The sequence below is a fragment of the Pinus tabuliformis genome, chromosome 3_1, assembly GCF_031772625.1.
Source record: "Pinus tabuliformis cultivar Carrire ecotype Pingquan chromosome 3_1, CPIR1, whole genome shotgun sequence".
In the NCBI taxonomy this organism is placed as follows: Eukaryota; Viridiplantae; Streptophyta; class Pinopsida; order Pinales; family Pinaceae; genus Pinus; species Pinus tabuliformis.
Genome location: NC_142301.1, coordinates 919,586,329 through 919,658,417, shown reverse-complemented (window position 1 = coordinate 919,658,417; position 72,089 = coordinate 919,586,329). Strand labels below are relative to the sequence as shown.

Sequence of the window (72,089 nt, the reverse complement as noted above, 5' to 3'; positions counted from 1 at the left end):
TGAAACTTGTTTTGGATATTTTCCACCTTCACCTTTGGATATTGCATATGGGCAATAAGGAGGAGTGAAGGAATACCTTACAAGAGATGCTTTGAGGGCTAAAAAAATTATAGAGAATATCAAGCATATCCATCTACAGGTACAAGAAACACTGCAAAAGTTGTAGGTGAAGTATAAGGCCATGCATGATCACCACAAAACAAAGAAATCATTCAAGGTGGGAGACAGAGTATGGCTATAGTTGAACAAGGAGAGGCAACAGGGGCCTGATAAGAAAATCAAGGCTCTAAGGTATGGTCCCTTTGAGATATTAGAAAAGGTGGGTGATAATGCCTATTGCCTCAATTTACCACTATATATGTGCATTTACTCAGTTGTAAATGTAGAGAATTTGAAACTCTATGAGCCTTCCATGCTAGATCAAGAAAAGGAACAGGTCCTACTTTTTGTGGAGGATTTGGCACCAGACGCTCAGGCAGAGTTGACAGAAGATACAATTTTGCAAAAGAGGTCCATAATTACAAGATAAGGGCAACAAAACCTTTGGCAGATTGAGTTGAAGGGACAACTTCCAGGGAAAGCTAAATGGTACACTAGAGACAAGGTGGAGGAAACATTTCCTCACCTCATTCAGTAAAATATTTTGGGGACCAAAATCCTCCCAAAATGGGGAGGTGTGATCCGAATTGGATCATTATATTGTTTTAAAATCCATCTTGATGTATTTGGAGTGGAAAAAGCGAAGGAATCAGCTCACAGGACTATTTTTACCAACGGGACCCAGTTTGGCGAAATGAGGTTTGAAACCTTCCGGTAGTGTTTTGAGGCATCAAACGACATTTTTTGGGGGTAAAACTTTGTTGCTTAAATGAAACACTTTTTCATGTTATTCTACACACATAAATATTTCCAACGACGCAAGAATCGCATCAATCAGAGTCCGTATGCAAAAGTTATGTTGCTCAGAAGTTGACCTTCTTGTTTTCACACCTAAAGTTCGGGAGGATGCCGTGTCAACCCCCAATATTCATGGAAAAGAGGCTAGCCACATGTTTGTGATGTAGAAGGCTCTATTTTATAACTCTAGTTAAGAGTTGATGTAGTCAAACTTAACCACTAGTAGGCTATCGGGCTATGTTATAACCGGGTCACTAGGAGGTAGAGGCATTCCATTCTTTCGAGAGCATTTTGTTCCATAGTTGAGCAAAGATAGCCTGGAGAGATAGGAGGTAGAGCACAAAGAGAGGATATGTGCACTGTAGCAGCCCACGGGCCACAGACATTACTTCTTTGTATCTACAACCATATTTCCAGACAGAGAAAGAGAGCGAAGTGGCCTCACCTTCCAGCTGGGTTTTCTCTCGAAAGGGTTTCCCAAAGAGCATATCTTGTGTATTATGTGTGTGTGAACTTATTATGTCGTTCTCTACTTTTCTTCTTGATTTACTTTTACATGCTTGCACTAATTACAGTTAATGTTACAAATCTAGAAATTAAATAAAATTGTAATATTGTAGAATCTCATATTTTTTAATATAATATTATCAGATTTGTTGTGACGAATTGTTTAGTGGAATATCCACAGCAGTTTACGGATCAACCAATGAGACTAATGATTTTCAATGTGCTAAGACTTCTGTAGACTAATGACCTTCAAAATGCTCTAGCTAAGGCCACTATCACACAAGATCTAGCTTCTGCAAAAAAATACAAAAAATCACTGTCAAGGTGCTTTGGCTAAAGCACCTATTGCACAATAAAATCTAGTAGATTTGGCTTCTACTCAATATGTTGAAATAAATCACACTAAGAATTTTTTCAAAAATCACATTGATTACATTATTTTAATTATATATATTGTCTTTGACTTTATTTCAGCACCGTAGAGTCATGTAAAAGACATACTCGAACCTAAAATAATTACTGTAAAACTCAAGACAGCGACCAGTTACCCTACAACCTCGTTTAATTTTATTATTAATTTCATATTACATATTAATCTTTAACATCGTTAAATTAATGATACATATTTACTATCATTAAATAATATCCAAAATTTGGAAAATTCTTTAAAATATCTATTTTACTTTTCAATTTAATCTTTATAACAATAATTATATTATTTTTTCCCTTCCAAACCAATTACTCGTTATAGTTGAGTGAATGTGCATACATCCACAAAGTCAGAGTCACCTGTGGTTTTAGTCATTTTACTTTTCAATTTAATCTTTATAACAATAATTATATTATTTTGTCCCTTCCAAACCAATTACTCGTTATAGTTGAGTGAATGTGCATACATCAACAGCGTCAGAGTCACCTGTGGTTTTAGTCATTTTACTTTTCAATTTAATCTTTATAACAATAATTATTATATTATTTTGTCCCTTCCAAACCAATTACTCGTTATAGTTGAGTGAATGTGCATACATCCACAAAGTCAAAGTCACCCGTGGTTTTAGTCATTTACCCTTCGATCATATTAATACATGGTGGAGATGTGGGGTGTTGATCTCCATGTTTCTTTCATGCTAAGTGATCACAATAGCATATGACCTATGTCTCAATGTGAGAGAATGTCTTGAGATATTATTGTGAAGAGTAGAGTGGGATGTAGACATGATATTGATTGTATGATGTAGTCGGTATATTTATTCATGACGAAGTAAAATGAAATTTATGATGATTATTGAAAGGGTTATTGGTAGGTATTTTGTGATGGTTGAATTAATTATTATCAATTAGTTGATTGGATATTTGTGTTTGAAGTTGGATGGAGTTGATATAAAAGAGGGTTCTTAAGATTCTAAGGGAGGAATGAAACCCATATTTCCTTTTCAGACTTGATTTATTCGGGGCAAAGCGTGTATCCATGTTCCTCATGTCCCTGAGTGTTGCTAGTATAGAGGCAAATTTGAAAGTGGGTAACAAATCTATAGTGAATTATTGGTGGGTGAGGTTTTTATTAAGATGAAGGAAATATATTTTATTGATTTATTTTTCATTTTTTATGTTTTGATTTAAGTTTATGAAATTGTGTTACATATAAAAATTGGGTTAAATAGATATTGTTTAATTTTGATATTAAAGTAATTTTGGTTAGTATTTTATTATTTATTATTGGTTGGATTATTATAATATTATGTAAAATCATCACATATAAAAATAGATAAAAGAATAACTAAAAGAAATTATAAATAACAATCATAAATTAGAAGGTAGTGTAAACATTTTATCTTTTAACATTTTTAATTGGAATTCAATGATTTAATGTTTGGTGAGATTATAGTTTATCATCAATAATATAAATGGATTGAGCATCTTGAAAAAATTATGGAGTACTTGAATTGCAGCGACTCAAATATTTTAAATCTACAATTCTAACAATTTCTGACAATATTTTAAATAAAATTAATTAGAAAAAATACATCATCTATTTGTTAAAGTAAACTATGATAAAATCTTACCAAAAAAAATCTAGCGATAATAAATGTAAAAGGAATCATGAATTACATTATATCGTCCTAACTCAACATCTATCTCACATAAATTCAACATTCATTTATAAATCATATTGCATGTGAGCAGAGGTCAAGGGAGACCATTTCACTATAGTTTTAAATATATCCATGAATATATTTTGGAAGAGGTCCAAAGTGGTTCTTAAACCATATCCATAACTTTTAACAGATAAAACAATATAAGTTTTTCCTTTTTAAACCATGTTGAATCGATAACTTGTTGGAGGCCCAAGATCAATGTTTCAATTGACATTATAACACCAAGAATCTGTCCAATAGCCCGTAAGTGAGATATACCAAGAATTTATGACTTAGTAAGAGCCGAGACATCTCGACTCTATAGAAATGAATTTTATCCCAAGAGCACCTACTCTTCATGATTTATCACAACCAACCAACATGTCACTTTATAAGAATTAAAACTTGATAAAGAGGATAAAAAATGATTTTCCTAACCACTCTAGCTAAACCATATCCATAACCTTTAACAAATATAACTATATATATTGTTTGACATCATTCAGAAAAATATTGATTACTTCATATCATTTAATTATGTGGAAGGCATTTTTTTAAGGGGAGGTTCCTCTGGAGGCCTTCATCGTCTAGGACTTATAAAAGCATGCCATGCATTTATTCTTATGTCATTCACATTAAAAACCTATCAAATAATTTGTCAACCACAAGCTTTGATAATTATAATAAAAATATACATATAAATAAAACAACATTTTGTTGAGAAACCAAGTGTAGTATAGTTTAATGTTTGATTCCTCTTCTTGATGATTACTTGTGAATATTAGATGTCTTCTTATTACTTCTTGTGTCTTCTTTATCAAACAATTATACAAATGTTCAAAACATAAATATCACAATGAAACAAAGAACACCAGAAATTAGGTCAAGGGCCACAGCAAAACCCATAAGGGGAAAACCCAACAATCCTTCTCTTATAGAATCAGATCAAAATGAGAGATATCCAAGACCAAGGCCAATAACAAATTGTCACAAATATTCCAAGTCAAACCCTGCTCCAAGTCTCCTCCAACAATTCAAAGTCAACATTGGTCAAATTCCTTCAAATATGGTCAAACTCAAAAGTTCAACCTTGCAGTAGAGGTTGAATATCAGCTCTGCAATTACCTTAGAAATACCTCAAAAAATTCACATGTACGAACTGTGGTAGGGTAGAAAATTTTGACTTTTTCTTCTCCTTTGAATTCCTTCTCTCTCCTTTGATTTTAACCTTTCTTCTTCTTGTTTTGGTGCAAACCATGATAGATGATGCGATGAATGAATTGGTTCTCGAAGAGTTCGAATTGTCTTGTATATAGTTGTCTAGGAGGGTCAAATAGGCGCCACTAGGTTGACTTATACAAGGAGGGCCTACTTGGTCTTCTTGTGGGCTTATGACTCAAAAATAAAATTCAAATTATTTTTCTTACAAATGTCCAAATGGGACATTACTCAAATAAATTTTATTTTGACTCTCAATAAGCTATTTTTTACTCTTTTGAATCTAAGCATGAAGAACACGCTTAACAAAATATAAATAAATATAATAAATACATCAATGATAATTTTATAATATGAAAACTAAATCTAGTTACAACTTCAACACTCCCTCTTAGCGAGGGAGGTATTCATAATGACTCAATAGGATAATCTCAAGTTGAAATACTCATATAAGAAAGGATCGATATTGAAAAGCACCAACGATGATAACATCATCATAACCAACACTGTCAAAATAGCAAGGCCTTGACAAGTAAGATTTATCTCTCCACAAGATCAAAGCATAATGCCGGGAGGTATTCAATAGGACACCATTGCCTCTCAAGGCGCATACCCCACCTAGGTTCACCAAGGTATGTCCTCATAGGACCATTTCCTTCTAATCCCAAGGAAAAGTCAATCCATCAGATCATTCTTTAACCAAGTCCATGTACTTGACTTATGACTGTTAATCTTGGTCACTGTACATGACTCAAGAATGTCTTTCTAAGATGCTTATCCAATCCACCATTCTCACTATCCATGTTCATGTACTAGACTTATGACTGTTAATCCTGACCATAACACATGACACATGGAGAATAAGGTGTCCATCCTCACTCCCTCTCAATATGGGAGGAGATATCCACAATCCTAAGCTTGTCTTAAAAATATTCATGCTTCCTATTAGGAAGTGATTTTGTCAATACATCAGCTATATGTTCATCAATGGAGATATATTGTAGCTTCACGACTCAATCCTACACCATGCTTTGAATGTAGTGATACTTGTTCATAATGTGCTTTGACCTCGCATGAAATAATGGGTTTTTTGATAAGTTTATGCAACTTTGATTATCACAACATATTGTGGTCGAATCCATTACTCCTTCAAACAAATCAACAAGCAATTTACAGAGCCAACCTGCTTCACAACTAACTTCACTGGCTGCCATATATTCAGCTTCAACAATACTCAGTGCAATCGAATCTTGTTTTCTGTTCATTCAAGAAACCATAGCCGATCTATAAAAAAGTAACCACCAGTGGTACTTTTCCCATCATGGGTACTACCTGCCCAATTAGATTATGTATAGCCTAATAATCGAGTTTGATTTCCTGCAACATATCTCAAACAATGATGTATGGTTCCACGGAAATATCTCAAGATGTGTTTCATTGTTATCCAATGATCATGTTTGGGCTCCATTTCAAATTGAATTAGAGTATTTACAACAAAACATATATTTGGTCGGGTATTCACTAAATACATTATAGAACCAATTAGTTGTCGGTATGATGATGGATTAACAAGATTTGCATCTAAACTTCTTAACTTCTTCAAGTTGGTGATCATTGGAGTTTCCATAGGTTTACAATCCATCATCCCCAAATTTTATATAATCTTGATCACATACTTTCCTTGACTAAGAAATATTTCACCAGGTTCTACCAAATTTCAAGTCCCAGGTAATAGTGCATTAGTCCAAGATCCTTCATGTTGAATTCAACTACTAGTTCCTTCTTGCATTGACGAATAAGATGCTTCAGACGTGTTATTAATAATTCATCCACATATAGAAATATGATCATGGGCTCGTTATTTACTACCTTGACATAGAGGTTCGGATCTGTGGTGTTTTTGATGAAACCGAGCCTTATTAGATAGGCAACCATTTAGGCATACCTTGCTCTAGGGGCTTGTTTTAACCCATATAAAGCCTTCTTTAACTTGTAGAAATGGGATTCTTTGCCATGGACTTAAAATCTATGAGTTTGTTCAAAGTAAAGTTCTTCATCAATTGTGCCATTAAGAAAAGAAGTCTTCACGTCCATTTGATGTATATTCCATCCCATAAAAGTTGCAATAGAGATGAGAGTTATAATTGTTGTATATCTAGTTGTAGGAGCAAAAGTTTCATCATAATCAATTCCTTATTGAGATAATCCTCTAGCCACAAATCTTGCCTTATATTCACCAAAAGGCTATGAGTTCTTTACATGTATATTCACCTCCATTATCAGATCTCAAGGTCTTGATCTGTTTTTCTATCATATTCTCAACTTCGGCTTTGAACTCTTGGAACTTGTTGAATACTTCATCTTTAGACTTCAAGAAATAGATCCAAGTCTTTCTAGAATAGTCATCAATAAATGTTACATAGTATAGATGACCACCAAGTGATTTTTCAGACATAGGGCCACAAACATCAGAGTGGATTAGGTCCAATATTTCTTTGGATCTTGAGTCACTACTAGGAAATGGCTTCTTCACATTTTTGCCAAGAGCACACCCTTTACAAACTCCTTCATGTTCTTCTTTCAATTGGGGCATACTTGTAACCATTTGACTCAAGGATGGAAATATTTTGTAATGGAGATGACCATATCTTCTATGCCACAATTCACATGGATTTATGTCAATGTGTACTAAATCTTGACGAGGAGGAGTTAGAATTCTATAAAATCTCTCCTCACAAATCCCAATAATTATAGCACTATCTATACTAGATTCCTGAGCCCAAACAACTAATTTGCCATCAATAAATGTTATTTTGTCTCCTTTATATTTTAAGAAAGCAATAGAAAGTAAATGATTTTTCAAACCTGCAACATAGAGGATTTTTTTGAGATGAATGTTCCCACTAGATTCCAGCGCAGTGGAGGTAGATCCAATGCCTTTAACTAGATAACTATTTCTATCACCAAGTTCGACCTTGTGAAAGGAGCTCCCTTTTGATAGAGTGTTGATATGCTCATGTTCTCTTGTCATACGCCTTGAAGTTCCACTATCTATTACGCATGTGTTGTTATCTTCAAACGAACCTGTGAGAGCATAGTAGAGACTTCCATCCTTGACTTCCCTAGATAGTTTTGAGATGAAATTGGTGATATAACCTTTGATGGATTCAAAGAGAATCCTTAGAGCCTTGAGACCTTCCTTCATGTACTTGGTCATTGAAAGAGAGAGAGAGAGAGCTACTACAAAGATGTCTTCAATCAAGGGTGCCAACAAATGTGATCTTCAAGCTTCATTCCTTCACCTTAGCTTTGATACCATGTTGAGAAACCAAGTGTAGTATAGTTTAATGATTGATTCATCTTCTTGATAACTACTTATGAATGTTAGGTGTATTCTTATTATTTCTTCATCAAACAATTATATAAATGTTCAAAACATTAAGATCACAATGGGACAAAGAATGCCAGAAATTAGGCCGAAGGCCAAGGAAAAGCCCACAAGGGGAAAACCCAACAATCCTTCTCTTACAGAATCAGATCAAAATGAGAGATAACCAAGACCAAGGCCAATACCAATACCAAATTACCACAAATATTCCAAGTCAAACCCTCCAAGTATCCTCCAACATGTCAAACTCAAAGTTTCAAACTTGTAGTAGAGTCCAAAATTCGGCCTTGCAATTACCTCAGAAAATTCGCACACGCGAACTGCATTAGGGTAGAAAATTGTGACTTTTTCTTCTCCTTTGAGTTCCTTCTTTCTCCTCTGACTTCATCCTTTCCTCTTCTTGTTTTGGTGCAAAAAATGATAGATGTTGTGATGAATAAATTGGTTCTCCAGAGGTCAAATTGTCTCTTATATATAGTTGTACGAGAGGGTCGAATAGGTGCCACTAGGTCAACTTGTCCAAGGAGGGATGACTTGGTCTTCTTGTGGGATTATGAATCAAAGTAAAATTCAAATCATTTTTCTTACAAATTTCCAAATGGGACATGACTCAAATAAATTTTCTTTTGACTCATGATAAATTATTTTTTGACTCTTTTGGCTCTAAGCATGAAGAACATGCTTTAAAAAAATATAAATAAAAACGTTAATGATAATTTTATATTCTGAAGACCAACTCTATTTACAACTTCAACACATTCGCCATATGTCTTGTCCTTCTTCAAAGTCTTCTTCCACCGACCTTTTGTAGTATCTTTCATCCTGCATTTTTTTCATTTCTTATTCACACATAACAATTTGACTAGTCAAATCAAATCCATTTGCATTTTGAGTGTATATGGCATGAGAGAAGTTGCAAGAAGATATTATTACATTGTAGTTGTGGGAGGGACGACTAGCTACTTTCTAGTTGTAGCACTATCTCACATTATTCAATTTTGATATACATTTTTTTTCATTATTTAAGTTGGGCTTATGTGCAATCTACAAACAAAGTTGCACAAGTTTCTAGTAGCCATGCCTTTGTAAACAATAACCCACAATGTCAATGAATTTATTTTGTTTACAAAAAGCATGATTGAAATACATCATTGTGACGCCATGAGTCAGTGACAGAGTCAGAATCCATCCTTCTCTTCTCTTAATGATTCCCATTTCTTTATGTTTTTCTTAAGTCTTTTTTCTCAAGTATTTAATGCACAATTTGTTTGCAATCTTACTGTTTTATATGCATCTATGGCATGAACATGGCATAGTTTTCTAGAAAAGCAATGGGTGTCAATATGAAATCCTACTACGAGTTGAAAAATAAAATGGCCATAGGACCAACCATGCATCCAAAAAGCAAAAGGGCCTTTTTGAATTACAACTTTGAACTTTTTTTCACTATATTTTATTTAAAATATGATGAATCATCTCTTTGAATTAAAAATGATAATATTCTCAATGACTATTTTTTACATCTATTTTTTGTATTGTTTATTACACTAGGAATAATGTACATGTATTATTATGTTTTTCTCATTAAAATATTGAAAAAAGGAAAACTAGGTGAGGCGAACAAAACTGAGTTACATATATATATATATATATATATATATATAATATAGTATGCATGACAACAACATTTTGAAGAGAAAAACAAATATAGAGAAAATGGGTTTATGCAATAATGAGGAATAACAAATTTTATGGGGCTTTAGTTCACAATGATAAAAAAAGAAATTGATTCTTTCACATTTTCACAATAAACCGACTTAATTTATTTTAACATTTCAATTCCTCCAATAACATTTTGTTTGGTTGAATTGATAAATTGTCATCTTTATTTTTATGTTGTGTTTGATTCCTTTTGGTCTCCCATGATGAAAAGGGACTTAATAGTATTATTACACAATAAATTATTGTTATTTGTTAATTTTGTTTACTAAAAATTATATTTGATGTTTTTCTCATGATAAAGTTGTAAGGAAATCATCAATCCATTGCCTCAACCTCAATCTCAAATTTTTCAATCATCTTGCAGTGTAACCCATCCTTCACCACAACAACTTTATCAACAACAAACAAACCAATATTTACTAATCATTTTTCATCGACCAATAAATTAAATCCAATCTTAAATATAATATGAAATAAGAAAAAGTTATAACTCTATTTTTTTATTATAACATAAAAAAAAAAAATATATTAAACATCTATCAACAACTACCAAACCAATATTTACCAATCATTTTTCATCAACCAATAAATTAAAACTAACAACCACCAAACCAATATTTACCCATCATTTTTCATCAACCAATAAATTAAAACTAATCTTGAACACAATATGAAATAAATAAGACGATAACTTTGTTTTTTATTATGACATGAAATAGAAAAATATATTATGTTTAGCCTATATTACTTTTACTTTTAAAGCTAAGCAAAATCGTTTACTTTATTGCCTGATCTTTAATCAAGCGTAAGACCATTAGCAATGTATGCATTTTAAATATTATGAATGCTACACTAGCAATTGCCCCAAAAGGAAGGTGCAAAGAGAGGCCGATAGAAATGTTAAATTGAAAGAAATCAATTTTGGTTCACGCAGAAATTTACACTTCAGTTTTCTTTTTCTCAATAAAGATGAGGAATCAGAACTTATCCAGAAATTTGCACTTCAATTTTCTCTTTCTCAATAAAGATAAGGAATCAGAACTTGTAACAAAACTGAAGAAAGCAATCAACCCTGCTAAATACTTGTTATCTGAACAAAGCAATTAACACTGATAAATGCTTATTGATTGAAAGCTGAAATCTTCCCAATTTACTTACAGATGCATTAATCACATCTCATTCCCAGATCATGGATATGAGCAAATTGGAAAATCCAGCATCTCCGAAGCTTAGGCTCTTATGATAATAATTTAATGTTTGAGATGAACCAGGAACTATATATACCAATCTAAACGGCCGGCCCTCTGCAGCTTCTTGAACTTGAGAGCAACAGAAAGACCAAAATAATTGCTTCTTGAATTTGAGAGCAACAGAAAGACCAAAGTAAATGCATTGGATCGGTGTGCAGAAACGTCCTCTGCACTCTCTGGCCATCAGGGAAACGGACACATACCCTACAAATATTGAGCCCTTTATCTTCTTGTGGCTCCTCCGGCAGAAATGACACTAAATGACGTTTGGCTTCTCTTGAAGATTCAGCAGCTGGTAGATCACAACAAACTGAAAATACGCATTAAGATACGAATCTCATTTAGTACACATCCATCTCACTATTTCCCCACCAGATAAAGTTGAGGATTGGCAATTAAGTGGACCAATGTATGTTCTTACTTCATAGTAATATCGACTAGAAACAAATGTTGCATGGTTGGTCTAAGATGTTCCAACAATGTCCTTTCATGATCAGTTGCCATGAAAAGACATCAAGACATCACTGAAGCTTTCCATGTTCTAAAGATGCAACAATATAGTTTCATGATCAACTGCCATAAAAACGCATCATTGAATCTTTCCAGTCAAGAAGAATGGCATGAAAGAAATATGCTGATGGTGCAAGTGAAACCATACAACCCAAAGTTCTAGTTTGACAAGTTAACAGAGAAAAAGCATTGGTTATCCTCCCAACCCCCATCAAAATGCAGAAGACGTCGTGTCAGAGCTCAATCTGGACAGACGTACGAAAAGAGGATCCATTTCAACAGGAATTTTTAGGATTTGTAAAGAGAAATTGTTCATATTCATGAAACAATGCAGGCAAATGAACTAAAGAGTTTAACCCAAGCTTTAGAGGAAGTCTAATGATTTGTAAAGAGATTGTTCATATTCATAAAACACCGCAAACAAATGAGAGTTTAACTCCAGTTTTATCATTATGAGAAAACAGAAATGAATTCATGAAGATCAACTGATTGTTATTCCAACCCCCCATGAGAAGGCCATGAAAATAACAAAAATCATGCACAGTGAACAGATACTATAGTGGAAGTTGGATGTTTGATATAAAATAACAAATTCACACAACAGAAAGTATTAGTATAGGAGAAGCAGACCACCTGTCAATGGAAGCCTCTTGGGGCATAAATATTAAAACAGAAATCTGTTCATGAGAAGTATCACATGAAGCCTTTGTGATACTGAAAAAATGTTGGTTAGGAGGCGGCAGCTCCCTGTCCTGGGGATTTTGTGCTATGTTTTTAGTCCATTTGTGTGCCTCTTTCTATAATCCAATCCAGAGTATGGAATTAGGATTGTAATCTAATACCAGTCTCGATAGATTAAGATTGCTACGGGATACTTAAAAATTTTATCTGGCTTTGAAAACTGCTATTTTTCAATCAATAGCTTTGAAATTGTTATTTTTTTTCCAATCAAGGGCTTTCAAAATTAATCTCTCGTGGTGTGGACCATTGTTTTCTTTTGTTTTAGAATTTTGTTGACATTATCTTTTCTTGCCCAGGTATATCACACACTCCTCAACTACCTTGCAATCAAACACAATTACACTCCTCAACTACCTTGCAATCAAACACAATTGAGTTAGGGTAGAAACTTCCCCAAAATGTCACCGTGCAATGGGAAAAATGAAAATGAGGAAAAATCACTCAAAGAAAGGAACCTAACTGTCACTATGCCAAGGGAAAAATAAATAGAGAAAAATAGGTGTCAGTAAGGTTGACTATCACTGTATCTGCACCATGCAGAGGGAAAAACAAGACAAACGAGGCCGAGAATGTTTCCTCCAGCAATAGGTAATATTATCAGTCTTTATTTTGACGCTCGACTTCCCTAACGCTCACCCACCCATTCGTTTCGACTACAGTACCTTTGAGAATCGAGATAAGGCATAAAACCAAATGACAATAAAAGGTACGTCTACAACAATATCACCTGTAGTTTCGCAAGAGCTCTGGTCAAAGAATATCTTTTTGCCGGAGCTATGATCCAAGGTTATTTCTTTACCTATTATCGAGGCTGACAACCGATATTCTTTCATAAACATTTCTCAACAGAATTTATTCAATTTGACCATATATGATACCAATACATCATGACAATAGACCTGTCAAAGTTCATAAGTAGGTATCTATCCCCTGGACCTAACAGATGTCCAATCACTGATAAATCATCAGCTGTAATTTCAATTTCATGAACCACTAGCACTATGTACTAAAGTAAAAGCAGTTTTATCTTCACAGAGAGAATTCCTCTTTCTCCTGCCCTTCATATATGTAGAAAGATTAACAAGCAGCAGCATCCTATTATAAAATGTCGTATCCCACATTGCATGCTGCAGTTCGAACTTCTTACATATTTGCTTTCATGTTAAGGCGAGCTGCTATCTTCTGACCCAATGATTTGTCACACTGCACCAATCCATGTGATTAATAATTAATATCAATAATAGGTTATTCCAACGGATGTATAAAAAGGATCACAATCATAGTAGCTCAAACGAAATATAGAGAGTCTGAATGGCAAACCTGTGACCAGTAAGATATCCAAATACTGCAAATTTCATGGGTGACCCTAGGATCTGACAAAGCTGCCACCCATCGCTTCACAAAACGCTCTTGCCTGCAATTTAAAATCATCACTGTAATTTCTATCCATATAACAAAAACAATGAATTGACTACTAGAAATCAAGCCAACCTACCGTTCTGGTGCAAATGAACGATATCGCTCTCCAGGTTGTTTGAAATTATTCTCCTTCTCTATCACGCACTGCAAATACCAAAAAATATCCAATATTTCTTAGACTTGCACATTTCTCTTTTGGCAATCTTTACTTCCCCAATTTGTAAACGATGAATTTGACTGATGACAAGGCAAAGCCCTTCCTAACACTTAAATGAAATCAACTTATAAATTAAGGGAAGATGCATCGAATAGCCAAGACACAAAGTGGACTGAACCAACAAACAGAAATAAATTTATGATAAACTGAAAAACGTTAGATCATCAACTGTGACGATATATCCAAATCCAAGAAAAAGCAGCAATAATCTAAGTCATTGTCATCATAATCACAAAGAGAAAAACTATCGAATAAAACAAAAAGCATGCAATTAATAGTCTCCAAAAACAGACTATTTTGAGTTTCAAACTAAAATAGTACAAACATCTTTTTCAAAAATAAAAATTATCAAGAAAAACGCCACTACGCCACATACATACTACAATAACGAACTGTCATTGTATCATAATATTGTAAAAATCACAGATCTATCACCAAATTCTGGAGAAGTGGTGAGATCTTACCTTCTCCCGCTTGCCAGTATGGGTATGGGAAGGAATGGGAAATCTCTCAGCATGACGAACTGGATCGAACCTTGATGGAAAGTAGTTGACCTGTAATTCCAGCAATTGTTTTGTAAAAATCAAATCTCTCCATGAACATTGACTCGATGTCCAAGTAATACGAGAGGTATTGAAAAAGAAAAAGATTAAAATTATTTACCAACCTCTTCATCCCTGTGCATGAAGTTCATGAATCCCTCATGATGATTATTGTGATGTGCACACTTGGGTGCATTGGCTGGCAGCATCAAATAGTTGGGTCCAAGTCGATGCCTTTGTGTATCTGAGTATGAGAATATCCTTGTTTGGAGTAGCTTATCTTCAGTGTAATAGACACCAGGAACAACAAGAGCAGGAGCAAATGCAAGCTGCTCGTTTTCAGCAAAGAAATTGTCAATATTCTTGTTCAAGACCATGCGTCCTACAGTTTGAAGAGGAAAGATATCCTCGGGCCAAATTTCGTAACATCTAAAGGATCAAAGTCATATTTATCCTCATCCCGAGGATCCATTGTCTGGATAAAAAGTTTCCATTCAGGATAGTTGCCTGCTGCTATAGAATCATAGAGATCCTTGGTTGCATGACTGTGGTTTGTCCCACCTACTACAACTGCTTCATCATCCAATAGACACTTAACTCCACAAGTAGGCCTCCAATGAAACTTCACATAGGTTTGCCTCCCAGCCTTATTAACAAGGGTAAAGGTGTGGACACCAGACCCATCCATATGCCTGTAGTTTAAAGGGATTCCAAGATCATCAAAGAGAAAGGTGAACATATGCAAACTCTCTGGGTGGTGAGAGAAGAAATCTCGAATCCTCCAGTCTTCTTGAATGTGACTTTTGGGATTTGGTTTCAATGCATGAACCATGTCTGGAAACTTCATACCATCGCGAACAAAGAATACAGGAAAATTATTTCCAACAAGATCGAAGTTCCCCTGCAAGAGAAATGAAAATCCCATGAGCTATATGGGAAAAAAAAATGGGGTAGCATCAATTACAGAATAATCCTTTGAAAGAACTTTCAAAAATAGTCAAATATTTGGCCGAATAATGCAGCAATTTTGATCATAAAAAACAAATGCCTATTGCAACATACAAGACAAGAAACTTCAAAAAGAAAATGATCCATAAACTTTCTACTCGAACAGAGTTTAATAGAAGATGCAACCTCAATGATCAAAAACGTAGATGTCACTTTCAGCAGGGTACTACCTATATACCAGGGTTCCCCGTACTTGCTTTATTCTGTAAATGGCACTCCCATCTAAGGAAGGATTCATAAAACCAGTGTTGAAAGACTGAAATTGTAGCTATTGCATCAATCCAGAAGACGTTGAACACTTTTTTTATGGAGGCACCTTTTACCAAGCAGGTCTAAAGACGGATACAAGGCCTCTGTAGAGGTTAGCAGGGTACTACCTAGATACCAGGGTTCCCCTTACCTGTGCTTTATTCTGTAAATGGCACTCCCAACTACAGGAAGGCTTCATAAAACGAGTATTAGAAGACAAAAATTGTAGCTACTGCAGAAAGCAAGACGGGAAAAAGATTTGAATTACCTTCTTGTGGCTATGTTTCCTCTAAGCTTACTTATTATTAAATTATGTTATGGTTGTTCGAGAAGAGCGACTTTTCTCTGTCGGACTTGAGGGTTTTTAAATCATTATGGATGTTGAGCGTTTTAGCTCTGGCCGGAACCAAACTCAGTTTTTTTGTTTTACATTTCGCTCTTCCTTTTCCTGTACTGTTGGTTTAACAGGTTACTTGTAGTATACATATATGCATTTTGGTATTTTATGGCTAAACACTTGGTTTGAAACAGTTCTGCAATCAAATCTTGCATGTTGGGCATGCCATTCCTCTTGTTTATATGGTAGTAAGTTCACTGTTTATTGTAGTTCCGACTCAAGGCGGCGAAAACTATATTGCTTATATTCTATTTATCTTAAGATAGATAATTGTTATTTAATATTTCCAGAGTAGTGATTACAGTACAATATGCGTCATTCATATTAGAAGGTAATTCAAATCTTTTTCCCTTCTAATATTATGATAAACTTTACTAATATTAACTTTACTAATATCTTAAGATAGGTAATTCTAAAAATGCTTCATCTTGTTAAGACTGGTTCGAACGGAAATTGGTCACCGAAACCATCTAAAGCAGCCTGCTTTTGCATTAATCACCTATGTGACAGAATACCTGCTTAGATTGCAATACATTATACCTGCTTAGATTGCAAGCCTGCAAAATTTCGCATTCCTTGAGATTAGCCAAAAAGTAATAGATATGACAAGGCATCGTCTGAATTGCAAATTAGCCCCTCACCTCTAGGCAGGAGGAATGCTGACATTGTTGGACCCTGGGGTCAACCTTTTCGAAGGGGCCTTTCCATATGAGGTCGGGCGTTCTCCTTCCTTAGAAAGAGATTATCAACCATAATCATCTGAATGGACAATACGAAACAGTCTCTCTGTAAACACCGGATTTTTTTAATCTGGGCATGAAAAGGAAGGTCTTGGAAGGACACATATCTCCCAATCTTGGTGTATTGAGAAACATCACAATGTTAGATATGTCGTACAATCAGGCCCAAGAGCCATACCAGATGGGTTCGGTAAACTCTTAGAGCTCAATGTGTGGCATTTATCCTCAAACTAATTTACAAGGAATATACTATATAAACTCAATAACTGTTCCAAGATATTCAAGTTGCATCTAATCATAAATTACACTGCCTCTTTTCACTGTGACAAAGTTGCCAGACTCGAATCTTCAGAGAAACAACAATACACCTGAAAAGTATGGACTCCATTTCTGGTTTTCGAGAGGTAATACCATTGCATGGTAGTGAGAAGAAGCCTGAAAGACCATTTCTAGGAATATTTGAAGTAGCTTAAATTGCTCTCTGTCAAAATAATAAATATTAAAAATAAGTTAATAACCATTTGAGATATAAGCATGCAACTTAACGTGTGTAGTATGAAGTCAAATGCTTGATTTGTCAAATAATTAACTTCGATGTGTAATTTCTTCAGAGTTGGATGACATACCATCTTTAATTTATATAAATGTGTCATACAATCAGCTTTTTAAGAAACTTCTAGGTTCTTGGAATAATTTATCGACAACATTTACATTTTCTTCTTTGGGAAATCCAGGGTTGTGCTTCATGTATAAGCTGTATTTGCAAAAGTGGAAGTCAAAGTAAGAAAAGACACCTCATATCTAATATAATACGTATCGTTCCTTTCTGCTTTGGCCAGGTTTTGCTGTTTTGGATACATAATATTTATTACATCTGTTTCGGTCAGATTTATTTATTTTTTTCCACCAGAGGAATTTGTAACTGAGCCAATATTGTACTTTATTCACACAAGTCAATTTGAATCACCACAGTTATAACTTTTAGGTGTATACATAAGTTTTTCCTGCCGATCTGAGTTACACCAAACCTCCCCACACATAGTATTTCATTTATACTATCATGCCAGTTAAGCTGCCATTATTTCATTTACACGATCATGCCAGTTAAGCTGCCATTTCTATTATAAGAATATTGTATTACGATGAAGAAAAACAAAAGTCTCTCAAACTAAAATGCAAGACCTGGAAAAATAGGTCCCAATACTATCTTTGTTCCCTGATAAAATGAAAAAAACGGATTCCCGCCAATCCTGCGAATGTTGTAATCTTGAACCTAATAGTCTACTATTATAACTATTATAATCTTTGGGCACCAATTTGGAAAGCCTCTGGTCACTCTACAAATCACAAAACTTAGCAGATTTGGAAAGCCTCTGGCCACTCTCCAAATCACAAAACTTAGCAGTCATACCAATTAACTTTCAGGTTCTAATCCTCCTAGCTTCTTCCATTGTTGTAGCTTTGTTACCGTATATTCTATTACGATGAAGAAAAACAAAAGTCTCTCAAACTAAAATGCAAGACCTGGAAAAATAGGTCCCAATACTATCTTTGTTCCCTGATAAAATGAAAAAAACGGATTCCCGCCAATCCTGCGAATGTTGTAATCTTGAACCTAATAGTCTACTATTATAACTATTATAATCTTTGGGCACCAATTTGGAAAGCCTCTGGTCACTCTACAAATCACAAAACTTAGCAGATTTGGAAAGCCTCTGGCCACTCTCCAAATCACAAAACTTAGCAGTCATACCAATTAACTTTCAGGCTCTAATCCTCCTAGCTTCTTCTATTGTTGTAGCTTTGTTACCGTATATTCTATTACGATGAAGAAAAACAAAAGTCTCTCAAACTAAAATGCAAGACCTGGAAAAATAGGTCCCAATACTATCTTTGTTCCCTGATAAAATGAAAAAAACGGATTCCCGCCAATCCTGCGAATGTTGTAATCTTGAACCTAATAGTCTACTATTATAACTATTATAATCTTTGGGCACCAATTTGGAAAGCCTCTGGTCACTCTACAAATCACAAAACTTAGCAGATTTGGAAAGCCTCTGGCCACTCTCCAAATCACAAAACTTAGCAGTCATACCAATTAACTTTCAGGCTATAATCCTCCTAGCTTCTTCCATTGTTGTAGCTTTGTTACCGTTACGATCCCCTGCAATCAATTCAATGGGAAATTTCCCCAAGAAATTGGAGAACTGAGCACGCTTAATTTATCAACCTTCAATGTGAATGAAGTTCCGGGGTGAGGAGAAATTGTTGCCGCCACGGTTGCACTGTGGAAGCCATCGACAGTATAGACCTGTAGCTTTCCCCTGCAAAGAAGGGGAAAAGGAAGTTGTATACGATGATGAGCATGCAAAACAAAGGACCTATGATAACAGAAACATCATATATTCAACAAGAGCCTTACCTGCGAGGGTTGGTGTGTAGTGTGCGATAATGTTGAAAAACTTTCCTGGAAGACCTTACGCTTTTGTTGAATGAACCTAAGATTACGCTTTTGTTGAATGAACCTAAGATCCAAGTGAAATTGGGAAAGATTTATCCAAGACAGAAACAAAATTCCTGGTGAAAACCTCAAGAGAGAGGATTTGTAACACTGAAGGAGGGTTTGCAACGGCTTCTAAGTCCGAGGAGGAAAAAGATACCTGTGGTGTGCTAGTGTAGGTTTCACCTCGAGCACCAGAAGAGCGAGGTTGCAGAGCGCCAACGGCCAAGGGAGAAATGAAAGGCGTGTTTCGGAGTTGGGGAGAGGTACAGGGATCTGCTTGAAAGGTGCAGGGATCGACCCTGGCAAGCGTAAGACCAGCGTAACAGGAAGACCGAAATGTCAGAACTGAATGGGACAGATGTCAGGTTCATGAATTAACAAACATAACAATATCATAACAATGAACAGAAATTGCAGGATTTCCCGCTGAATGTGTGGACGCCTGTCAGCACGAGATTGCAGAACTCCCGGTTGTGCCGCCGCCACGTGTCAGCATGAGGAACAAAGGGACGACGAAAGTCCCTTTCAAAGGAAGGCCTATCGGCCTAAAAATCATAAATGTGAACCACAAATTCCATCCAACTTCCATTTCATAGAATTACTAAACTTTTGAAATTCAGAGAAATATTTAAATATATAAAAATTCAAAAAATAGAAAAGGGAAGAAAAAGTTGAAAAATTTATAAATAAAGACTTAAAGGGAAAAAGAGCCCACAAAACCATATACATTAATATACGAAAAAAAAACGGAAATTATAAATTGCACATTTATTTAACCAAAAAATTAAAACAAAGGAAATGCCCTAAAAACTCAAGTAGGCATTGCAATTGATATCTAATGATGCAAAAACAAACTTTTAAGATCATAAAGTTGGTAGTATTCAATATCACAAAGTTGGTCTCATTGACACACTAATCCTCCAACCCCATGGAATGGTAACTTTAGAGTATATTTAAATAGCATAATAAATAACAAGAATCCATCTCCATGCTTCAACAAAGTGGCACATACTCTCTCGGGAGCACTAAAATATATCATAGATAAATAGGATGTTTACACTAGATGTCATTGTTGTATATTGTACTTAAAAAGTGCTATTTTTATAAATAATTAGAGATTAAAATTTATGATAAGTTCCCACCAAAACTAAAATTGTGAACCAAATGAGAATAATTCCTTTTGTGTTTTTAGTTATTAGTTTTCAATCTTGGTTGTGTTTATATTATAAAACAACAAATATGACATATTCTTAAGTTTTTGTTGTAGGGTGTTTGGGAGATAAACAAATGAAAATCAAATAAATTAAACACAACATTGTCAATAACTTATAAAACATTTAGAGCATTTGGTTAGAAGTCAAACTAAATATCTAATCCCTAATTAAGAAAATTTTCAATCATTGCCTTAGTCATAGCATTATCTACATCCTCCTTGTGTTTAATTCCTGGAAGTGAATCATAAATTGAATTAGGGATCAAGATGGTTTTTTCCATTCTTGCACTATCATAAGTAGCTAACGTTAAAGATTTAGCACTACCTTTGAATGTGTTTTGACCACAAATTTGATTCCAGAGTCTTCTATCCAATCTCCAACATGATTTAGATTCTCTTTCATATAGAAATTCCTGTAATTACACATCAACATCCATAAAGCATAAATAGTATACTAGATAAACATGTTTAACTTGTGATATAAACAAAATCGAAATGACCCATCCATACTTTTCTGATTCTTCATCCACTTCCATATATTAATCACCCACATCCAGTCATCCTTACATCTCTTCTTTACATCCGTTCATCCTTTAAAGTTGTTTTCATTTCTCCACTTAAATCTCAAATTGTGATGTTATGCAACATGTTAGATAATCCTACCAAGTAAGCTTGACATGGATAGTGGTTAATTCTTCAATACCTAATAGGTTGCCCCTAAGCTAATCGATTCCTTTACTATTATTGTAAAAGAAACACCAAGAAGTGATTGAATTCTATTACTGTAGATAAACAACAAGAATTGATTAAATTGTAAAGAAACACCAAACATTAATTAAATTATATTCTATTGCACTTAGCAACATGGGGTTTTAAAAATATGAAACTATTTTTCTTTTTATATGTTGGGTATGTGTTATATTCTATGCACGACTAGCCTAAGGCGTTGTTATGTTGCAGATCCAAGGATGGAGGGTAGACCCACCCATGGTTTTGAGCCTGGTTTTGGACATGATAGTTTTTCCCATGGTATTTTGTAGATATGGTCAAGGGAACTACAATTATGTTCTAATTCAGGGTTGATGTATTGGGGGTTTATGAATGCTTCGACATGTATATAATGTATTGTAACATTGAAAGGAATATATTGAAAAATCAATATGGTTTTCTCAATTTTGGGTTTCAGGAGAAAAATCTTTGTGTATATTTTCTATTCTCACCATTGTATCTTTTTCTATTTTTCAAAGAATTCATTTGCAAGTAATTTTTGTATAGGGTTAAAACTTTCATTATAGATTTTTTATAGATGTTTTTAAAGAGTGTTCTTAGATAACATGAAGGTTAATCATTCATTATGAGATCCATAGTGCAGTCTACATACCACATACCTTTTAGGATGTCTTATGACGAATGTATTGAAACAAACCCACGTGTCCAATGTATCAAAATACATTTTATATTTATAATATAAGATGTCATATGTAATGACACATAATTTTAGGGCTATGCAAAATGGACCATTTAAATAATATTTATATTTAATAATTCCATATAATGTAGATGATGCAGAATGCTATGAGAAAAGCTAGCATGGGTATGCATTGTGATGGTCTATGGAATATGTAAAATAGTGCTCTATGGAAGCAATATAAAAAGCAAAAGACTCCAACCATGTGCATAGAGATACACCTATCAAGGCAACAAGAGGAAAACAATGTTGTGAGATTTAAGTTTCCACCCAGGGAAGAAAGTCACCTCCTACTTAGTCTGAAGGAAAGAGAGAGGTTGTTTGTACTGGGCCTCCCTCAATATAGACTCACTTAAGAGTACAACATAGTTACTCTATTCCAAAGAGTCAACATGTCAACTTATGAGACTTGAACCTTGGTGGGGAGGATAATGATTATTCCACCCAGCAACCCAAGCTAAAGTCAATTGACATTAGAGGTTTAAATTTCCACCATGGAAAATGACATTTTTAATATGGATTTTGATTCTAATGTAGAGGAAATGTAATTTCATTTTAGTTAAATTTGTATTTATGCTTTTTATTTAAAAACAAAACAAAAACAAAAAAACATAATTCGATTGGAACATCCTTTCGATATAAGTGACTAAAAAAGGGATGATTTGATGTAATCTTATAAAGATTTGAATTAGAATAAACGAACCCCATTGGAATATTTAATTATTTTAATATGTATGAGGAAAAATATTTCTATTACCAACTATTTCAACTTATATACTTTTCAATATTCAATATTTCAACTTTACTTTTCACAACTCGTATTTACATATTTAATTTTTTATTTTTGATTGCCGATTATTTCAAATTATTTACTTTCCATCATCCAATATTTCAACTTTACTTTTCAAAATTCAAGGTCACATGCTTACTTTTTGAATTGTTATAAATATGATGAGACAAATATCCAAGATATCATGTTTATAAGAGGCACTGAACCATCTCCCCATGACAAGTACTTAGGGGATTGGACAAGAGCCCAAACCTTGAAATGAGAGCCATTCTCATATATGTTGGGGGTTGTACACTGTCTAAATAGAGGTATGTATGCAATACATAGTGTATTTGGCTAGTGAAGAAGAAGGTGAAGGAGCATGTGAGCAAATTCATAATTGGTAATGGCTGGGAGGTTAACCCTAAAGGATAACCACTTAGTGAGACTACATTTTATCTTAATAGAGTAATAACTATGTTAGATGTGACGACAAGATAAAGGAATTATGATAAAAATAATGGTTGAAGATGAGATTGCTGAAGGAAAGTTCAAATTGGTATATAATTTGGTGGAATTTGTGCACGAGATATTGGTAGTAAGTTATTTATTCCATTGTAATTGGCCAAAGAATTCTCCTATCCAATATTTATGGTTCTACAACTATAATTCTTGTTTAGTTTTGTTTGGGAGGATACTATGTTTGGGAGTGCCTACATGCCGCATTTTCATTGGTAGTTATGTCCCTATTTTCAAGCTCTATCCAATTTAGAGAGTTAAAGCTAGAGTTTTCAGGAACCAACTAGATTGGTTCACAACTTGGAACCCATGAGGCTCAGTGCATTGGACCTATGATAATTCCACACCCAACTAGTTTTTATTTCACAAGTATCTTTGTTACTATTTTGAATCTAAGACTCTCCTGTGCAGTGGGTCGAATAATTTGCCTATCCCTACGTCCTTTCCTAGCCATTGGCTTAGCTCTTATGTGTTTCTTTATCCTTCCCCTAATGTTTTGAATTATAGTGACAAACGTCCCTTGTTTCGTTTACCTTATGGTGATTTTCTAAAGAATTTATGTTGTCATAAAAGTAGCCTTTGTACTCCCTCTGGTTCAAGTGCATTTCCTGGCCTTTTTTTCCATGAACAATTCCCTCATTTCTCTCTTGGATTGCTTTCTCAGTCACAAGTCGAGACCATCACGCCTTCCCACCTCCATTGATGACTAAGCATGAAGCTTTTGTAGGTTGCATAGGAGGAAGAAGGGGCAGGACAACCCATTCCATGAGCTTTGAACCTCTTGCCTCATCCTCACCTCAAAATCATGCACATTCTACAACCCGCCAAGCTATGGCTTCTTATCCTAAAGTGATCCCTAATATAGTGTGACAATCAATTGCAAAGGTTGAGGGACATGTGAGACAAGAATGTAAATACATACTTGACAATCATGTAGAAAGAGAGATGCATCAATGGATCTCGAAAACATGTGCTTCCACTCGATCTCGCAAAAAATTTACATGCAAGAAATAAATCTCTATTGGGATGTTAAAATACTTGTGGGCGAAGTCCTTATTGAAAGGTCTAACACTCAGCAAGAGATCCTCGTATGCATATCAGAAATGATGGAAAATATTGAAAAGCTAGACCTACAAGTTTGTGTCTTAGCCAAGAAGTAGGAATACATTGTGTTTTCCCCCACTGAAGAAGAAAGTGACTCTCCTCCACCAATCCAAGTGGACTTACCCTCATGTTGACATGATCAAGAACGTCACTATGTTTATTTATTTATTATGAAAACATTTTAAATTCTAAAGTTGATCTATGGAAATGTATTTCGGTTAGTTGTCATTTTAGTTTAAGCGACAGATTCATAGTTCATGTGATATATAATGTGAGAATTTTGAATCTTTTCTATTAGTTTGGTTTCTTGTGTAGGACAATAGAAAAACACAAGTAATTATGTACTCATTTTTTTCGAATCCAGTAGATATTGCCTGAACTTACAACAACAACAAAAAAGAGGCACCAGACCATATGGTGAAAATAAAAGAAGGAATGAGACCCATTGATGTTCAATCAATTTCTGAACCAATAAGGGACAAGTCTAAATGTTCTATATTTCTTTTTTATCAAACTATTAGAATTTGGAAACATACTTGTTAGTAAAATCACAATTTTAAATTAGCTAAATCATATTTTTGGATGCATACTCCGATTATGCAATCTCAACGACTAAAAAATGCAATTACAAAATTTATGACAAGATTTTTTAGATGAAGCTTATTAGAAAAATGTCCCCTAAAAAAGTTAAAAATGTAGAACATTTAGATTACATAATCACTTAGGCCTTATCCTCTCACATCTCTCCCTGCTTTGCTCACTTCATTGTTTCTTCCTCTACCCAGATACTTTGTCCTCACATCCATCTTGACATTGCCCACTTCATTGTCTAAGTCATTGTTCACGACACCTTATCTTCTGACATCTCTCTTGGTTGCACTCACTTATATGTTTTAGTGCCATATGTCACAATGAGTAATAAACATGATTTATTCACATATCATAAGAATTGTAAGAATATCAAGAATCTCAATTGCTTCCCATGCACAATCAAACCCCTAATAGAGTAAAAATAAAACCCAAAAGCTATATCAAAAAACTACTTTTGCAAGGAACTCTTTTTTTAGAAAAGTGGAAGAACAATATTGTTGTGTATATTAAAATTATTTTGGTGAAAAATCACATAAGAATTATGGTGTCTATGTGTTTCAAACCATCTAGTGTCATTCATCGTCAGGACTAATATGGAGAGTTTGATCCTGAAAAAGGTGTAGAGAGAATTCCAATGGATGGAATAAAACGACCATTTTTTTATCATTATTATTATTATGTAACAACCCTAGGTTAAAAGTACAAGTAATAAAGTTAATAAAGGCAAACTAAGACCAAGGTCATGGGACACGTATTCCAAGATGAATGTTGAGAAAAACATCCTAGTGGATGTTCATTTCATTTATTATGGCTAAGGAAAATTAGTAAAGGCATTGGCAAAGGCAAAGAGGCATTACTTGTAATTTATTTATGAAAATAAAGGAAAATAGGAGAAAAGGGAGATGAACGGTCACGAGCTTGCATGAGAAGGAAATTGAAGGAAAAATAGAGGAAATTGAGGAAAATAGAGGCCTTAATGATAAAAAGGCTTCTGAGGATCAGCTCACAATTTTTTTTTCGTTTTAGTTTTGGAGCTCTCTCTCTATTCTCTCATACTCTTGCACACTTAGATCATTCTTGAAGCACTCTAGCATTAGAGAAATGAAAGCAAAAGAAAGACATCAAGGCAAAGGAAAGCAAGGGACACACAAGGAAAAGTTGGATTAAACAACTTCAACATGAATACTTGCAGGTAATAAGTTGTATGTGTGATTTCCTAGCTGATTTGTGAATGCATGGTACATGCATGTGTGATTTCCTAGCTGATTTGTGAATGCATGGTACATGCATGTGTGTATTTGGTTCTCTTGTTGTCATTGGCATGGGCTTTTCTAGGTGTAACAATGGTTTCAACCTTACCTTTCCATTTCCGGAAAGCCATGGTTTGATGGGGTTCTTTCATTTGGTTGAACTTTGGATTTCCAGATGGTTTTGGAATTGGGTGAGGTGGTATCAGGAAAATTCCTAAGGGCCTAGGAATCCCTTGATCGGTTTTGGCAGGATTGTGGTAAAGCATGACGGTGGAGACAAGAAAATTCCTCAAGGTATTGGTGAAGAAATTCTGGGGCATCCAAGCTTGTTTTGGTTCTAGTGATCCCTTAACCGGTTTTGGCGGGATTACGGTAAAGCCTGAGGATGGAGGTGGTTTAATCTATGGGAAGCCATAGTTGTTTATGTGCTTGTGTTGGGCCTAGTGGTCCCTTAACTTGTTTTGGCGGGATTGCAGTAAAGCCTAAGGGTGGAGGTGGTTTAATCTCCAGGAAGCCCTGGTTGTTTTGTCTTGAGTCCTACATTCATGCTTGGAATATGGCACATAGGTGATTGGCTGAAAGAAATATTTGGTTAAGCTCAATCTATGGTTGGGTGGTACATGGAAGTCCTTGACTTGGTTGGATTTTGCATATGTTAATAAGAGATATTTCCTCTTATATTTCATGAGTACCTGTACTTGTTATTATGTGGCTTTGATGGTTGTTCTATCATGGTTATTATTCTGGTTGTATGATGGTTATAAGCATGGTTTCATAATAGGTTCTAGTTATGTCTCTTTGACATGTTTTGATAAGATGATGAATGGTTGATGAATGCATGAGCTAACAAATTTTATTGCAGTTATTTTGAGAAGGCATTAGACCTTCTTGATGATTCTCAAATAAGTATTAGACCCCTATGTTCAGATATGCATTCATGACCTGTAGATTACATGTTCTCAATGTGTTTGATGAAATGAATGTCATGGTTAGGCCTGGTTAGGTCAAGTATTTGATCAAGTTTTCTATGAATGGATTTGTCTTGATGTCATTTATCATTCTAGGAAGTCTCACTGAGTTCTAGGCAGTGGTCTGGAGGCCAACTTGGAAATTAGGCTCAGAAACCAAGACCGCACCCTCTAAACTGGACATTTTAGGTCGCAACTACTCTTGGTAGGATTATGCATGTGGTTGGAGGCCCTCAACTGCATGGAGGCCTTGACATGCATGCGGTTGGGAGCCTAGGTCACTGAAAAGACATTCCAACTCAGGATTTGGCACTGAGAGTGGTCGTTTAGCTCCTTGGTGTCCTATTGCTCTTGAGGAAGGTCAGTAAGCTTATAGTTTGTTAGTTCCACTTCCTTAATTGTACTTCGGAGTTTGAAAATTGTCATACTATCCCTCAACTCATGCTTACCCTAACAGACCAGTGAAAGTGAGTAAATGTGGGAGGGGTGATTACATATTATTATTTTTTAAATGTTCAAGAATATATTATTTGATTCAAAATAAATAATAAATCTATATAAAGATTGAAATTAGAAATAAAATAAATAATTAAAAAATAAATTAATTCTTCCATTAAAAATCAAACTTACAATCTTAATCATATGGTTAGAATTAGTGAATAAAAATAAAAAGTAAAAATAATAAAACATAGTCTAAAATATTAAATTAACTAATATATTAAAAATAATAAAATATAAAATATGTAACACTCAATGAAAGAATTAATAAAGGAAAGAATTGGGGAACTTAAATGAAGGAGAAAACTTGGATAAATTATAATTAAGATTAAATGAAGGAGAAAACTAATAGAAATAAAAAAATAAAATAAAATAAATGGGAAATTAAAATAAGTTAAGTTCATAATAAATCAAAATAATTTTTTTATCGAAAATAAATCAAGAAAAAGACTCAACAAATATAATTACACGCTACAAATTTAAAAATAAAAATTGTATATAATAACAAAAATAATATTAAACAAAATAAAACAATAAAAATAATTTCCAATAAATAAATATAAATTTTAACAAAATATTAATGAATAAGGATAGTAAGAATGATGAGAACAATTAGATCAAATATATTAATTACACCTAAGGGTCAAAAATATATTAATTAATGATTAATGAATCAAAATAATCAAATAAAATGAAAAAAAACCATCATTAGATCAAAATAAAAAATCAAATAAAGTGAAAAAAACCAATCATAAGATCAAATTTAAAATAAAAAGTCCAACAATTTTTTAAAATATAAATATAATTTATTTAAAAATAATAATACACCATCCTAATAAACAAAAATGAGAATCTAAAGAACAAAGAAATATTAAAATAAAAAGTCCAACAATTTTTTTAAATATAAATATAATTTATTTAAAAATAATAATACACCATACTAATAAACAAAAATGAGAATCTAAGGAACAAAGAAATATTATTAAGTTATGATTATATATAAATAAAAATTAAAAATTAAAAATCCAAACCTTCAACCAAATAAAGCCATAAATAGACAATGAGGGAAAGGAAACATGATCATAAAAATAAAAAAAGAAATTATAATAATTTTTAAGGAAATTAGAATGATTAATAAAAAATATTTAAATAAAGAATTAGAATATTAAAAGTGAAAAATTGGATGAGATAAATAAAACCAAATCAAGAAAAAATGTTTAGGAATCCAAAAACTATTAATTTTCCAGCAATCATCTTTGTTAATATTACTTGGTCTTTTTTCAATTTCTATAGCCTCTTTAAACTTTTGATGATGAAAATCATTAATCTTTGCAATGACCTGAGCCTCTTCAATACATATGTGGTGTTTTTTCTTCTCCGCATGTTCTGCTAATGCCGAGGAGTGGGTCCTACCATGCTTGATGTTAGTTGCATGCTCCTAAATCCTTTGATTTATCGAGTGCCCAATTTTGCCAATATAGGGTGTCCCGCAAGAATATGGGATTGCATAAACACCTTTCATATTCTTTGGGTCCACCAGGTTTTTCATTGATATTATGGAGCTTTGAATGGTGTTATGGGGCCTAAAGATTGAAGGAACCTTATGCTTCCTTAGGACCTTTGTGATTTTGTCAGTGGTCCCTTGGATAAAGGGAAGATGAACCCCAAAAATCCGATCTTTGGGTTTTTTTATTTGTTTAGGGCCTTTGGAAGCGTTAAGGAAAGCTTTGAGACCCTGTTGCCTAATGTAGCCATTATTCTCAAATGCCTTAAGGAGATTGGTCTTCTCATAATCAAGGCGAATATCATCAGAAACTCTTAAAGCACGAGTAGTTAATGTGTTAAGAACCTAGAGATCAGATTTATGGGGTTCATCTTCCCTTTATCCAAGGGACCATTGACAAAATTGCTAGGGTCTTGAGGAAGCATAAGGTTCCTTCAACCTTTAGGCCCCTTAACACCATTCAAATCTCCCTAAGATCAGTTAAATAGCCAGCGGACCCGAAGAATAAGAAAGATATTTATTTAATCCCATGTTCCTATGGGACACCCTACATTGGTGAAATTGGACGCTCACATTAGAGAAATTTTGAGGTCTAAAATGGGCCTCAAATAAAAAATGTACAACACAAATCAAATTTATAAGAACCAATATGATTCAAGATGATGATGTCAACCATGGGGGATGACTCACCATTTTTGGAGTGAAAGAGTAGAAGATTAGAAAAAAAAAAAAAACACTATTTTTTTCAACTTATCTCCCTGTGGTTTTACTTAAATTTCGATTGGGTGCACCCATTAAATGTATAATTTAATTCCTCATCTAATGAGTACCCATGTTGCATACTTTCAATGAACCTTGCTACAAGAAAAATAAGGAATACATGAAAAAATATGATTGCAATCACACTTTTTCATGTATTTATCATTTTTCTTGCAGCAAGATCCATTGAAAGTATGCAACATGGGTACTCATTGGATGTGGAATTAAATTATGCATTTAATGAGTGCTCCCACTCGAAAATTGAGTAAAACCACAGGAAAATAAGTTGAAAGTACAAGTCGAAAAAATAGTTTTCTCATTTTTCCCTCTAAAACTTGATGATGTAATCTAATATTATTTTATTATTTCCACTATTATTTTATAAGATTCCTTAGGAGGCCCATTTTAGACCTAAAGATTTGAATAATGATAAATCAAAGTATTCAAGAGCATGCAGCCGGGATCAAACATGGTAGGACCTGCTCCTCAGCATTAGCAGAATATTCGGTGAAGACAAAACACCACATATGTATTGAATAGGCTCAGATCATTGCAAGGATTGATCATTTCCATCATTGAAAATTTAGGTAGGCCATAGAGATTAAAATGAGACCAAGTAATCTTAAGAGAGATGATGGCGAGAAAATTAATAGTTGCTAGATTCTTGCCATTTCTTCCTAAGTATTTTTTTCTTGGTTCCTTTTTATTTGCCTCGTCCCATTTTTCGTCCTTAATATTCTAATTCTTTATTTAAATAATTTGTCATTAGCTATTTTGGTTTCCTTGTAAATTATTCTAATTTCCTTATTTTTATTTTTATGACCCTGTTTCCTTTCCCTCATTTTCTATTTATGACTTTATTTTATTGAACTTTTGGATTTTTAATTTTTAGATTTTTATTATCCCACAGCTGGCAGGTATAATGTAATCAATATTACGTTGACCAACCGCTAACTTGCTTTGACAAAAAAAAATTGAATTGTAATATATAATATTTACATTATCAAATGGAAATTAATTATTTTTTAAATATATTAATTTTATTTATTTAACGTTTGATTGATTGATTTTATTTTACTCTTATTCTACAATGATAACTTTGTACACCCTGCAGCATAATGCTTTCTGTCATGTCAATACTCATGTCAGTTTGGTGTAATTCGAGGTGACTGCCTCTACCTTAACACCATGTTATTTCCGCTGGTTGTGGAGAAAATGGTTAAGAGACATATACATGTTATAATAAATATTATGACAAATGATAACTTCTTACATGTAAAAAGGATCAACTCTCTTTCTTTGTCGTGGACATGATATTGCAAGCATAACTGTACATGGAAAAATGAATCAGGGATGACGAAAGTGGATGAACGGTACAAGTTTTGCCATCTTTCCAAAATAGCAGTGGATAACAATGTAACTAGAGCTCTTTGACAAAATTGGTAGGCATATTTAAGTAAAATGTTGGCTATATGTACCTGCATTTTATAAGTGAAACTCTATTTCTAGTGAAAGTTTAGTTGATATATTGTGATGGCATATTTTTCAATCCATAGTCTAAAAAAATGTTTTAGCCTTTTTCACATTATTATTTTAAGAGAACGTTTAGTACAATTCATTGAAATTATGTCTATAAGGAATTTGTATAATTTCAAAATTTTAAAGCTTTTTTTTATAGTGCTAAATTTATTTAAAACTATAATTTTGACCCAAAAAAATTTATTGTTAAATTATAACTATACAACTTAAAACTAGTTTTAAATTAAAAATAATTAAAAAAAATCTTATAATTTCAAATTAATTAAATAAAATCTTATAATCGGATGAATATATCTATATCAATCTTGAAATTTTATGAAAACAAGGTAAATGTTATCAACATATATGCAATCGAACAAACACTTTGAATGAAGAAATAGAGACAAACAAGTACTAAATAAACAAGATTGATAAATGTCAAAGAATTGCATTTTGCAAGTTCCTTTAGGTGTCAATATGTCATCAATGTCATTTGCAAGATTGCATCGTTCCACAACTCAAAGAGCATATGTCTTTTCCCTTATGGCAACATCCTATGAGACATAAAGACATGTTTGCATCGCTCTAAAAAAAAAAAAACAAACAAACAAACTTCTGATAAAATTTATGTATCACTATCCAAATAGGTATAAAAGAAAATTGATATGAAAAGATTGTTAAAAACATTATTCTAACAATTATACTGTGTATTATTAATTCATACATATAGAAAATAAGAACAAATTTTCAATATAAGGAATCGAAAACTTTTTTGCTTAATTGATGTGTCTAAGTAATGACATATATAATTTTTATGAATTTAGAGTGTTTATTTTCTTTGTTGGTTTGGCCCATGGGGCTTTGAATCTCATGGTTTACATAATACTTCATAACAAGGTAATCACCAATTGAACCACCTTTGTGGGCGAAATAAAAATGTACTATTTTTAATAAAGAAATGTTTTTAACTATATTTAAACTAAGTGATAATAGCTACTTTATAGTTCTTGTTCAAATGTGCGAATTAATTTATACCTTTCAAAATTTAATAATTAAACTAAATGACAAGAACGCTAGCTATGTAACCTTGTTTATATATAATCATAATTTAATAATATTTCTTTAGCCTTTAATTTATCATTTTTATTTTATTAATATGATGTATTATTAATTTTAAATAAATTATATTTATATTAAAAAAATATTCTTAACTTTGACGTTCTATTTTAAATTTGACGTTATGATTGGTCTTTCTTTCATTTTATTTGATTATTTTGATTCATTATTCATTATTTAATGAATTTATGATCCTTAAGTGTAATTAATGTATTTAGTCTAATTATTCTCATCATTCTTACTAGTCCTATGCATTTATAATTTTGTTAGAATTTATATTTATTTTTTGGAAATGATTTTTATTGTTTTATTTTATTTTATCTATTTTTATTTTATTATTACCTTGTAATTATGTTTGTTGAGCCCTTTCGTTGATTTATTTTCCATCATTGTAATTATTTTGTTAGAATTTATATTCATTTTGTGGAAATGATTTTTATTGTTTTATTTTATTATTACCTTGTAATTAGGTTTGTTGAGCCCTTTCGTTGATTTATTTTCAATCATTGTAATTATGTTTGATGAGCCTTTTCGTTGATTTATTTTCAACCAAGAATTTTATTTCGATCATTTTAATTCATTATGAACTTTACTTATTTAATTCCTTATTTATTTTATTCTTATTTTTATCATTTAATCTTAATTTATAATTTAACCAAGGTTTTTCCTTCATTTAAGCTCCCCATTTCTTTCTTTTATCAATTCTTTAATTGCCTTTTAGATATTTTATATTTATTATTTTTAATATATTAGTTAATTTAATGTTTTAAATTATGTTTTATTTTTCATTCGTTATTTTTATTCTTTAATTTTAACCTTATTTTTATTCTTTAATTTTAACCATATAATTAGGATGGTTAAGTTTAATTTTTAATGGAAGAATCATTTTTTTTTTTTAATTTATTTTATTTTTAATTTCAATCTTTATATAAATTTATTATTTATTTTGAATCAAATAATATATTCTCAAATTTTAAAAATAAATAAATAAATAATAATGATGATGATAAAAAAAAATGATCATTTTATTCTATTTATTGGAATTTTCTCTGCATCATTTTCATTATTTAATCTCTTGTCAAGATTAGACTCTCCATCTTAGTCTTGATGATGAACTACATTGGATGGTTCGAAACATGTAGACACCAAAATTCTTATGTGATTTTTACCAAAATAATTTTAATATACAAAATATGGATCACAAATCTTGAATTCATAAATGATAATGTTGTTGAATAATCATTTAGAAACACTTAATTGTACTTTTAAAGATAACCTTACTTGTCTTTTTTACTCGAGGCTTGGATGTGGATATGGAAATAATTATAATAAAGTTAGAGTCGGATTTGTTTTTTTCCAAAACAAAAAATCAAATACATTGATATAGAGAATATATACATAAACTATCATAGAAAAAATCTAGTTGTTCCAACACACCATTATCATCCACATGAAACCAATAGCATTCTTCCTATTTATAAATAAAAAATAAATCATACATCCAACAAAGCAGGAAAACAATGATCACATCTCCACATCAAAAAGACTCATAAAAAGTTTGAGGAAAACTAGAAAGACATTTGTCTCCATAGTCTCGATTGCTTCCCCATCTGTAAATTCATAATATACCACATATATTATAGGAAAGGCAAAAAATTCTTTGGACAAATTGTCTGCTTCAGTGTTAAGTTCACAAAGAATATGGCAAAAGGTGATATGTTTAAAGGATTCCATAATTGCCTTGATGTCAGAAAAGAGTGTTTCTAGCCCAAGAATGTTCACCTCTACCTTCTTATTGGCCCAATCAATGATCAATTTGGATTTTCCCATAACATACAAAATCTGGTAAGGCCTTTCTTGTGGTCTAACTCCAAAAGAAACCATAAGGAAAAAATTATGCTATGTTGTTTAAACCTCTTCCAAGAGAGAAATTGTTGTAGATGAGATGAGAATGACTAAGATGTAGCACAATCTAATTCCACAACGATGGGGATGTCCCTAGCTGGACCCATCAAAGTAACCCTAAGGAGATCCATAATCAATTCTAGGCATAACTAGCAACCTGGGCTTGGGTGCATGAGGATCAAACTTGTATTCATGTACAAGAGTTACACTCTTGGATGCACATGTTTCGAGCAAAATCACCTTGTATTAAAAAATATGTAGGCTCTAGGCATGCCAAATTCCAACGATTAACAAGCATGGAAAATACTTACACGACACAACATGTTTTTCCTACCACGATAACCTAAAGGAGTTGTTGAGGTAGGATCCTCCCCATTTTTTTTTTGGTTTAAAATTATTCCATAAGAGAGTGACAACTTGAGATGCATAATTGCATTGTAAGGAAATCTAGCAATGAGATTCATCATGGGATTTGCAAGGGGGCATTGATTTGGACACTGCCAAGCATACTTTTGAAGCTTATCCAATGTAAATATTTTATGTGAGAGTGTCATCCAAGCAATCAACTTTTCTTTCAAAGGAGCTCAGATGCCCCATAAAATCTTCCAACACCAATATTTAAGTTCAGTAAAATTATCTTCAAACCAAGCCTTATACCTCAATTTCACAGTGAAGGATCCTATGTGAACATTCTTGGACCAACATATCAAATCATGCTCTAAGTCTATGACGTGGACATAATTTTCTATGAGAAGGTTCACGCATTTTTCCCACTATGAGGTGCAGACTTCTGACAAAGCTAGATCATTTGCAAACTTCCATCTAAGGTGATCTATGAGTTATGGCTCTTAAGATTTTACATTCGCTAAGACATGGGACTGGGATCAATTGAGTTCTTCCAACAAGAAATTAGACAATCTGTAATTGTCTCTTACACCAAGCCATGGATCTAGACCTAAGCAAACTTGCCAATCGTCCCCCACATGTCAAGTGACCTATTTTCCCACCAACGAAAAATCTCGAACAAAAGCTTTCCAAATAATAGAGCCATTAGAATATTTTTTTGGTGCCCCGAACCAATCAACTAAGGACATACCATAAAAGTATTTATCTTGAAAAATCGTGTACCATAAAGAATTATCCTACATCAGTTGCCACGGGCTCTTGTTGTCTAGTGAGTGTGCGAAGAGTAACAAATACTTCAGATTGCAACCCCCAAGTTCCTTTAGGACTAGAGGGATACCTTTAAGGCTATTGGAACTAGACCAAAGAAAATGGAAACTAGATTTCCTAATCAAATTTAAGAGTCCTCTTGGGACTACTGCAATTGAGTTCCAGTACTCAAGGATGCTTTCCAAAACATATTTTATAAGCTCCAATCTTCCTCCTCTAGAGAGGAAATGATTGTACTAGACCAAGCATTACCAAGCTGTGATACTTGCTTGGTTTTATATAGAAGCCAAGTTATTTGAATCCGCTGCCCAAATTTTTGACAGGAAAGGGGAAAATTTTTTGGTTTAGGAAAGTGTTTCTGGCAAAATTTCATTGTAAATAATACATGAATTTTACGTTTATTTCCCTTCTTATATCCCTACAAAAAAGTTCCAAAGCGCTCTTGACAGAAGAGCAGTCCCTCCCGTCACCCATAATATAAGCAAGGATATCACCAACAAATAAAAAGTGGGATATCACCACCCCTTCAGCCACTTTAACCCCCCCATGGGTCTGTGATATTCAAACTCATTATCAACCCACTGAAAGATTTGAATATAATTAATAAAAACAATGGGGGTAAATGATGACATTGGTGAAGCCCTTTTGAAGCTTGGAAAAAATATAAGGGAGCTCCATTGATTAGAACTGCAAAAAAGGTCGTCCAAACACATCCCATGGTCCAATTTACAACCTGTAGAGAAAAACCCATCTAAATAAGGACCAGGTGCAGGAAAGTCTAGTTAACCTTGTCATAGGCTTTATAAAGACCCAATTTCATAATAACTAATCTCGAATTTGAAAGTTTGACTAGTGGAAAACCTCCTGAGTACTAGTTACACCATGATCATGGATGTTCTAGTTGTGTAGAAAACCAAACTACTCCTCAAAGATGTAGTGGTTGAGAACAATCATTAAATGTTTTGCGATAATATTAGAAATTAGATTATAAATAAGATTGCAACAAGCGATGGGCACGTAATCATAAAAATAATGGTCATCCTTGGGTTTCAATATTAAACACAAGAAAGTGAAATTAATAGATATCAATACTTTACTAGAAGATTGAGATTAACGAACAACCTTCAGGAGGTCTTCATTTAGCATCTCGTAAAACCCTAAATAAAATTCCATAAGAAAACTATTTGGACCTCAGAACTTGGATTTTTGCATAGAGGAAAGGGAAGCTAAGACTTCTTGTTCGAATATATCTTCCATCATAAAAGAGTTGATTTCATCTGATACCATGTTAGGGGCCAACCCTAACCCCTTTATTTATGTAATAAGACTAAGGGGCCTAGTTAGAGTCATAATTATTTAGTTGAGTCAATAAAGCCCATAAACGGTTATCCACATTAATAATAATTGTAAGTGGTTGACCTGCATTATAGAAAAGGGACCACAATTAGTTATAAACGGGCCATAATTAATAATTAAAGTGGTTAACTCGTATTATGTAAGGGACCACTGGTAGTTAGGGTTTTGGACGTCATAAATCTTTAAATAGCCTTAGATAGCAAGGGAAGAATCATCGAGTTTTATTGTAATTGAACTTTGCTCCGTTGGAGGTTGCCCCCTTGAAGAGGTAAGTGAACATTATATTCTGCTTCTGAATAATAAAATCTCTTTGCATCTTATCTCAATTCATGTGATATTTTTATGTTTATGGAAATATTGTTTCGTATTTCTAACATTATGTTATTCTCGTAGGTCAAGTGCATAACAATTGGTATCATATCACTTTCCAGGGCCAGCTGTACCTCCAATTTGGGGCAATTTTTTTAAGGCTAGAGACGTGTTTCGATGTCTTTAAACCACGAGATCTATCGTTGAGTGTATAAACCTATGGATTTGGGGAGGCATGCACACATGAATTAAAAGGGATGGTCACGTTTGTTGGACTCCCTTATAACACCTGCGGGTACCCCTTCGAGTAGTAGCGCATTAGACATAACCATCCACAAACTGCACTTCCATGTACCCTTGGGTATATCGGAAGCCTCCCCTAGGGTAACCTGAAACCTAACCTTAGATAATTTGTCGGTCGTCTTATTTCTACAGTACATTGAGAACACAACTCATGGAGATTACTCACATGTACAATAGGGTAGTCGGGTAGTACGGCTAAGGGTGCAATTGATCCTCCTTAGTTAACGCTCTTAAAGATTGGATCGAGTACTACTGTTGGACCCCTGCGTATATCACGATTTGTAACACCTGACACTCATTGTGACCATAGTTCCCTTAGCTATCTAAAGATCACCCCCACCTTTTCGTCCAGATCAGATCCAATAGTTAGGGTTCGACCACTGTTGTACAAATCAAATCTCATAGTTGGGGTTCTACTGTTGTTGTACATATGAGATTCAACAGTTGGAGTTTTCACAACGCATATCAAAATCTTTATATAGTGAGGGTTTTGGTTACCATAGTCCCAATCAGATTGTCGCAACACATTTTGCAGTGCCAAGATGTTGGGGTTTCTGCTGCTATAGTCTAGCCTCTATTTTCGCAAGATATTTGGAAATATCAAGCATTTTGGATTTTGGCCACCACAATATTGATAAACTAGGAGTAAAACTCCATTCAAAGTTAAAAAAAAAAGTGTTTGGGGCCATCATGAGATGCTTGCAAGAGACTTAGTACATAAGATTAAGGACAACGAGCTGATCATAGTTGTACTATTCACTTGTAAACCCCCAATTTTCATGCGGTCCTAGACTTTTCTCGACGCAGCTTCAAGTGACCCACATCACTAGACTCCTGAGCTTGCCCTCTTTCCAACCATACTACTCTTAAGTAAGCTCAAAATTTGACCGGGGCTAATGTATGCACGATACTAGGTCTCAAGTTATGGCTGCAGAGAAGGCTGCAAAGAAAGTCGATGTCCTAGAGAAAAAATTCAACGACTTATAGGCATCCATTACCAACCAAATCACATAAGTATTGGAATCCATGAGGATGTCTCATGAACCCATGAGGTAAGAACACAGTGTTGATGCATAGGTACAAGGAGAATCTAGTCATCACATTCATTTCCATGGAGGTCACCAATATTCGAGCCACCAAACACACAAGATGGAAATGTACACATTTTATGGCTCTAACCTGTCTATATGGGTCGCACAAATGGAACAATATTTTCACCTTAATAATATGTGGGATGATGAAACTAAACTCCATGTGGGAGCTCTTTACTTGGACCAAGAGTGATGACAATGGTGGAAGTGGTATCATAAATGCTATCTAGGAAGTCCAACTTGGAACATGTTCTCAAAAGGCATTTGTGGCCGCTTTGATTGGGAATCTCACTTTCTGGGTCATATTAGTAAGCTCAGGAAAACATGTAAAGTATGGGACTACATTGTAGCCTTTGAATAATTGGCCATCTAGACTGAAGGACTAGGAGATGCCTTTTACTTGGAATGTTTCATTAGTGGCCTAAAGGAAGCCATCCAAGCCCATGTATGAATGTATCACCCAGCTACTTGGTTGGAATCATGCAACAAGGGCTTAGAGGTAGAAGTCGCTTTAAATTCCCAATCCAATTGTCCAAATTTCGTCACATGGGCACGTCCCACCTCAGCTATGGGCCCCGCCCAAACACTTAAGGTTCAAAAGGTGTTGTTGGCATAAATGGATGAAAGAAGGAAATAAGGAATTTGTTACTACTGTGATGAAAAATACTCCCTGGGACATAAATGCAAGGAACCAAAATTATTTCAAATCAACACTACTGAAAACAACTTCGCCGATGAAGATCCATCCATTGAAGTGCTCGAGGAGGAAAAGGGTAAACCCCTGACAACCCCAAACATTGATACTATAGCTATGGTAGATGACTCGATTATCTCACTCCATACCCTGGATGACATTTCTTCTCCCCAGACTCTCAAAATCTGAGGTTTTCTTAAGCATCAGCCAGTAGTGGTGGTAATTCAATAGTGGCAACATGCATAACTTTTATCATATGAGAGTAGCATAAGCCATTCATTATTTTTTCAGGGCAGTATCTAATTTCCAAGTCCTTATCGCTGATGGGGGGACCATGAAATGTGAAGGATGCTATGAAAATATTAAGCTTCAAATGGGGGATTATCACCTCAAAACCCACATGTTTTCCATTGAAATAGGTGGTTGTGACATTGTCCTTAGTGTTGAATGGATACACACACTGGGTCCTATCACAATGGAATTTCAAGAGTTATATATGATATTTAAGGAAAAATACCACACTCATACATTGCGGGGACTCTAGGAAGGTGCTCCTACTATCATCAACTCACATCAAATGGGGAAGCTTTTAAAAAGGGGTCATCATGGGATAGTAGAAAAATTTAATGACATACATGTCATTGAATCCACTCCTCCTCACGTTCATCCTGATATGCAACAAGTATTAGATCGCCACTAGCGGGTCTTTGAAAAATATAAGGAGCTCCCACCCTCTAGGGGTGAACATGATCATAACATATGTTTCCTCCTGGGTACCCAACCACCAAATGTTTTCCCCTATTGATATCCTTTTGCACAAAAGAATGAAATTGAAAAAATCATTAAGGAACTCCTCAAACTCGGTGTTATTTGTCCCAACACCAACCCTTATTCATCTCCAATGGTCATGGTTCTAAAGAAATATGGTGAATGGTGCATGTTTCCCGACTTTAGGGCCCTTAACAAGATCACTGTCAAGGAAAAATTTTCTATCCTAGTAGTTGATGATCTGTTTGATGAACTGCGTGGTGCCAATTTTTTTACCAAGTTGGACCTCTGCTCAGGCTATCACCAAATATGGATGAAGGAAGTTGACATTCCCAAGACAACCTTCCGAACTCATGAAGGCCATTATGAATTTATGGTCATGCCATTTGGTCTCTGTAATTCCCCATCCACTTTTCAAAGCCTCATGAACCACCTTATGAAACCATATCTCAGAAAATCCGTCCTCATCTTTTTTTATGACATTCTCATCTACAACATAACATGGGACACTCACCTTCAACATGTTGACCAGGTATTACAACTGCTCCAAGATCATAAACTATTTGTCAAATTATCCAAGTGTTCCTTTGGCATGGAAGAAGTAGAGTATTTGGGACACATTATGAGCTATGGAGTGAGGGTTGATCTGAAAAAGATTCAGGAAATGCAAGATTGGCCCCAACTAAAATCCTTGAAGAGTTTAAGGGGATTCTTGGGTCTCAGAGGCTACTATCACAAATTTGTCCACAATTATGGACATATTTCCTGACCCCCCACTAATATTCTCAAGAAAAATTCATTTCTCTGGACTGACACAACTCAACAAGCCTTCTTGTCTCTCAAACAAGCCATGTGCTCCACTCTAGTATTGGCCCTACCAGATTTTACAAAACCTTTTGTGATTTAATGTCAAGTACAGGCATTGGCACAATATTAATGTAGGAAGGTAGACTATTGGATTTCACCAGTCAATAACTTAGTTGCAAGCATCTGATTCAATCTACATACGAGAAAGAAATGATGGTCATCTTATATGCAATGGACACTTGGAAACCATACTTATTGGGGCGTCGTTTCCAAATCCTGACTAGCCATCATAGCCTAAAATATTTCCTCGAGCAACGTCTATCATTACCACAACAAAATAAATGGCTCACAAAAATGTTGGGATATGATTATGTGGTAATTTACAGAAGGGGTGTGACAATGTAGTGGTTGATGCCTTATTGCACCAATTTGAGGATGAGGGCACCCTTTTAACCCTTTCTCTACCCTTACTAGATTGGATTGAAGAAGCCCATCATGAATGGTTCTCCCACCCCTCATTGTCCTAACTCATTAATAGATTACAAGTAGGTCTTAATTCCTCATAGTAATACTCTTGGAAGGATGAGGTTATTTTCTATAAGGATTGGATAGTGTTATCCTTGACCTCCACCTTCAAAAACCACATCTTGGAAGAGCTACACTCCTCTCCAGTTGCAGGACATTCAAGCTTTTAGAAGACGTATGCACCAACACACCGCTCTTTCTTTTGGACCGACATGAATAACAACATTCTTATTTTTGTAGCTGAATGCGACATATGTCAGTGCGACAAAGGGGAAATGATCAAGCTACTAGGAACCTCACAACCCTTACCATTCCCTGCTTCTGTCTGGACATATGTTTCCATGGATTTCATTACATGTCTCCCAAATTAAGGCAACAAAACAATCATCATGGTGGTTTTTAGTAAACTTTCCAAACATGCTCATTTTTTCGCTCTACCACACCCATTTACCCCAACATTGGTGGCTCAATTTTTCATGGACCAAATCTTCAAACTGCATGGCATGCTGACTTCCATTGTGTCTGATCGAGACCCCACTTTCACCAACAAATTTTGGTAGGAAATTTTCAAGCTATAGGGCACACAACTCCAACTGAGTACAACTTATCATCCCTAAATCGATGGTCAAACAAAATCAGTCAACAAATGTTTGGAGACCTATCTGCGGTGCTTCACTTCAGACAAGCAACATCAATGGGTACAATGGCTACCTTTAGCTGACCTTTAGATGAATGGTGGTATAATACTAACTATCATGAAGTCGCCAAGATGATGCCATATGAGGAAGTGTATGGCCAACTCCCACCTTCACCAACTTCTTATATCCTAGGATATTCCAAAGTACATGTAGTTTCTCAACTCCCACAGAACCGTGCTGCCATGGTCACTCATCTCAAACATAATCTACATCAAGCTAAAAATTGAACTGAAGCAACAGGCCGACCAACACTGTTCAAAGAGGTCATTTCAAGTAAGTGACCAGGTGTTCCTACGAATCCTTTCTCAAAGAAAAAGGCTGCCAGAAACTAGCACCAAAATTCTATGGGCTTTATTAGGTACTTTAACATATAAGAGAAATCACTTACAAATTGGCCCTGCTGACTACTTCAAAACTCCACCTAGTCTTCCATGTATCTCGCCTTAATAAAGTTGTGGGAACAATTGTAGGGTTCAAACAAGAATGCCATAATTGGATGAGGAAGGTTCACTTTGGCTCTGACATGAATAAGTCCCCGATACTCGTGAAAGACATCTCAGTGACCGCACAATCAAGGAATTCCCCATAAAGTGGAAAAACACCTCTCCGGAATATGTGACATGGGAACCGACCACTATTCTTCAACTGTTTCCACAGCTTCAGCCTTGAGGACAAGGCTGCTTCTGATGGGGGAGGGCATGTTAGGGTCCACCCCTAACCCCTGTATTTATGTAATAAGCCCAAGAAGCCTAGTTAGAATCATAGTTAGTTAGTTGAGTCAATAAATAATGTAAGTGGTTATTCACATTAATAATAATTGTAAGTGGTTGACCTGAATTATAGAAACGAGACCAAAATAGTTATAAACAAGCCATAGTTAATAAATAAAGTGGTTAACTTGTATTATGCAAGGGATCACTAGTAGTTAGGGTTTTGGATGTCATAAAGCTATAAATAATATTAGATAGCAAGGGAAGAATCATCGAGTTTTATTGTAATTGAGCTCGACTCTGTTGGAGGTTTCTCCCTCAAAGAGGCAAGCGGACATTGTTTTCTGCTTCTAAATAATAAAATATCTTTACAGTTTTTCTCAATTCATGTGACATTTACGGTTTCTGGAAATATTGTTTCGTATTTCTAGCATTTTTTTGTTCTCGCAGGTCAAGTGCATAACATAACACCCTAGGAAATTTTGAGACCACATGTAATATTTCATGAATAGAGAACCCCTTAGGAGCATGAAATATGTTATAAAAATGGTGAACTCCTCCCACCACTTTATCTGAGAATTACTACAAAATGGAACCATTAGGTTCTTGAATCTCATAGATGTTGTTTGCAAGTTTCCTCAAGTTGGAATACTGATGAAAAAACTTTGTGTTGTTATTGCCTGAAGTAAGCCAAATGGCTCCGCTTTCCAGTCTCCACCATTCCTCCCCCATCACCAATAAGGTGCTTATTTTCTCTTTAAGTGCTTTAAGAAACCTCAATTGTTTAGATGATATAGAGTTTTCACTCATTTGAGAGAGACCATCACCTACTAATTTATCAACTTTGATCAGATGTTCCTACTTCTTTTTTTAATGATATTTGGCCCATGCTCTGGAGGCTTTCTTGTGAGTGATTAGTTTTTTTGATAAACGTTCCATATATGAGTTGGAATTGGACTAGCACATCGGTCTCCAAAGATGTATCACCATTGATCTATAGTCATCCTTGTTTAATAAGTATGGATTAAAGCAAAAGGGAATGGCCTAAGTTGCATTGTACTAAAGAGATATTCACAATGTAATTGGCATGTGGTTAGTTAAACCACACATACATATTGAAGCATTGAAAGAGAAATTAGAGTGTATCATTGGTTCTGATGCTAAAATTTTATCTACCCTTTCTGAAACTTTTCTACCCCTACATCAGCCATTCATCAAAGTAGTGGATAACTTAATTTGTTCCAAGTCCAGAAGACAATGTTCAACCAACTATTTTGAGAAAAACATATAAAGAGGATCCAAACGAGGAATAAGTGTTTAGAATTCTCAAACACCCATAGTGAAATTTAGGTCCCCCAAACAATGATATGTTGGTCCTTGAAAGCACGTACATGGCCCAACTCTTCCCAAAAATGTTCTCGATTAACATATGGCCCATAAATATTGATAAAATAAATGGGTGAACCAAAATCCTTATATAAAAACTTAAGAAAGATGGCTGAGGGAAGGAAAGACTAAGAATTGGCCTTGAAATTTGAGTTCCATCTAGTAATCATCCCCCGCAAAAGGACCATCTAAGTCAATATGGAAAAAGGACCAATTCTTCAAAAAAAATATCTAAAATACGGTGTTTTTAAGCCAAAGAACATAGTTTTCTATATCATTAGGATGCCAATATTAATAGTCACTATCAATATTTTGAGGGCCATATTCTTCTAGGCACCCCCAATGCCCCTTAAATTGAAGGAGAGGATAATCACGGGCACCCTTGGGAAGGGTTGAGTTTGCTCTAAGGGCCCTCGCAATAGAAACTTTTTTACCTTCCTTGATTTCCAATTTGGCACACTGATGGGATTTAAGGAGGTTTTAATTCCTACTAACATGATAATATCAGGGGGGCTGATGTTGGAACCCCACTAGAAGGTTAAGGGATACCCTTATTCTTCCTCGGTAGGAGAACATTGCTCTGCTTAACCTGCAAAGGACAAGGAGAGGAGGAGGGGGTGGGAGAGCGAAAGGAGGCGAATAAGAGAGTAAATACAAAAGGTTTCATAGGGACCCAAGAGGGGTCATCCATGGGGCGGGCGGGAGACCATTGTAGGTTTTAACCCCGTACAAAATTACTTGCATACGAATTCTAAAAACAAAAAATAAACAATGGCGAGAGCATAACACATAAAACAAATATACACAGAGATTTTCCCGTGGATCCAAAAACCGGGACTACCAGATTGATTTTTCATCATGTTCCTTTCAATGTTACAATACATATATATACATGTCGAAGCATCCATAAACCCTAATCCATTAACCCTGGATTATAACATAACCATAGTTCCCTAGATCAGATCTTCAAAATAGCATGGACCGAAAACCATCGCACCCAAAACCATGTGCGAAATCCATGCACAAAACCATAGGTAGGTGCGCCCACCTAATATAGGGTCTAAAAAAAATTTCCCGGGGCACTGCCCTGGACCCCATAAAGGGGGGTTACTGCCCCCTGGCTTAACTACTAGGGCTAGTCGTGGAAAGAATATAACACAACCCAACATTCTCCCACTTGTTTTTTTCTCTCCACAGGAGAGCTTAATCATTGATCCAATCGTGCAACGCCCAAATTTCTCTACACCAAGAGAACTTCTCAGTGCTCATAGACTTTGTCAATGCATCAACAATATTCTTCAAAGTGTCCACCTTTACTAGAAACACCTTGGCTTCTACCATATCCCTCACAAAGTGATACTGAACATCAATGTGCTTTGTCTTTGAATGAGAAGCAGGTTCTTTGCCAAGAAAAATTAACTTTGGTTGTCACAACCTATCCTTATAGCTCGTTGTACTAACCCCATACTTGAACACAATCTCTGCAACTAAATTGCTTCCTTGCTTGCATGAGTGACTGCCATGTATTCTGCCTCTGTAGTTGACAATGCCACTACAAATTGTCTCTTACTCATCCAACTAACTGCACCTCCAAATAGGCTAAACACATACCCACTTGTAGATATTCTTTGATCTAGATCTCCAACCTAGACTACATCAACAAAGCCACGAATGTCCAAAACACTCTCCAATCTTGGTCTTCCTTGGTAGCACAAACCATGATCACTAGTGCCACACAAATACTCGAAAACCCACTTCACTGTTATCCAATGCTCCTTCCCTGGTTTTGACATAAAACTGCTCAATACTCCCACTTCATGTGCAATGTCTGGTCTAGTACAGACCATTGCATACATCAGAGTACCGAATTCACTTGCATATGGAACACGGGACACATCCCCTTCCTCTTCTTGTGTCTTGGGACACTGTTTAGCAGATAAATTTACACCTACAGGAATTGGAACCTTCACCGATTTACTATCCTTCATATTAAAGCTCTACAGTATTGTCTCAACATACTTCCTCTGGTTTAACCAGAGCTTCCTCTTTGCCTGATCTCGTTTAATTTCCATGCCCAAAATATAGTTTGCAGCACTAAGATCTTTCATGTCGAATTTGGAGCACAATTTGGTCTTCAAATCCTGGATAATTTCTTTGTCATTTCCAACCAACAACATATCATCCACACACAAGACCAAATAAATAACACGGTCACCAATTAATTTAAAGTACATACAATGATCTACTTTGCTTCTAGTGAAGCCAAGTCCCGTATAAATGTATTAGATTTCTGATACCACATCCTTGGTGATTGTTTTAACCCATACAAAGACTTTTTTAACTTGCATACCAATTCTTTCTTATCCTTCACCGCAAAGCCTTCAGGTTGCTTCATGTAGATCTCCTCTTCCAGATCCCCATGAAGAAATGTTGTCTTCACATCCATCTGTTCTACCTCAAAATCAAAAGCAGCAGCAATAGATAAAGGTAATCTAATGGAAGCTGTCTTGGCAACAGGAGAAAAAATATCACCAAAATCAATTCTGGGCACCTGGGAATAACCTTTTACTACCAACCAAGCTTTGTATTTCTCCACCTTTCCTTTTGCATTCGTCTTCTTCTTGAACACCCATTTGTTGCTAATGGGTTTCCTTCTAGTCGCCAACTCCACTCATTTTTGTGCAAATATGCCATTTCGTCAACCATGGCCTCTTTCCAGAGTTTTCCATCCTTTGAATCTACTGCTTCCTTCACAGTTCTGGGATCATCATCAATAATAGATAAAGAAAAATTTGAACAAAAAGTAGATGGACTATACCTTTCTGGTTGCCTTCTTTCTCAGACTAATCTTTTCACAACCAGAGTTTGTGGTTCTTCATCTTTTGATTCCTCTTCTGCTGTAGAGTCTGATTCTTCCTCCTTTAGCTCAAACTCTATCTTCTCAGGTTCCTTTGGTAGGACTTCATGTTTAATAACATATTTCACCTCTATAAACACCACATCTCGGTTTTACACAACCTTCCTTGTTACTGGGTTCCAAAGCTTATAACCTTTTAAACCATTCTTATAACCAATAAAGATGCACTTTTCACATATATTATCAAACGTTTTTATTTTATCCTTTGGAACATGTACATATGCATCATATCCAAATACCCTCAGATGTGAAAGAGAGGGTTTCTTACTAGTCCATACATCTTGTGGAGTCTTATCCCCCAATGCTGATGAAGGTGATCTATTGAATAGGTAACATGCAGTCTCCACCGCCTCTGCCCAGAATTCCTGTCCTAACCCGGCACCACTGAGCATGCTTCTTGCCCTTTCCATCAACGTCTTGTTCATTCTTTCTGCAACTCCATTTTTCTCAGGTGTGTATGGAGTAGTCTTCTGCCATGCTAAACCACACTTCTTATAGAATTCTTCAAATTCCCTCTTGCAAAACTCTCCACCATTTATCTTCTTCTCTGTCTGGTTTTCCACCAGAGCCTTAAATTCTTTAAACTTGTCAAAGACTTCAAATTTCTTCTTGAGGAAATATATCCATGCATTCCTTTAGAAGCCATTTATAAATGATACATAGTACATATACTTACCCAGTGATGGAACCGACACAGCTCCAAACACATCATTGTGCACAAGCTCTAATATTTGTTTCGCCCTCTTACCATTCGAGGGGAAACTCACCCGATTATGCTTCCTATATACACAATTTTCACAGAAATCAAAATCTAGAGAACTATTAGACATACCTTCTACCATACCTTTACCATAAAGTATTCGAAGGCCCTTCTCTCCAATATGTCCAAGCCTTTGATGCCATAGCATGGTCTTTTCTCCAGAGACCACTAGATTTTCTGCTACACTTTCAGGAACCACAAAACTGTTGCACCCATCAATAACAGTGCTACCTTCCAGCTTGTATAGAGTTCCAATCCGAACTCCCTGCATCAATAACAGTGCTCCCCAAACCATCTTACAGGTATCTTTCTCGAAAATTGTTTTTACACCTGCACCATCCATCATGCTTACAAAGATCGGATTTATGGCCAATGCATGAATATGTAGAACACCCAGAAGTGTTCTAATCCTTCCACCTTGTAACTTCAACTTGACTTTTCCGCAACCAATGATTCTAGCCTTCCTGTCATCCCCTAGGAAGACATCACCACCATCATATTTCTCATACTCACAGAACCACTCCCTATGGGGAGTGAAGTGAAAGGATGCACCTGATTCATTCAACCATGCCTCATGATCTACATGTGTACTTGAGGAAGAAGTCAAGTACACATCTCCACCTTCATCTGAGGAGGTTTTCGCCTCTGCAGAAGGAGCTTCATCAGATCCCTTTCCTTTCTCAGGAGCTTTAGATTTACAGTCCCTTTTGTAGTGCCCTTCCTTTCCGCATTTCCAACACACCTTTACAGGTTTTCCTGGAGATTTATATTTCTCTCTAGATTTAGATCTCCTGCTCGAGGACTTATTTTTGTTTCTGTTCTGGGACCGTCCTCATACAGACAAAGCATCACCATTCTGGATCTCCATATTTTTTCATCTCATCTCTTCCGTCAGCAAGGATGAGACTATTTCATCAAACTGCAAGGCAGTTGCATTGCTTCCTATGGCAAGGACCAGACTATCCCACGAATCTGGTAGAGAACACAAAAAACTGATGCACTTATCTTCATCTAAAATTTTAATATCAACAGATAATAACTGGCTTACCACAGTATTAAATGTGTTCAGATGCTCTATCACTGAGTCTCCATCTTTCATCCTTAGGTTATACAACATTTTCCGTAGGAACAATTTATTCACCAAAGAGTTAGATTGGTACAAATTCCCTAACTTGTCCCACAAAGCCTTCGCCGTAGGTTCCCCTGATACATTCAGCAATACTGAATCTGAGACACACATTCGTATTGTTCTCTTTGCCTTTTGATCCAACTTCTTCTATTATTCATCGGACACTGTTGTTGGTTTAGTACCCGGATCTACTGCGATCCACTGATCTTTATCCACCAACAGATCCTCCATCTTGAGTTTCCACAACTCAAGACTCTGACCATTAAATTTCTTGATCTCTATCTTTCCACTGCTCGCCATCTTCTTTCACCACAAGAATTGATCCCGCTGAACAGGGTCTACCACAGGCCCGAGCAAAACCCCTCAACAGCAAAGGCATCCCCTTGAAGCCAAAATAACTCTGATACCAAATGTAGGTTTTAACTACGTACAAAAATTGCTTGCATACGAATTCTAAAAAAAGAAAATAAAAAATGGCGAGAGCATAACACATAAAACAAATATACACAGATATTTTCCCCTGGATCCCCAAACCGGGACTACCAGATTGATTTTTCATTATGTTCCTTTCAATTTTACAATACATATATATATATACATGCTAAAGCATCCATAAAACCCAATCCCTTAACCCTGGATTAGAACATAACCGTAGTTCCCTTGACTGGATCTACAAAATACCATGGACCGAAAACCATTGCGCCCAAAACCATGTGTGAAATCCATGCACAAAACTATAGGTAGGTCTGCCCACCTAATATAGGGTCCAAAAAAAATAATTATGAGGCGTTGCCTTAGAGCCTGTAGAGGGGGGCTACCAACCCCCCTCTAACCCCTCGATAGGGGGGGTTGCCGCCCCCCTTCTAACCCCCTGGATTAACTACTCGGGCTAGTCATGGAAACAATATAACACAACCCAACAACCATGAAGGGGATGACCTGGGCGAGGGGGAACACCATAAAAGAGACAAACGAGTGGGGAGCACATGGGTGAAACAAACACGAGTTGACTTACTAGCTAAAGATATGATAGTAGGTTTGGAGTTTGATGTTCCACAAATTGTTTCTTGACATTTTAAACTTATTTTATGGTGCTGAAATTTTTTGAATGTCAAAAGGGACAGGTTAAAAAATTTATAATGTAAATTTGGTGTTTTAACTGTAAATTTAACCTTTCATGATTTATAGTACCCATATTTAAGTTGGGTACCAAGTTGTGAATAAACACATATTTTACAAGTGGAGCCACTAGGACTGGTTAAAAGGTTGCATAATTTAACTTTACCGATGAGGACAATCGACTTGTTGATTTCATGCTTGCAGTTGGTGGTATTAATTTTCACGAAGATGTTTGCATATCCAAATTTTACCAAAGTACAACCACCACGAATGGTGATTAGCCTTGTTCAGAAATGAGTAACATTTAAAGCTATCATGCTATAACATTTGCAATCTCAGGGACTACATTTGGTTTTAATGACAATTCATTATCAAGTCTCATCATATCCAACCATTGTTTTTTTTAGGCATTGGCTAAAGGGTATTAAAATAGATTATTTTCATGTTGGATCTAAAACTTGACTCCATCATTTCATTAGTCATTTTATTTTGGAAATATGAAAGCTAAATTTTGGAGTTTGAGGCTGCTTGCAAGATGACAAACTTGCCAACATACATTCAGTTGAAGTGCACTCTATAACCTAGGGGAGAAAGAATTTTAATCCCTAGGATAAATGAATCTATGATAATTATATTGTGTTGAAGGAGAGGGGTAATAAACCTCCTCCTTCAAAATGAAAAATAGAAAAAAGAAGACCCAAGAGAATACATAAAACAACCAAGTCAACTTAGGACTGGATTGCCTTATACTAATTGTAGAATTGGAGTGCCCATAATTTAAATTAAAATACAATTAATTGTAGCTTCATAGATGAACATAGTTAGAAGTAGATCCCATGGGGATTTGTATTGATTGTAAATGTATGCACTATTATTTCACTTTTCTTAGAAATGCATCATTGATTCAAAAATCTCCAAATCCATGTGGGTTAGCAATCTTTTTTTTTTAAATAACATAGTCAGAAATGACAAATGCATATGTATATTGCTATGTTTGAACCTATATATTGCTTCCACCTTGTTGTCACAAGTTAATGATTGTGCACTTTTGAGATACCCAAGATGTGCTCTCCAACTTGGCTTTGATTTCTTCCCATGCATCCTTCTTGGGCCAAAAGTAAGAAGGGCTTAGGCTAATAGTCACATGCCCAGGAACCACCTGATCTAGATCAAGTCATATGCTCTTTTCAAGCCAAATAAACTTCAATAAAACACTATGCTTCTTGGGAGTCTTCATCACCACCTTAACCTTACCCTTCTCCTTCTATTCTAATGCAGGCTTTGGATGTGATTGTGCCTCCACTTGGGCTGCCTTGAGAATCACACATTGTTGATTTCTCTTCCCACTTTCCTTTTCAATTTGTGGTATTTGGATGTGAGACCCATATCCATAACCAATTCTAAGTCCGATGGCATGAGACACAATAGTAACAGAGCTTGAAATAATGGCTTAGATAGGCCTGGAATGAATTGTACATGCATAAGAAGAAGATGCAAGAGAGCGGGGACAAGTAGAAGGAATGGCGCATAGGGGTGGAAAAAGTTTGGATGAATATTTGGAATGAGAGCATAAGGTGGTAATGAAATAGGGGAGGATATTGAAGGGTTAGCTAGTATGTTTTATGGGTTTGTCTTCATTCCTCCTTGTGACAATAATGTAACCCCTATGATTGATTCCTCATGACAATAATGTAATCCCTGTGATTGATAGGAGGTTGAGGATGACAAAGGTTATATTGTGTTTCACTGTGGTGTTTTTTGCACTTGTTTCAGAAATCATTGTAGGAACTATGTCTGCAACATGAGACATCTTTGGATTGCAGAAACATATCTGATTCATGTCGCTGAAAACAATACTGTGAGTTTTATATGATTTTGTTTCTGATATACTTTTGAAAATCCTACACTTATTGGTTTTTTGAATATAGGTACATTTTGAAGTAGTCCAAGGCTGAGAAATTCTGACATGGGGCCATTTTTTTAATCCAGATTGTTAGTCATTGTAGATGGAATTCTTGCAGTGTACTCTATTTTACAAGGTTTGAGGTGCTTTTCAAGCTTGTATATGCAAAGCATAATGTTTAGCAAGTCATTGGCGTTGGTGATATATTTTTGTGATCGGGTATGCCCGTAGTGTCTATTTCAGTGTTTTACACTAAGAGAGAGGACTCATAGATATTGTAAGGCTTCAGGAGAACATAAATAGTAAAAAAAATCTTAATTATGTTATAAAGCCCTGGTACTGGTTGCGTTGGTTCATTTATTCTTTATGCATTTCACATCTATTCTTTGTGCATTTAAGAGTATTGAAACTAGAAGACTATACTTAGATTTGTAAGTAACTAATGGACGATATGAACTTAAAGTTGCTTAATAGGTCCGATTGAGGTTTAGTATTTGATCCCATTGCTCTCTATGTCTTGGCTTCTCGTTAACTTGGTACAAATACCCACATAAAGTGAGAGAAGCTTGAATGTTTTCCACATGTGAGTTTTAATATTTAGTTTGACTCTTCTCCATGACCCAACTCCCCCATTAATGTTGCATAAATAGTAAATACCTATTTAGGGTGAAGAGGTTTGAATGTTTTTCATATTTTATTTATAATAATTGGTTTTTTTTTTTTTTCAAAATGAGTCAACCTATTATAACTCAATTATCAAATCAACATTGAGGACAACCATCACTGGCTGTTATATGAGAATGCAAGTTGACTCATCACTGTTATTCAAGAAAATCATGTCATTTAGAATTACCTGTTGGTGGTCCCTAAAGGGTAGGCTTTAGCTCTTGCTAGATGCCTCTAGGGCTTGGGATGTTAACCCATTTCCTTACGATAGAGGAAGTCGAGCTCTTAGCCAAGTAGAAGTTGTTGTAGGGAATAATCCAAGCACAATTCCATTTAGCTTTATATCCCAAATCACCATTAAAGTTTTATAAATCCCTCCAATTATTTATTTATTTGATTAGCTAGAGTGATTACAACACTCCATTTTAAGAGTATATGGCTTTTCCCAACCCACAACACAAATTCCAACTGTTCCAGATCCACAATGAGTAGGGCACTACAATTGTTGAACCTGTTGAATTTCATGTTCAAGAGAGTCTTCCATTGAACCCAATGAACTTTACACATTTGCTAACAATGTAACAACAAAGAACTTTGGAAATTGAAGATTTCATTTCCACATCTTTATTCATAGGTGAATTGTCTTAGTTCAATCTGCCCTAAATATCCATGCACAACTCCACATCCAGTGCCATGAGTTGAATTTCCATGACTCCACATACAATACCATGAGTTGCATTTCAATTAATAAAGTAAATACAGTGTTGAATGCTCTGCTCTGACATCTTCTTTAATAGTTCAGATCCCCTAGTTGGTGGTTTTAATGCTTTTGAATTATTGAAAAATGTCCTACTATAATTTTGTTCTCTCACAAGGCTATGAAAGGGCTAGGGTTGTTATGTTCTTTTCTTAAGTCTAAATATTGAACTTCAATAAGAGAATGTAGATTGTCTGCCTGTTGCTTTAGGAAAAAACAAGGCACTCTCAGAGGGAGATTAATAAAAGTTGAGATGCAAGAATAGTTGAAAGAGAGTTTCCAAATAAGGGGAGGTCAACGCTCACAAATTTACATAAAATGTAAAATGAAGGGCATGCAAAGTGTGAAAATGTCATTAAATTTTCTTTTGACGGGCAAAGGGGATTTTAAATTCCAGGCTTGGTCCCAAGTTTCAGTCTGTTACATCATCATCATAGGATGACACAAAGAACATACTCGCAGGAGTTAGATGCATGAACATTCTTAGGGAAGTAGTGGGATTGGGTCCCATGTTAAATAAATATTCATTGTATATTAGCACAATATACTATTAGCATGGTATATTATTCACCATGACAACAACAATAATAAAAATGCATAAATAAAAATATTTTTTAAAGATTAGAGGTACACTACAACAAGAGGGATCACAGGTACATATGTCATTTTTTTTTTTTAATACTATTTGTCTCACAATTAAAAAATAAACCCCATAAAATTGGTTTATTTCATAGTTTAAACCAATAAAAAAATAAAATTTTTAAATTCTAAAAATAATTTTAATTTTGAAAAATATCATTTTAATATTATAATATTTTATCAACTTTATAAAAAAAAATTAAAAGCCAAAAAAATTACAATATAAACTTGCTTGTTCAGGTAGGTATAATAATGGTTACATACAGAATTGTGTGAGTGAAAAATGTGGTGATCTATAACATATTTTTAATTTATAAAATATGTGAAGGTATTAATTATGATGTTCATATTGCATTCATGAGGAAATAAACACACATCACTGTTTAAGAACAATGGTGATAATTCTAAAACTTTCAGATATCCCTCTCCAAAATATGTAAATGTGATCGTTTGTTGTTTTTTTTGGAGGCTGTCTTGTTTCCCTTTTCATTCAAAAGTGTTGAATGTCTTCCGAAAAAACGAATGCCGGTTATCATTTCAAATGTGGAGAGAGATGGAAATAAGTCGCAACACAATTGTCACCTGCGTTTCCATTTCTATGTGTTTTTTTTTTGCATATATGCCGTCTTAGCTCAGCTGGTAGAGCGCGTGGCTTTTAACCACGTGGTCGTGGGTTCGATTCCCACAGACGGCGATACAATTTATTCCCCATACATTTCTCGAGTTGAGAATCACACGCATAACCTTTCATTAGAACAGTAATAGTTTTATATACATTTCTATCTCTCTGAATTCTTAGTAAGACTGACCTGAAACAACCAGTTTATACACATTTACATTTTTCTTCTCTGAATTTGCTGAAATCTGAGAAGACTAACCTGAAACATTTTTCGATTAGAGAATCATAATCAATAAAGGGCTTGGTACCAAGCATAGCATTTGATTGAAACAGAAACCAGTTTATACACATTTCTATCTTGCTCTGAATTTGCTGAAATCTTAGTGTAATCGAATCATAATCAATAAAGGGCTTGGTACTAAGGATAGCATTTGATTAAAACAGCAACCTGTTTATACACATTTCTATCCTTCTCTGAATTTGCTGAAATCTTAGGAAGACTAAACTGAAGCAAGTTAGTCTCTGGTAGTTGTAACATTCATTTTTCGATTAGAGAATCATAATCAAGAAAGTGCTTGGTAACCAGCATAACATTCGATTCTAGAGTATTTTGAAAATCTGATTAATAAAGTCAAAGTCAGATGATTGATTTTTTTTGTTTTCAAAATATTTCAAAAATTATAATAAATTAATTTCATTTTTATAAAAAATAATAATTTTAATTTAAAAAGAAAGAAAAAATTAAATAAGTAAAGACTGTTTCATGGGCATAGGTTTGGAGTATGCTTTAAAACTATAATAAATTAATTTTTAACTTGAAAAAATAAATTCAAATTAAAAAGCAAAAAAAATCATATAAGTAAACATTGTTTTATAGGTCTCAAGTATACCCTGTCTCGAGTATGCCCTAAACTTGTTTTTGTTTGATTAAGAGCTTGTTTTTCTTGGACTTAAAGAAATAGGTTAACCACTTAGAGGCATCTCGCAGGAGTGAAAGCCTGAAATAGGTTAACGGCTCAAAGACATCTGGCAGGAGTGAAAGCTTGCCCCCTTAAGGACCATCAACGAGTTATTCCAAAGCCTGAAATAAGTTAACCCCTAAAAGGCATCTGGCAGGGGTGAAAGCCTGCCCCCTTAAAGACCACCAACGAGTTATTCCAAGTGTTGTGGTTTTCCTTGATTAACAGTGATGAGTGAGCCTGCATTCCCGAATAACCGCTAGAGATAATTTATGACAATGAGTAATAACTAGCAATTGCCCCAAAAGGTGCAAAAAGAGGCTAATAGATTTTTTAAATTGGAAAAATAGTAGTATCAAGAACCCATTTGTAAATATGTATACTATATATTGAGAAATTTAAATTTTATATAGATATTGTAAAAGATGATATTTTAGTTTTATTATATATAATAAGTTGTACATATTTATATATAATTATTTAAATTAAAATATTGTAAAAAATGATATTTTAGCTTTATGTATCTTTATTATTATGTATAATAAATTGTAAAAAATTATATATAATTATTTAAATCATATAACTATTGAAAACCACCATTTAAATTTAATTAAAATAATGCAATTATTTTATCTCATGATATAATATTCAAACTCAAATTATTTTCACTAGAAAAGCCCAACCAGAGTTCCATGTTTCCATGTGGAAGACTTGTAAACTTGTAAACAACCAGTACTTTCAACCACACCAACAAATATATTTCCAAACTACAAAATTAGTCATGTTTGCTGTATATAGATATACAATTAATAATTGTCATTGGTATTTGTTCTACTCTACGATTTCTCATTTGGAAGACTTCTTTGGAGAACTACTTAAAGGTTACATAAACAAAAAAAGGGTTTAATTTTGTTTATAGATTCATTAATCCATTGAATCGTCCTGTAAGATTCCTTCGCGCCAAATCTCCGGCAACAAAGTATCCTCGTGGCATGTTAGTTGTAAACAAATGGGTAAATATTTAAACTTACCCTATATGTTCCACAACAAATCGAAGAAAAAGATAGGGGCATTTTTGGCAACAGTTCCTGGTACATGAGGGAGCTTGATTCTCCTCGAGAAAAAGAGGGATGAGGGAGAACACAGATATGAACTAAATAAATAAATGCAATAGACAAGTAAATGCTTAAGACGAGGTAGACATTAAAGCTCATAAATGTAGCCATAGATAGCCTCAAATTCTGAACCTCACATGCCATCATTTTGGACTAAGAAAAATAAAGAATCCTTCCCTAAACTTGGTATCCATCCTTCTGCATATTGAGTACACAGTAAGGTATTGAGTACACAAACCCTTATTGATAGCTGCTCAGAAGAAGTTACATTTGAGATGTGATTGGAGAGTACCAATCTCTTGAAGTCTTCGTGCAAAGTTCATATTTTCGTGGAATCACAACTCTGTGTTTTCTATCCTGTCAATTAATGAGTGTTAATATTTCAAAAGAACCTAATTCCTTTGTAAGCTTGGAATATTTTTCAAAGAAGCATGCAGGTATCATAATTTTTTTATTTTTTTTCTCAGTAAATGCTAATTCTATTAACTATAAAATAAAGTAAAAATACAAGGGGTCGAGGCCTCGGGAATCATCATCCGAGAGCACTCAGAACATCAAAAACTGTCCTATGTGAAGGAGAACCAGTTACATAAGCATGAGTGCAGATATAGACATCAGGAATTAACCAAGATAACATGAAGAAGAGGTGATATAACCATCTGTCTAGAGCGCATGATCAGAGAGCTAGACCAAGGCATTGCTCAAAATTCCAGAGGATCTTTACATTGCCACATATCATGGAGAGAAGTAAGACCGCCTGTCTTAAGAGGCCGAACCAAAACTGCATCCATAACCTCCTGAACTTGTTCATATTAGTCATCCACAAAACTGAAATGGAGTGGGCCCAGATGGCCTCAAGTTGCTGCGTCCTCATTCCGAGGCTCCTCCACCACCGGGCAAGCAGTATCCTCCCATTCATCATCATATCCAACATTTTCGTCACCTGGGTGCCTCAACAGGGGACGCGAGTCACTATCATTATCTTCCACCTTCCTCTGACCAGCGGCATCTGGAGGCAGAGAGGCGCTGGGAGAGTCGCTCCTTTCAAGCCTCTCCCCTTTACCTTTCTCCAGGCTTTCCCCAGCCATTACCTGCATGTTGCTCTGACTGCCGGCCTCTCTAAAAGCTCCTTGAGGAGGCTCAGACATCATAGGCACTCTAATTGGAGATGGAGATTCTTCTTCAGAGAAGAGAATAGTGATATTGGCAGTGATTACAGGCCTATTAAGATTGCTTTGAAAAGTAAAATGATTGGTCTGAAACCCATGATACAGAGAAGGTCTGCGAGCAAGATGCACAGAGCGGGCTGCCTGTGGTCTGCCACGCCCTCCACGACTCCCCCCGAAACGGCTTCTCAAACTGTGGCGTACCATGGTGAGGGGATTAAGGAGAGGCAGATATAAGAGAGTAGTTATACCACACAGGAAATCGGAGGCAAATACAAGAGAGTAGTGATACAGCACAGGAAACGACTTTAGACAAAGACAACAGGCCAGAGAGTGCGGGGAGAGCGGCGCAGGATAAATGGCAGGGGCGTATGAGAGCTGACCAATGATTCCAGAGACAAATCTGCTATCGAAACACACAACTATCCCAAGCCTGAGATAAACAGAGAATGGAATGCACACAGAGAATTTACCTTTGTTTTCAGAGACCAACCTGCCCCATAGAGCCGCATCCAACTTCGGCCATAGACAAGAAGGTGGAACGCTTGCAGTGGGAAGGATAGCCCAGAACACCATGGTTATAATAGCCATCACCTTACCTTGGACGAGGCGAGCAGTAAATGCATAGAGCATGCCAAATCTTTTGCTCTGTAGAGTATCCATCAAGAACCAAATGTACTTCTGGATCGTCACGCTCATGAACCAAACGAATTTCTGGAATGTCGCGCTGGTCTGCATCTGGCAGTACCAAGCTCGTCCGTCTGTCCGATAATCATTAAATCCCATTTATTTCACCCGCATCCGGGTAACTTATTTCTTATGTTATATAATACAAATATATTTAATTATATAGTTGGAAAATGAAAAATAATATTTTTAAACTACGAGTTTAGATAATTGTTTTTAAAAATAGTTGTTTTAAGTGTTATTTTTGGAGTTGTCTTGATTTCTGTTATTTAAACTAGTTTTTTGACTGTATATATGGATTTGGCACTCTCAAAAAAAATCTTGATTTATGTTATTTAAACTGGATTTGTTTATATAATTTAATCTTTTATATATATATATATATAATTTAATCTTTTATATATATATATATATAAAAGATTAAATTATATAAACAAACCCAGTTTAAATGGTTTTTTTATATAGGTTAATCTCTCTTTTATATATATATATATATATATATATATTAAAGAATAAAGTAGATATCAAATTTCAAATATTTGAATAAAAAAATAAAATACTTAGATAAATAGGTTACTCATTCTTAATATAGATTAATATAAAAAACTAAAAAACTAAACATATAAAAATAAAATAGCTAATAAATTAAGCAATGGTGGTAATTGTGTGAGTAGGTGCATTTGATTAAGAAAAAATTAAACATAATGAATAATCTTTCCCAAAACACTATAATTAATTGAAATTTTATTAATATAAATTAATTTTAGTAATTTTTTATACACTGTATATTGTATTATGTAATTTTGACATGAATAATATAATATTAAAATGTAAATGTGAAAAGATTATTATGTTAAATTATAAATTAAAAAATTTAAAATAAATAGTAAATTTAAAAAATTTAAAGAAGATTTGATCGCCAAAAATTTAAACTAATAGTGACTTATTCATTAATATTTATGGATATTTATTTTTAAAAATAGGAATTTACATATTTTTTAACATTTATTTTAAATTTTAAAAATAAGAATTTACATATTTTTTAATATTCTAAAAGAAATAAGAATTTAGATATTTAACAATGTTATAACTAAGTTATAATATAATTTTGAAAATTTGAACTTTTAACATTTTAAAAGAAATAAGAATTTAGATATTTAACAATATTATAACTATAACTTAGTTAGTTACAATATATTTTTGAAAATTTAAATTCATGTAGTTAGAGAAACAAATTATTCACCAAACTATTAAACCTAAAAAATTATAACATTTTTTTAATATGTTATACAAGATATAGTTTAACTTAAAAGATAAAGAAGGAATATGATTTTTTTGTTTTTAAAATACATTTTAAAATGCATAAATAGATTGAGTACACTGAAAAGCCTTAAAACACTAAAATTCTATAGATTAAACAATTTTTTGTTTATTTTAAAATACATAAAACACTACTAAAGTTTTATAATAACACTAAAATTCTATAAATTGAACAATTTTTTTTTGTTTATTTTAAAATGCATAAAACTCTAAAATTCTATAATAGCATCGCTGGAAGATGATCCTCCAACGAGTTTATGGATTCATAACTTGAGATGTTGGATAATTGCAGAAGCGACGTCATCTTCTTCTGCAACCGCAAGCACCGTGTTGACCTGTATTTCCAGAGCTCAACTGCTGAGTACTAATAATATAACGTATTCAAGATTATTTCTATCTGCAAAGCAAGTAACGTCAAAATGGCTGTTTTCGCATTGCACAACTACGAAGTACCAACAATTCAACCTAATCTGGATTATTTCTGTTCTACAAATGAAGAAGCAATATCAGGAGGACCTTTTGCGCATTGCACAAGCGCCGATAAGGTGATAACAGTGCATTAGTTTGGGTCTCCACTTTATGCATATAAGCAGCAACTGCACCTCCCTGTACGTATAATTGGTACATGATTTCCCACTGCATAAACAAAAACAAGAATTTAATCAAGATGTAAATATAACGCATGTGAAGAGATATATAACATTTTTCTTTTTTTTTGGCGGATGAAACTTAAAAATTTGTTGTTGTCGTTTTTTTTTTCGCTACAAACTCATTACTTATAGTCCATCGAAGCAAGATTGCTACAGAATTTATTGACAAATGAACCTTGATTCTATGCAAACCCATTCCATCCGTTAAAAAAAAACGGTTAATTATTCAAACAAGAATGGAAGATGCAAATGGTGAGGCTCTTCCATTATTTGCAAGTCAACATTGCTTGTCACTGAACGATAATTTCAGAAGTTACTGCTTGGCAGATGGATAAACACTTTAAATTTGCTTCCTTTGAAATAAGCTAGTATTAAGCACCAATTGCAATATGTTATGCAAACCCATTCCATCAATTAGAAAAAACGGTTAATTATTCAAACAAGAATGGAAGATGCAAATGGCGAAGCTCTTCCATTATTTGCAGGTCAACATCGCTTGTCACTGAACGATAATTTCAGAAGTTACTGCTCGGCAGATGGATAAACACTTTAAATTTGCTTCCTTTGAAATAAGCTAGTATTAAGCACCAATTGCAATACGTTATAGAAAAGTGGTATAGTTGTCAAAGCATTCTGTTCTGTATTACCAAATTATATGGAATAAACACATTAATTTTTTTTTGAAAGAACATATTATGAATTATCCATATTCTTGCAAATTTTAGCAAATGACATGAAATTGAGCAAAGAATCTATTTTTTACTAAATTGGTAGCCATGCCCATAACAATTTACAGGCTGTTTGTTTGAAAATATACATGGATCAAAATTTCTTACTTGATTGTTTGTTTGAAAAAATTACATGGATCAATTGTATTGGTTTGTTAAGTTATGAATAACGTGTTGATAAGAATTTTGTTTAACAATCTAGTTATGAACAGAATATAAGGACTAAGGACTATACCTGAAGGTTCTTTGCAGTCCTACATATTATGATTGGGATTTAAAAGTTCATATTCCCATGTATGAAAAACAACTCAAGACAACCAAGCTACATGATGGGAATAAACATTTGGGCAATCTCTGAAATACAACCCAATAAATGAATGAAATATTAAAATTACAGATGCATAAACAATCAACAATGAAGGGCTAAGAGCCAGGCATGCACATGCACAAGAAACTTGTTCCAAAGAAGAAAACGAGAAAAATCAACTGTGGGTTATAATATATTTCCTTGTCTAATGAGAATTGCTAATATGCTTGCTCAAAACATTGGTTCCCAGTGAAAAAATATTCACACCCCAAAAAAATGAACTATGCTTAGCAGCCATATCAACCAAACATGTAAAGTACAGTAAAGCATAAGGCAGAATTCATACTTGGTGTTGGAATGGTCAGAAGGCGCCCCCTGACATGTAAGAGAATCAGAGTTTGGCCTGGACACATTAAATGGTCCAGCGCCCACTTGACAGCATACGCGCTCTTATTTCTCTTCTTAACTGCCACTGCTATTACAATAGGAGGTGCCACGGTACCTGTCTCATGCACTTCTTGTATCTCAAAGGTGTCTATTGAAACAGATATGAGGATCAATCAGCGCCCACACCAGATGAAAAGGAAACCTAGGAAGACCTCAGATTTCGGGGTTAACAAAGCGTTTAATGAGCTGCATTAGCCCCATCCAAGACACTAAAACACCGAATTCAAATACATTGCTTCCAAATTCAGGTGTCGTCTCTTCTGAATTGGAAGACTTTTCCATTGAATGTTCTTGCAGGCTGCCTTCCTGACTCTGAAAGCAAACCGAACCATATTAAAAAAATATGTACGAGAAACCAACGCCACCGTAAATCCTGAAAAGAAACAGACTGGTGCTTCCAGAAACCTGCCGACGTGTTTGTCTATGAGAGACCCTCGTATGCGCTGTAATGCAATCTAATCGTGCACCATAAGTTTTATGTTCAGTGTCATAAACTCCACGAACTCTCCCCGAACCTCGGCTTAAAGGGGTACACAAATGTAAGTGGAGAGTTTTTGTCGAATAGACATTAAAAATGTAGACGGTCTAACTGATTCAAAAGAAAGCTTATTGGGTTAATAAAATTATGTGAAAAAAATAAAAACTCTAGTAGATATTTATGTGAAAAAAAAAAAAAACACAAAAAACCCTCGTAGATATTTCCTGCTCAGTACTACATTGACGGTAGATTTGGTATACGAACAAAGCAATAGAGTGAGCAATCCATTCAAAACCAACCAAATTGATAATGGAGCTCTACCATTTGAGCGACATCGTCAACTTTTCTAAGAATGAAGTAAATTGAGATAGCAGTTAGATAAAAGAATGTTTATGTAATTTTTATCTTCAACGTTGTCGCATAGAAAGAGAGGAATATAGTGAACACCAGCCGTTTTTAAAGTGAGTGAAAGCTGAATTTAATTGGAATGTAAATTTTGGGAGAGTAAAGTTAATTATTTGATTTTGCTTTCAAATTATGTTGGGAAATATTTTTTGTACAAGCAATCAAGATAATGATGGCCATTAATAGATTATCAAAAGAAATTAAAATAGGTGAAAGGAATGTAGAAAAGAATTTAGTTGAATATTTTGTTGTATATAAGATGAGAAAATAAAATGTCTAAAATAATTGAGGTGAATACATTGCACAAATACAAAATAAATATTGTTTGAACGATACCCAGCGCTTTTCTTTTCTAGGTTTGAGTTCCTTTTTTTCTAAATTTAAATTCAGCTTGTCAATAAATAGCTAAGGGAGAATTTGCTCCACCAGCATTATGTTTTCTTATTTTGTTTTTTGTTTTTTTTCTTAGCTTTAGAGTGTCTCCACATAGCATTACATGTGATACTAGTCTATTAGATATCTATCCTTACTACCAAGATCATAATATTTGCCAAGATCATGTGACCTCTTGCATTGCTAGAAATTGATTGTTGGATGGATGCACATTTAGTTATAGGTTTACGACTCATGACCTCCAATCACCCCAAAGGATTGGAGGAGGCTTGATTAGCCAACTTGTTGTCATGCCTAAACCTAAACATTTTTTTTTTAATCTATTCATAAACAATTGTCAACAAAGAGGTGTTTTTATTAGGCTAATCTTTAATGGAAGTATGGTGGGAGGACATGACAACAAAGGTTCTAAGATTCATGTTCATCATCATGTTAATCCAAAATTAACTACATTAAAAGTTACTAATGGAGGTTTGGCAATGTTCCAATAAAAATCCTAAATCCTAGTAACTAACCAAAAGGAAACATGTGGCAAGGAATTGTGAGTGATGATAATCTCACATGCAGAAATAGATTTGTAGGAATCAAAGAAAATTATTATACCTTAGAATATAATCATGGATCACTAGTACAATTTAATCAAATAATCATAACCACTCAATCAGAGGGAATCAACCATACACAATGCACATAAAGGTCCCACACCAACAATTTTGGCCAATAGGGATTGTCATATTGCATGTGTGTGTTGACGCATTGGTAAATTTAATAGTGGATAAGTTAATTCTTGTAGTAGAATAAAAACCTCTTTAAATGCCAATTATATAAACCAGTTTATGCACTTTTCTATATTTCTATGGATTTAACTGCCATGGCCTATATCTAAATATTTTTATATTACTTTGATTTGTATTGCAGATTTTAGAACGATTAATAAAAGTAAAGTCACATGATCACATTTATTTTTGTATTTTAAAATATTCCGAAAACTACAATAAATTAATTTCAACCTAAAAAGGAAGAAGAAATGAAATAAGTAAAGACTGTTGCATGATGTTTTGCCGTTCAATGCTGCAATGACGGTGATTTGTATGTGAATAAGGCAATAGAGTAGGCAATCCATTCAAAACCAACCAAAATGATAATGGAGATGCATGGAAAAAACACCCAATAATTTTTTCGTCAACGTTGTCACATAGAATCACATAGAAAGAGAGGAAATATAATCATTACAGCTTTTAAAGTGGGTGAAAAATTCAATTTAATTGGAATGTAAATTTTGGGAGAGTAAAGGTAATTATTTGAACTTTGTTTTCTATGATATTTTGGATTATTTCTAAGATAGAGATGACTATTAATAATATTTTTTTTAAAAGAAATCAAATATAATAATAATATTTTATAAACATATAGATAAATATATTAATAAATAATATAATTCTTTCTCTAATTAAAAATAGTCGTTTTCATCTAACGGTTAAGTTGACATTTCTTCTTATTTAATCTGTTTGTGAGATTTGTCTCTTTATCTTGTCCTGAAGATGAACCACACTGGTTGGTTCCAACAACGTCGACCAAATATATTCAATGCGATTTTTTCCGAAAATCTTCATATATCAACAAAATCAAAACATGTGAAAGAGAATGTAGAAGAAAATTCAATTAGATATCTTGTTGTATATAAGATGAGAAAATAAAATGTCTAAAATAATTGAGCTGAATACATTGCACAAATACAAAACAAATATTGTTTGAAGGATACTCAAAGCTCTTCTTTTCTTGCTTTTAATTGGGCTTGTCAATAAATAGCTAATGGAGAATTTGATTCACTACCATTATGTTTTCTCATTTTGCTTTTTTTTTGTTCTCTTAGCTTTACAGTGTCTCAACATAGTCTTACATGTGATACTAGTCTATTAGATATCCATGCTCGCTACAAAGATCATTTATTTACCAAGATCATGTGACCTCTTGCATTGTTAGATATTGATAGTTGGATGGATGCACATTTAATTGTAGGTTTACAACTCATGACCTCCAATCACCCCAAAGGATTGGAGGAGGCTCGATTAACCAACTTGCCCACATGCCTAAGCCTAAACATGTTTTTTTAATCTATTCATACACAGATGCCAACAAGTTTTTTAATCTATTCATACACAAATGCCAACAAAAAGGTGTTTATAGTAGGCTAATATTTAATGGAAGTATGGTGGGAGGACATGATAACAAAGGTCCTAAGATTTATGTTCATCATCATGTTAATCCAAAATTGACTACATTAAAAGTTACTAATGGAGGTTTGGCAATGTTCCAATAAAAATCCTAATGACTAACCAAAAGGGAACATGCGGCAAGGAATCATGAGTGATTATAATCTCACATGCACAATTAAATTTGTAGGAATCAAAGACAATTGTTATGCCTTAGAAAATAATCATGGATCACTAGTACAATTCAATTAAATAATGATAACCACTCGATCAGATGGAATCAACAATACACAATGCACATGAGGATCCCCACACCAACAATTTTGGCCAATGGGGATTGTCATAATGCATGTGTGTGTGTTGAAGAATTGATAAATTTAATAGTTGATGATTTGATTCTTATGGTTGAATAAGAACCTCTTTAAATACCAAGTGTATAAATGGAACGGGAAAAATATTGAAAAGGCTCTTAGCCCTCTAAACAGTGAAATTTGCATATTCACATACAATATTAATCAAATAATGTTACACATAAATACATGTAGTGTTGTCTCAAGATAGGAAGACTATCTTGGACACACAATCACTTTGTTGAGAGAATATCTCAACCACACACCAATTTAGGAAACATCTAGATCTCAATAATTCCTAAACATTATGAACAGACTCCTGTACATAGAATGAATCACAACAAAGACAAGTAGGAATTATATTTCCAAGTCACCCCCTTAATGCCTACTTGTCTCGATCTCAATCAACAAGAACTACATCTGGTCCAATTTGGCAATTACACTTTGTACCTTGTTCATGCAGACATCATCAAATTGTCGATGTCCATATAAAGGAACACCAATACACCAGAATGCATGGGTACCTAACTGCTGCAACTGTTGATCTAATAGGAAGTCCTTCACATACATGGTTTATCCAACTTCTTGATGAATTCTCTTTGACTTGGTCCTTCACACTCTGAGATTATTCCATCTCACAATCTCCCCCCCTTAATCGAAGACTCAATTCTTCGATTACATATCAAGCTTAGATACGAGTACACTTGCCACCCTCGTACCTACCGAGTGGTTGATTCCACAACTTGATGTCACTAGGGAACACATAACAAAGGGGTATGCATGCCTCTTTGGGTCTTACAGCCATATGCCCTTTTAATATACTCCAAGCTTAAGAAGATACTAGGTACATAAAACATTTCAAGGACCACAACAGACCATTACAAAGCAATATATGACATGTAGATTTGCTATAATTACAATGTGTGACTCATACTTTATCACGGTCATGAGTCTATTCTACAAACTCAAACAAACTTGGTTATCCATCATCCTTTAATCTTTGATGTTGCTCCAATCACTATCTTCTGATGCCCTCTTCAATGTCATGCCTTCATCATATATGATAATCAATAATTCTTGCAAATAAATATGCCAGAATTATTCAACACACACATGCATTATGACAATCCCCATTGGCCAAAATTGTTAGTGTGGGGATCCTCATGTGCATTGTGTATTATTGAAATGGCCAGTTCCGACATAGACTCAAACATGTGACAATAGTTGGTCATACTAATTGCGAAGCATCCCATCCTTTCCACCAGACATATATCAATACAATTTTACATTACTTGATAGACTCTAACAATTGATTTTGACCAGACATAATTATAACCAAGATGTCCCAACATAAATAATAGAAATAAGAGTTGACTTTCTCATGCCATGGTTTTTCACAAATAAGATTTCAATGGAAAACATAACATAAAATAGAGCAAATTTGGTTAAACGATCCAAGAATACCATAGAAATAAGTTCCAAGCGGCTACATGCTCGATGCTTCACAGTTCCCTTGCATTGGGTAAAATATGTGCAACTAACAAAAACTTTGAAGACTCTATCAAAGAGCTTGTCTATTGCATTACTAAACACAAAATTTTATACAAAACCTGGCCGAAGAATGTACAGGGATTCACCAACTAACATACTACCTATCTAAATTTGCCGACTATCACCGACTCCCCATTGACTGACACCAACTACTCGTCGACGTACGATCATGATGAACAGCTCGTGATTATTATTCTAATACCTCCCCTTAATCATGAACTAAATATTAACTTGCCCGTTGGTTTAAGTCTCAACTAGGCTTACAACTTTAACGCAGAGCGGGAAGATTATCTTAGACTTCAAACGACAAGACTCTCACTCTTAGACTCTCCAACTCCGAATGCCTCAATAAGCCTTACTTCTCTCTTTTTATAGGATGAGAAGGGGACAAACATCAAACAATTGTACTAAGATTCCAAGATATGGATCAAATCACACCAAAAGACAATCTTACTAAGATTCCGAGATGTGGATCAAATCACACCAAAAGTCAGAGAAGTGCTCCAAGTCTCGAAAATCAGAGTTTTTACAAAGTAGAGATTATTCCAAATCCTACGGAAAAGATATTTACAATGTGGATATTTTTGTCGTAAAATCCCACGAAAATCAGTCACTATCAAATTCAAGTGACAAGTGATTACTGTACATTGTGGATGCTTTTCAGGAGAAGCCCACGAGAACCCTTGGAATCTTTTAAGTTATGTTCCCAATGGATTTGTACCAGGGAATCGACCATTATTATGATGGTATGCTCCACTAGTCTCCCATGCTTTTGTATAAATCCTTCAGACAATCATTGGTTTCTCAAGGATAATCTGATGGTTTACTTTAGTTAAGACTAACCAATGATGATGTCCTCTCATGAAGTAGCCTAATATGCGATCATCATAATTTTTTTATAAATTTGCAATAGTCTTACAGGGAAGGTGAAAACACTCCATGCACTCTTGAAAATCACTTTGAAAGCCTCTTTCAAAGTACCTTGGATCCATAATAGTCTTCTTTATCCCATACCATCTCCATCATTCTTGTAACCAAGTTGGTTGTAACAGTCACTGTGTAATGAAGACAAATCCAAATTTTAATAATGTATTTTTGATCTTTCTTCTCTGCATAAGAGATCCCACCAGAGATCTTTATAGCCCTGGAAATTATAGACAGTGTCAGGAAATACAAGGCTTAGATCCTTTTGTGGCCACATTATTCTTACAGGATGTTCAAGATATCTGGTTCTATTGATAGTATAATATTTATGAATTGTTTTGGTTCTATTGCTTCCCTCATTCCATATCAAATTGATATCATGAAAACTTTCCCTTAATGCTTCGTCTGTAAGATCAGAATACATCATTGAATTCTTATACACCATATCATGTACCCAAGTGCTGGACTTGGGGTAAATCTTTCTTTCTGGTACAAGGTGTTGTAAGTCCTTATGAGGCTGTAGATTTGCATCCATAACTTTGGTGTTTCTTAATTGCCAAGTGGGTTTCCATTTTTCAGCATAGATTGGCCATGAGGTGATATCTGGAATATTTCTAAGTTCTTCTTGCTATGTTTCAGGGTCCCATTCAGTGACAATAAACATTAGATGATTTTATTTTTTCAAATACTCCCGACTAAAAAAATCTAGTAGACAGTTTCTTTCTCCCTTTATATGCTCGACATCAAAATCAAAATTTGCAAACAAAGCTTTCCATCTAGAAAACTTAGATTCTCTAGGTTTTTAATGTCTTTTATTAATACTTTATTTAAAGCAGAATCATCGTTCCTTAGAAGAAACCTTTAATGTATGAGGTTGATGTCAAATTTGTTTATATAATTCCATGCAGCGTTTACCTCTTCTTCAATTGTAGAATAGTTTTGTTCTGCTTGGTTCCATGTGCCAGAAGCAAACTGTATAACTTTTTCTTCTCCTTCTTTAGTTTGCTTGAGAATACCTCCCCATCCAATGTTGTTAGCGTCACTTTATACAATTTTTGGCAAATCCTCATCTGCAAAGTAGAGAATAGGTAAAGTTTTTACCTTAGATTTTATTTTTCTGATGGCATTGGTATGTTCTGAAGTCCAAGGCACTAGATTCTTTTTCAATCTTTGATTTAACAATTTTATGTCATGGGCACATCCTTCATAGAAATTGCTAACATAGTTCAAACAACCTAGGAATATTTGCAATTGCTTTTTATCTGTGATCATATCTGGAAATTTATCAGCGAATTCAAGTGCATGCTTTTGTAATGTGATTTGGATATCCTCAATAGTATGTCCCATGAATTTGATCATTTTTTGAAACAAGTCCATTTTCTTTTTTCTTAGTACAAGACCACTTCTCTTGACTACCTGTGTAAAAATTTGTACATTTTTGAAATGTTCTTCTACAGATTTAGAGAAGATTAAAACATCATCAATATATACAATGAGCCAATCAAAGTATGGCTTGAAACCTGGTCCATGACCTTTTGAAATTTGGATGGTGCATGTTTAGGCCAAAGGGCATAACATTCCACTCATAATGACCAGCAGGAATGCTGAAGGCAGTTTTGAATCTATCTTCTTTTTTTACCACAACCTACCAAAACCAAGATTTCATATCAAATTTGGAGAAAACTTTAGCTCCTGCTATTCGGCTTATTAAGCTTCATTTGTGGGGAATAGGATATGTATCATCTGCTAGCACATAATTTAGAGGTTTGTAATTTATGACTAATCTGGGAACAACTCTAATATGTTCTGAGTGTTTATTTACATAGAACCCGTAGCAGTTCCAGGGACTGCTAGATTCTTTGATCAATCTTCTTTTTAAGAGATCTGAGATTTCTTTTTGGCACAAATTTCTATACTTGTTGTTCATAAGTATGGCTCGGACCTTGCATGATTTTCCATCATATTGAAAATCCTGTGTACCTACCCCAATGACTTGCCTATATGTAGGTGTCTAGTGTTTGGCTGGGATCACTTTTTTGTTTAAAACATTTATGTCTGCACCCGAATCTATTAATGTTCTGACAGTGAAGTTTTCTCCTTGTATATTAACATTTAATAGTACATGGTGTTGCTGATACTGAATGGTCATGATCTTCATATTGCAAAACCCTTTGCCACTATTTTGAATATCTTCAAAAATCTCGACATTAGGATTTTTTGTTGGCTCTTGCCATTTTACTTTTTCTATCTGAGATATTTTTTCTTTTAGCTCAACTATTTCCTTTCTTAAATGATGAATCTCATGACTGACTTCTCCTAGAGTCAAAGACCTTGGTTTTGTATGTTGTTGGTTTCTTTGAAAATATTTTGTGTTTTTCTCATAAGAAGGATCAACAAACAGTGCTTTAGAAATATTACTTTTGAGGTATTACGGAGATCTCTGTGTCTGATTTGTAAAAATTTTTTAGAAGTTTTTCTTTCATTTCTCCTTCTGTAAACATCTTGATGCCTGCCAGAACTTTTGATTCATCATCGTTAGTGTGTGCCATACACACTTTCTCTTTGGCTGGTGCCTTTTTTGTTTCTGTTTCTGAGTTAAATTCTGAGTTTGTCTCAGAAGGGCTGCAGTTGCACTCATCAGTGTCTGTGCAATTGCACTGTTGAACAGTCACCTTTTCTTCACTATGTTTAGACTCAAATAAACTCGAATCAGATGATTATGATGAACTACAACAATTTTGCTTCATCAAGTGTACTTCTTCCTTGAAGTGGATTCTAGGTCTTCTAGAGGCATATTCTTGTGTCTTTTTGCCTCTATTTTCCCTTGACTCTCTTCCTTGAGGACATTTGTTTGTAGTATGTCTAGTTTGTCCACATAACCAACAGGTAATCATATTTTTTCTTTGAGACTTAAGATGGATATCTTTGGGCTCATAGTAGTGTGTTTTGGGCATTATTTTATATGATCCTTTCTTGTGCCTATTTGACTTATGAGGATGACTTTTAGCCGACTATTTATGACCTTTCTTCTAGGATTTTCTGTGTTTTCTTCTTTGCACAATTGGATCATCAATAATCAATCCATATTTACTACATATAGATTTATTGTCAGGTAGTCTAGACATATTTTATAAGGACTTATTGACTTTCATGTTTGTGTAAAGTCCTACCAAGGATTTTGTTATGTTACAATATATCTATCCCCATGTGTAGTTCTCAAAAGAAGTTTGGAACACTTCTTGTTGCTGGATGTATTCAACAAATTTGGAGGGTAATGTTGCTAAATATACTTTTTTCCATAGGTCATTCTGACTTTATTTTACTTTGTAAATTCTTTGTATCTTCATATTGGGACATTTTCTTACATTTGAGATTCATCAGGATCATCTCATGTTTATTTGCAATTTCTATTGTTGATCCACACCAATGTTCTAGGATGAAG

At 34.5% G+C, this 72,089-nt stretch overlaps 1 non-coding gene and 2 pseudogenes across 2 annotated transcripts; 1 reads left to right on the top strand and 2 right to left on the bottom strand.

Annotated features, from left to right (window-relative positions):
• Positions 1-13,192: 13,192 nt before the first annotated feature.
• Positions 13,193-15,486, bottom strand: LOC149190733 (catalase isozyme 2-like; annotated as a pseudogene). The gene is made up of 5 exons (XR_016256016.1): positions 14,672-15,486; positions 14,469-14,558; positions 13,864-13,931; positions 13,689-13,782; positions 13,193-13,571 (listed from the first exon to the last, which is right to left on the bottom strand). The product of XR_016256016.1 is annotated as a catalase isozyme 2-like (transcript).
• Positions 15,487-51,394: 35,908 nt separating this feature from the next.
• LOC149190732 (uncharacterized) lies at positions 51,395-51,916 on the bottom strand (annotated as a pseudogene).
• Positions 51,917-54,956: 3,040 nt separating this feature from the next.
• On the top strand, positions 54,957-55,029 carry TRNAK-UUU (transfer RNA lysine (anticodon UUU)). Its single transcript has one exon. It is a non-coding gene; the product is annotated as a tRNA-Lys (tRNA).
• Positions 55,030-72,089: the final 17,060 nt, after the last annotated feature.